This window comes from Salmo trutta, chromosome 24 (assembly GCF_901001165.1).
Source record: "Salmo trutta chromosome 24, fSalTru1.1, whole genome shotgun sequence".
Classification (NCBI taxonomy): domain Eukaryota; kingdom Metazoa; phylum Chordata; class Actinopteri; order Salmoniformes; family Salmonidae; genus Salmo; species Salmo trutta.
The window spans coordinates 43,477,785-43,549,873 of NC_042980.1; the positions used below are offsets into that span (position 1 = coordinate 43,477,785).

A 72,089-nucleotide genomic window follows, 5' to 3' on the forward strand; every position below is an offset into this window, starting at 1 on the left:
TCTTCATTACATCCAGCTTTTACTGTAATCTATTATGTCTTACTTCTCTTACAGACAGTCTTCATTACATCCAGCTTTTACTGTTATCTGTTATGTTTTACCTCTCTTACAGACCGTCTTCATTACATCCAGCTTTTACTGTAATCTATTATGTCTTACAGACAGTCTTCATTACATCCAGCTTTTACTGTAATCTATTATGTCTTACCTCTCTTATAGACAGACTTCATTACATCCAGCTTTTACTGTAATCTGTTATTTTTTACCTCTCTTATAGACAGACTTCACCGTCATGGTTTTGTGTTCGACCGACGGTTATTTTATCATCTGTTGTCACTCCAGATGTCTGCCTAGTTTAGGGCCTCTCTTCAGCCCTGGATGTCTGCCTAGTTGAGGGTCTCTCTTCAGCCCTGGATGTCTGCCTAGTTGAGGGTCTCTCTTCAGCCCTGGATGTCTGCCTAGTTGAGCCCTGGATGTCTGCCTAGTTGAGGGTCTCTCTTCAGCCCTGGATGTCTGCCTAGTTTAGGGCCTCTCTTCAGCCCTGGATGTCTGCCTAGTTTAGGGTCTCTCTTCAGCCCTGGATGTCTGCCTAGTTGAGGGTCTCTCTTCAGCCCTGGATGTCTGCCTAGTTGAGGGTCTCTCTTCAGCCCTGGATGTCTGCCTAGTTGAGGGCCTCTCTTCAGCCCTGGATGTCTGCCTAGTTGAGGGTCTCTCTTCAGCCCTGGATGTCTGCCTAGTTGAGGGTCTCTCTTCAGCCCTGGATGTCTGCCTAGTTGAGGGTCTCTCTTCAGCCCTGGATGTCTGCCTAGTTTAGGGCCTCTCTTCAGCCCTGGATGTCTGCCTAGTTGAGGGCCTCCCTTCAGCCCTGGATGTCTGCCTAGTTGAGGGACTCTCTTCAGCCCTGGATGTCTGCCTAGTTTAGGGTCTCTCTTCAGCCCTGGATGTCTGCCTAGTTGAGGGTCTCTCTTCAGCCCTGGATGCCTGCCTAGTTGAGGGTCTCTCTTCAGCCCTGGATGTCTGCCTAGTTGAGGGTCTCTCTTCAGCCCTGGATGTCTGCCTAGTTGAGGGTCTCTCTTCAGCCCTGGATGTCTGCCTAGTTTAGGGTCTCTCTTCAGCCCTGGATGTCTGCCTAGTTGAGGGTCTCTCTTCAGTCCTGGATGTCTGCCTAGTTGAGGGTCTCTCTTCAGCCCTGGATGTCTGCCTAGTTGAGGGGAGGGTCTCTCTTCAGCCCTGGATGTCTGCCTAGTTGAGGGTCTCTCTTCAGCCCTGGATGTCTGCCTAGTTGAGGGTCTCTCTTCAGCCCGGGATGTCTGCCTAGTTTAGGGCCTCTCTTCAGCCCTGGATGTCTGCCTAGTTGAGGGTCTCTCTTCAGCCCTGGATGTCTGCCTAGTTGAGGGCCTCTCTTCAGCCCTGGATGTCTGCCTAGTTGAGGGCCTCTCTTCAGCCCTGGATGTCTGCCTAGTTGAGGGACTCTCTTCAGCCCTGGATGTCTGCCTAAATTAGGGTCTCTCTTCAGGCCTGGATGTCTGCCTAGTTGAGGGTCTCTCTTCAGCCCTGGATGTCTGCCTAGTTGAGGGTCTCTCTTCAGCCCTGGATGTCTGCCTAGTTGAGGGTCTCTCTTCAGTCCTGGATGTCTGCCTAGTTGAGGGTCTCTCTTCAGCCCTGGATGTCTGCCTAGTTGAGGGCCTCTCTTCAGCCCTGGATGTCTGCCTAGTTGAGGGCCTCTCTTCAGCCCTGGATGTCTGCCTAGTTGAGGGTCTCTCTTCAGCCCTGGATGTCTGCCTAATTTAGGGCCTCTCTTCAGCCCTGGATGTCTGCCTAGTTGAGGGCCTCTCTTCAGCCCTGGATGTCTGCCTAGATTAGGGTCTCTCTTCAGCCCTGGATGTCTGCCTAGTTGAGGGTCTCTCTTCAGCCCTGGATGTCTGCCTAGTTGAGGGTCTCTCTTCAGCCCTGAATGTCTGCCTAGTTGAGGGTCTCTCTTCAGCCCTGGATGTCTGCCTAGTTGAGGGTCTCTCTTCAGCCCTGGATGTCTGCCTAGTTTAGGGCCTCTCTTCAGCCCTGGATGTCTGCCTCGTTTAGGGTCTCTATTCGGCCTCCTCTTGTTACCCACTGCACTGCTCCTGCCTGCCCTGGTCTGTCTCGCCCAGTCTGGTACATGTGCTCTCTCTCTCTCTCTCTGTCTCTCTGTCTCTGTCTCTGTCTCTCTCTCTCTCTCTCTCTCTCTCTCTCTCTCTCTCTTTCTCTCTCTCTCTCTCTCTCTCTCTCTCTCTCTCTCTCTCTCTCTCTCTCTCTCTCTCTCTGTCTCTCCTCTCTCTCTCTCTCTCTCTCTGCCGGCCTACATCATAGGCATACACTGCAGACTTTTTGACTGTTTCTCCCTCGTACCCTGGGAGAAACCACATGCTTGCTCTGTAAATGCACCGAGAACGCTGTACATTTCTCCCAAACAGCACGGGAGAAATGGGACTCTTACATTTACTTGTCAGGTCTGTTCTCTTGGTACTTAACCATGTCTCTGAACTTTACACATCTCCTGAAATATGTGGCGATAAAGACTCTGGTGACTGTGGATTGTCGTTCAAGTGCGCTCTGTAAATCCAAATGTTGCCATTATCTTGCTGCTTCTACAGTCTGGAAATGTGCAATCTAACCCAGGTCCTGACATTTTTACCCCTGGTGAATTAAGTAGTCAGAGTGGCCTGAAGTTTCTGCATATGAATGTTAGAAGTCTTCTTCCGAAGCTTGATTTTGTGAATATACCTGATAAAAACTGCCGACCCTGACGTATTTATGCTTTCTGAAACCTGGCTCAAAAAATATATTACAGACAAAAAATATTAGCATAAGTGGTTACAATGTTTTTCGTGCCATGTACGATAAAAAGACAAGTTCTCGGCAGTCGTTCTGACTTCTGTTACTAAACCTAAGCATTTTGAGCATATCTGTCTTTTAACCTAAATCTCGGCTCATCTTTAAATATTGTTGTATCTTGTTGTTATAGACCTCCATCTACTACTGCTGGCTCTCTGGATTGTATTTTTGAATTGTTATCACTGCATGTCAACTCTGAGTTTGTCTTGATGGGTGATCTGAATCAGGATTGGTTCAAATCTAGCTCCGATCAACTCAAAATTCTATTCAATACCTATAATCTCACTCAGATTGTCAACTGTGTAACGAGGTTGAATATAAAATATCCTCTGAAATCCTCTTTGATTGATTTGATCTTAACCAATACTCCTCATTGTTTTAATGCTTCTGGTATTTTCGCAAATGACATAAGTGATCGCTGTGCTGTTGCCTGTGTGAGAGATTGTCAATTCCTAAATGATCTCCACGTGTCATTACGAAAATAAACTGGAAGCAGTTTGATATTCAAGGTTTTTTACATGATGTATTTAGCATTGAATGGAATATAATTTAATTAATCCCTGATGTTGAATTAGCCTTTTCTTACTTCCACAACGCATTACACAACGTATGCAATAGGCCCCTTTCAAAAAATTCTGGATTAAGGGCAGAGAGAACCCTTGGTTTACTGATGAATTTACTCAAATCATAAGGGAACTAAATGTTATGTGGGTTAAAGCAAGAGGGTCTGGTTCGGCGGATGATTGGATGGCTTTTAAACGTCTGAAATCTGGGTGTGGTTATGACCGGAAAACTGAAAGCAGACGCTCATTCCTTCGACGATAAGCGTGAATCCGACCATCACCCCTGGTGAGACAAAACTGCGACACTTTTTGCCAGTCCTGTCTGGTCCAGTGATGGTGGGTTTGTGCCCATAGGCGACATTGTCGGTGATGTCTGGTGAGGACCTGCCTTACAACAGGCCTACAAGCCCTCAGTCCAGCCTCTCTCAGCCGATTGCAGAACAGTATTAGCACTGATAGAGGCATTGTGTGTTCCTGGTGTAACTCGGGCAGTTGTTGTTGCCATCCTGTACCTGTCCCGCAGGTGTGATGTTTGGATGTACCAATCCTGTGCAGGTGTTGCTACACGTGGTCTGCCACTGGAGGATGATCAGCTGTCTCTCCTGTCTCCCTGTAGCGCTGTCTTAGGCATCTCACAGTACGGACATTGCAATTTACTGCCCTGGCCACATCTGCAGTCCTCATGCCTCCTTGCAGCATGCCCAAGGCACATTCACGCAGATGAGCAAGGACCCTGGGCATCTTTGTTTTGGTGTTTTTCAGAGTCAGTAGAAAGGCCTCTTTAGTGTCCTAAGTTTTCATAACTGTGACCTTAATTGCCTACCGTCTGTAAGCTGTTAATGTCTTAATGGCCGTTCCACAGGTGCATGTTCATTAACCTCTCTGGGCCAGTGGGACGCTCAACAGCCAGTGTAATCCCGTGGCGCGATATTCAAATACCTTAGAAATGCTATTACTTCAATTTCTCAAACATATGACTATTTTACACCATTTTAAAGACAAGACTCTCGTTAATCTAACCACACTGTCCGATTTCAAAAAGGCTTTACAACGAAAGCAAAACATTAGATTATGTCAGCAGAGTACCCAGCCAGAAATAATCAGACACCCATTTTTCAAGCTAGCATATAATGTCACATAAACCCAAACCACAGCTAAATGCAACACTAACCTTTGATGATCTTCATCAGATGACAATCCTAGGACATTATGTTATACAATACATGCATGTTTTGTTCAATCAAGTTCATATTTATATCAAAAAACAGCTTTTTACATTAGCATGTGACTAGTATGTGACTAGCATTCCCACAAACACTTCCAGTGAATTTACTAAATTACTCACGATAAACGTTCACAAAAAACATAACAAATATTTTAAGAATTATAGATACAGAACTCCTTTATGCACTCGCTATGTCCGATTTTAAAATAGCTTTTCGGCGAAAGCACATTTTGCAATATTCTGAGTAGATAGCCCGGCCATCACAGGCTAGCTATTTTGACACCCACTAAGTGTGGTACTCACCAAACTCCGATTTACTATTAGAAAAGTTTGATTACCTTTGCTGTTCTTCGTCAGAATGCACTCCCAGGACTTCTACTTCAATAACAAATGTTGGTTTGGTTCCAAATAATCCATAGTTATATCCAAATAGCGGCGTTTTGTTCGTGCGTTCAAGACACTATCCAAAGGGTAAAGAAGGGTGACGCGCCCGACGCGTTTCGTGACAAAAAAATTCAAAATATTCCATTACCGTACTTCGAAGCATGTCAAACTCTGTTTAAAATAAATTTTTATGCTATTTTTCTCTTAAAAAAGCGATAATATTCTGACCGGGAGTCGTTGTTTTCGTTCAAAGAGAGAAAAGGTAAACATGGTGTCGGCTCGTGCACGCACCTCCAGTCTCATTGTCCTCAGATCGACCACTATCCAAAAGCGCTAATGTTTTTCAGCCATGGCCTGCAAAGCCACCATTCATCGTTCTGGCGCCTTCTGAGAGCCTATGGGAGCGTTAGAAAATGTCACGTTATGCCAGAGATCCCCTGTTTTGGTTAGAGATGATCAAGAAGGCCAAGAAAAAGTCAGAGAGAGCGCTTCCTGTTTGGAATCTTCTCAGGTTTTGGCCTGTTATACTACTCACAGACACCATTCAAACAGTTTTAGAAACTTTAGGGTATTTTCTATCCAAATCAACCAATTATATGCATATTCTAGTTATTGAGCAGGAGTAGTAACCAGATTAAATCGGGTACGTTTTTTATCCGGCCGTGGAAATACTGCCCCCTATCGCCAACAGGTTAATCAGATCAGTAAATAAATATTAATTACGGTCCCATTTTCATTCGCTTTTAACAGTACCAAGAATTGGAACAGGTCATGGTAGAAATAGTTTTAGTTACTCAGCTCCGTGGTTCTGAAATTCTCTCCTGAACATTTTAAAATATGATGATCTAGTCAAGTTGGTGGAGTTTAAACACTTGGTCGATGTAAGCATTACAGAAGAGTGTAATTGTCTTTAGGACAGCTGCTTTTTGTTCTGACATATGTGTTTCCTTACGTAATATGTAATTGTTGTACTGTATGTGTGTCTATAGTTTTGTTTAATGTTGTGTTAGTTTATGTAAGTTGTTTTATCTTTAACTTTGTTCCACCTGCTGCTGTTGGACCAGGTCTCTCTTGAAAAAAAGATTTGATCTCAATGAGAAAAACCTGTATAAATTAAGGATAAATACAAAAAAGCATTACATCCATTTTACTGTAATCTGTTACGTCTTACCTCTTTTATAGACAAACTTACAGCTTACTTCTCTTATAGACAGACTACATTACATCCAGCTTTTACTGTAATCTGTTACGTCTTACCTCTCTTATAGACAGACTTCATTACATGCAGCCTTTACTGTAGTCCCACACACGGCATGGGATGTGCAGAGAGAATTCATTTAAACCCATGTCTTACTCAGCACATGTCATTGTCTGCAGTCCCATTTCTGCAGACTGTGTCAACACTCTGCTAGAGAAATCCCTAGTCCCGGGATGATGAGGCTGTTGATAGGGATGAATCTGTACCAGCTGTTCAGCGTACCATTTGCTCAACGGTTGTTTTCTACACACTGGTGAGAGCGGATTGTCTCATATTGTCAATACTGGTCACCCTGTTGACAGCAGTCAAATTAAACAGTGGTCTAGTTGCCGATTGTCTTCCATTACATGTGGATGAAGAAATGAGAGACCTATGTTTTAACAATCAGTGTAACTGACTTGGTTGTGTAATTAGCCGCTGTGCTATGTTCTCAGGTTCCCAGAAGTTATTAGTGGTTTGCCAGTTTGCCTTAAAGTAATTGGAACACCTCAGAGACAACACTTGGTGTTGTTGTATCTGTGCAGGACTGAAAGTTTATTTTCTTGGTGGGTGACTTCCCTCCTCTTTCATGTTGCTACAAAAATGTTTGTGTTATTACATACAGCCGGAAATAACTTTTGGATATCAGAGTGGCGGTAACTCACCGGCATTAGGACCAGGAACACGACTTTCCCTAATTGGATTCTTTGTTCGTACCCTCCAGGGCAATTGAACTTATTCCAGAGTCTGCTCCAAAACTACTCCGGCAGAGTAGAGGAATTCGGAGTGGACTTCTGGTTCGACTCAGGAGGCATGCACACCATCCACCGCTTCCGAGTATATTACTTGCTAATGTTCAGTCTCTGGATAATACGAGCTCAGGGCGAGGATATCCTTCTAGAGAAACATCAGGGATTGTAACATACTCTGTTTCACGGGAACATGTTTCTCTCAGGATATACTGTCCCTGTCCATACAGCCAGCTGGGTTCTCAGTTCATTGCGCAGACAGGAATAAAGAACTCTCCCGGAAGAAGAAGCGCGGGGGTGTATGTTTCATGATTAACATCTCATGGTGTGATTGTGATAACATAGTCCTTTTGTTCACCCGACCTAGAATACCTCACAATCAAATACCGACCAAGAAAATTATCTTCGGTTACAGTCACAGCCGTGTATATTCCCCATCAAACTGATACCACGACCGCCCTCAAAGAACTACACTGGACTTTATGCAAACTGGAAACCACATATCCTGAGGTCGCATTTATTGTAGCTGGAGATTTTAACTAAGCAAACTTGAGGAAAACACTACTGAAGTTCTACCAACACATTGACTGTAGTACTGGGAAAACGTTGGACCATTGCTACTCAACTTTTAGAAATTAACACAAAAATCTTTACAAGCATTTCGCTACAACCGCAATAACATCTGCTAAATATGTGTATGTGGCCAATAACATTTGATTTGAACAGCTTCTACCCCCAAGCCATAAGATTGCTAAACAAGACTGCCAAATAGGTCTTCAAATAGCTACCCGGTCTACCTGCATTGACCCTTTTTTCAGCTTGCACTGCCCACACACACACACACACATACTTACACTGACACCCCAACACACACACACACACACACACACACACACACACACACACACACACACACACACACACACACACACACACACACACACACACACACACACACACACACACACACACACACACACACACACACACGCCCACACACACGCCCACACACACAAAACATGAGCACACATGCATACTGACCTAGCTAGTTAGTTGACTGTTGTGGTTAGCCAAAAAGGACTTATTTTGAACGTTGGATTATCTTTTCCTTTGAGGCTTTAACAGTATTCTTATACTATCCTTTCTTACGTTCAAAGCCCCTGGGAGACTTCCATGGCAGGCATTGTTGTCACCTTAGCTTGATACACAACAACTTGTGAGTGATAGGAACCCCGAGCACCATCACCAATCAGCCTACAACACTGCACAACTAGCATAGCCATGTCAGCTAATGACTGCAGTCTGAATACACATAATTCCGATTTGATCATTTGTCGCATGCGGTTTAGACAGTCAGTATTTCAAAACGGAGTTGAAAACAAAACTGTTTTGAACATTAAGGCCTGCAGTGTGAACAAGGCATCTCAGTGGGCAAAGTCTGCTTGAAAAGACGTCAGTATGAAGTACTTTTATGACGTCTTACTCTGGTCGCAAAACTGGCTGAAAACGTATTTTTTTTACGTATTTTTCTGACCACCATATGACCAGCTGGTCACAATTGTGACCACTATATTATGCAGCCTACTGGTCATAGTTAAGACCTGGTAATGACCACCTGACTACAGCGTATTACCTACTGTATAGTAAGTATTGCTGAGGAAAATGTTACAAATGAAATGAAAAATGTTGTCAATTTCCATCTGTTTCCATAGTCAACAATTAAAGTTTCTATCTGCAATGTTGACATGATGACAATCTTTTCTATAAGTTATTGTGATCACCATCATCTCTCTCTCACACAGAACATGCAAACGCACGCACGCACGCGTGCACACACACACACACACACACACACACAGCTAGCATGACAACACTGACATGTTTTATAAAGTTATTGTGTTCATCCTCTCTCTTTCTCTCACACACACACACACACACACACACACACACACACACACACACACACACACACACACACACACACACACACACACACACACACACACACACACACACACACAAAGAGAGAGACAGAGAAAGAACACACACATACACACATACACTGTCATTATCTAAACAGATATCAAAATGTCAAAAAGTTAGCTAGCTAGCTATAACAGGTAAGAATTAAATCTTGCCATGTCCATGGAGGATTAGCCAGAAAGCTAACGTTAGCTAGCTGAAATTAGCCAGCTAGCTAGTTAGCTAGCAAAACTTTCACTGACATTCTTCTCGCCAACAAACTTTACAAGAATTTAGGAGAACAGGGACTACCACATAGCAGTTTAGGAGAACAGGCACTACCACATAGCAGTTCTTTATGTCAGCTGTTTTCCATCTGTGTTGCTGTGTAGCCTGCTGGGCACTTTGTCCCAACATACCTTATGGAATGTTGACACTCGAGCAATGCGCTGTGTAGCCTGCTGGGCACTTTGTCCCAACATACCTTATGGAATGTTGACACTCGAGCAATGCGCTGTGTAGCCTGCTGGGCACTTTGTCCCATCATACCTTATGGAATGTTGACACTCGAGCAATGCGCTGTGTAGCCTGCTGGGCACTTTGTCCCAACATACCTTATGGAATGTTGACACTGCGCGAGGCACAGATTCCAATCCAAGTTTTAGCTGGAACTGATATGCCTTCCTATTTAGCTACTAAAATGTAAATAAAATTATTCCACACATTACCTTAATTACTTTAAAAAACAAAAAGTCATATTCTCAGGGTCAAATTCAGGTGCAATAATTGCTTACTAATTATTGTTGGAAATATATTGGGGGAAAAATAAGGTTTTGTAAATCCTGATGGATTGTAGTAGGATATTGAAATAAAATATATAGACCTACGTATTATTTGTTAAAATCCTGAAAACAAATGGAGTTGGTTATAATAGAACATCAGAACAGCATTTAGTAGGAACAGAAGACAATGTGCAGCACAATAAACTGTTCAATTAACGTTATCAAAAGACGACCATTAGAAGCCAACACACACACACACACACACACACACACAGCAAGCTACCAGATATCATTAATTAAACAACCATTATTTTATTGCACTTACTGCATTTTAACAGCAGTGCATTGTTGTAAGGGTATCCTGTATTATTGTGTATGTTCATCTTACATGCTGGTAGTCTAGAACAAATGTTATGGAAGTGAATGCGCACTTTTCAATTGGGTGGACTGAACCTAAGGAAAACACTGCAATAGCCTGTAGTAAAAGCATTGATAGCATTGATAGCATTGGAGATCCCCTAAATTAGGGACCATCTCTAATAGCTATAGGACCGCCGAGACTGTCACAAATTTGAGCTATTAATGACCTAGCAGTTCCGATGACTTGGAGGTGAAATATCACAATTCTTAGTGTTTTACATGTGTATTTCATCACCTGCTGAATAAAAACCTCAAATGGCCATACTCCAGAAAAAGTTAATCGGCCGGATAAGCTGAAGTGGACTCGGCCCGAGTACCATTAGCCGGAGCCCAGAGTAATATGATTCTGCCAGACTCGGGAAAAGCTCTGCCCTCATGAAGTCCCCCGAGTCTGAGTCCATGCCGAGTTCCCAGAGTCTCAAACGGAATAGGCCCGAGCCCAGCGTGTTAACTGGGTACAGTATGCCACGAGACCCTAACCCGCTTTGGTACGCTCTGCCAGCTGTTGTTTGCCAAGTGTGCTAGTTGAATCATGCCCTGCAGAAAAATATCATTTCTCCAATTGTTATAATTGTAATGGTTCTAGTGTCTTATATGCAATTGGTGCGTATATTATATTATATACATATTAGCCCACAAACACTATGCACATGTTTATATAGATTGGAGTCTATTAATTGAGTAGCATTTAGATAACTGGTAAGTAGTTAAATCAGATTTCAACAAAATAAGACATGTATTTTTTACAACCAAAATAAGACATATTTTTCATGACGTGAAAAAGATGTCATGACAAAGACGTCTTAATCTGGCTGTGATCTGGTTACAAGATGTCCAGACCAGCAACTCTTTATCATATCGTATCCCCAGTGGGTTAGTTCCCCTGTCACTTTATACTAGCACACAATACTCCTTTAACATTAGATATGAATACCTTGCTTTTTCAATCATTAGAAATTAATATATTGCTCTTTCAACCATTAGAAATTAATACATTGCTCTTCAACCATTAGAAATTAATATATTGCTCGTTCAACCATTAGAAATGAATACTTTGATATTATTGTGGTAAAATTTGGATACAAAAGACAGTGACACCACTTTTGAAAATGAAATTTCCTTGCCAACAGATCAATCAAATTCAAACAAATGTATTTATATAGCCCTTTTAACATCAGCTGATGTCAAAAAGTGCTATACAAACCCAGCCTAAAACCCCATACAGCAAGCAATGCAGGTGTAGAAGCACGGTGGCTAGGAAAAACTCCCTAGAAAGGCAGGAACCTAGGAAGAAACATATAGAGGAACAAGACTCTGAGGGGTGGCCAGTCCTCTTCTGGCTGTCCCGGGTTAAGATTATAACAGTACATGGCCAAGATGTTCAAACATTCATAGATGACCAGCAGGGTCACATAATAATAATCACAGTGGTTATAGAGGGTGCAACAGGTCAGCACCTCAGGAGTAAAAGTCAGTTGGCTTTTCATAGCCGAGCATTCAGAGTTAGAGACAGCAGGTGCGGTAGAGAGAGAGTCGAAAACAGCAGGTCCGGGACAAGGTAGCACATCCGGTGAACAGGTCAGGGTTCCATAGCCGCAGGAAGAACAGTAGAAACTGGAGCAGCAGCATGACCAGGTGGACTGGGGACAGCAAAGAGTCATCAGGCCAGGTAGTCCTGAGGGATGGTCCTAGGGCTCAGGTCCTCCGGGAGGGGAGGGAGGGAGAGAGAGAGAATTAGAGGCAGCATACATAAATTCACACAGGACACAGGATAAGACAGGAAAAATACTCTAGATAAAACAGACTGACCCTAGCCCCCCGACACATAAACTATTGCAACACAAATACTGGAGGCTGAGACAGGAGGGGTCGAGAGACACTGTGGCCCCGTCCGACGATACCCCTGGACAGGGCCAAACAGGCAGGATATAACACCACCCACTTTGCCAATGCACAGCCCCCACACCCCTAGAGGGATATCTTCAAACCACCAATTTACTACCCTGAGACAAGGCTGAGTATAGCCCACGAAGATCTCCCCCACGGCACGAACCTGAGGGGGGCGTCAACCCAGACAGGAAGATCACGTCAGTGACTCAACACACTTAAGTGACGCACCCCTCCTAGGGATGGCATGGAAGAGCACCAGTAAGCCAGTGCCTTTCCATTCACCTTCACACCCCTGGGCCGGACTACACTCAATCATAGGACCTACTGAAGAGATGGGTCTTCAATAAAGACTTAAAGGTCGAGACCAAGTCTGCATCTCTCACATGGATCGGCATTTAATACAAATTGAGCTCTATAGGAGAAAGCCCTGCCTCCAGCTGTTTGCTTAGAAATCTAGGGACAATAAGGAGGCCTGCATCTTGTGACGTGTAGGTATGTACGGCAGGACCAAATCGGAGAGATAGGTAGGAGCAAGCCCATGTAATGCTTTGTAGGTTAGCAGTAAAACCTTGAAATCAGCCCTAGCCTTAACAGGAAACCTGTGTAGAGAGGCTAGCACTGGAGAAATATGATCACATTTTTGGGTTCTAGTCAAGATTCTAGCAGCTGTGTTTAGCACTAACTGAAGTTTATTCATCAAATCAAATTGTATTGGTCACATACACATGGTTAGCAGATGTTATTGTGAGTGCCGCAAAATGCTTGTGCTTCTAATTCCGACAGTGCAGCAATATCTAACAAGAAATATCTAATATTTAGTGCTTTATCCGGGTAGCTGGAAAGTAGAGCATTGCAGTAGTCTAATCTAGAAGTGACAAAAGCATGGATACATTTTTCTGCATAATGTTTGGACAGAACGTTTCAGATTTTTTGCAATGTTACGAAGATGGAAAAAAGCTGTAATTGAAATAGTCTGGATATGTTCGTCAAAAGAGAGATCAGAGTCCAGAGTAATGGGTATTTTCTGTTTACCAGGGAGCTAGTTTTTTATGACAAATGGTTTTTGTTTTTAGGGGTGCGGCTGCATCTAGGGTATTACGCAAGGTTAAATTTAGCTCATCAGTTAGGTGGTTAACCGATTTTTGTACTCTGACGTCCTTGGGTAGGCGGAGGGAGTATGGAACGGCATCTAGGAATCTTTGTGTTGTACGAGAATTTATAGCACGGCTTTTGATGATCCTTGGTTGGGGTCTGAGCAGATTATTTGTTGCGATTCCAAACATAATAAAATGGTGGTCCGATAGTCCAGGATTATGAGGAAAAACATTAAGATCCACAATATTTATTCCACGGGATAAAACTAGGTCCAGACTATGACTGTGGCAGTGAGTAGGTCCGGAGACATGTTGGACAAAACCCACTGAGTCGATGATGGCTCCAAAAGCCTTTTGGAGTGGGTCTGTGGACTTTTCCATGTGAATATTAAAATCACCAAAAATGTGATTATAATCTGCCATGAGTACAAGGTCCGATAGGAATTCAGGGAACTCAGTGAGGAACGGTGTATACGGCCCAGGAGGCCTGTAAACCGTAAAAAGTGATTGAGTAGGCTGCATAGGTTTCGTGACTAGAAGCTCAAAAGACGAAAACACAGAATTGATTTTTTTGTCAATTTTAATTTGCTACCGTAAATGTTAGCAACACCTCTTCCTTTGAGGGATGCGCGGGGTGTCACAAATGTTGTCGTCGGGAATAGAGGACCAAAACGCAGCCGGAATGTGGATACTCATCTTTTTAATAAATGAAAGCAAAGTATACACAGGAAAGCAATAAACACGAAACTCACGACAGGCTAACAGGCTACTACAAACAAAAAATAATAGCAGTGCTAGCTCAACCACCCACAACCCCAAGTGACAAACATACTCCTAATTATATGACTCCCAATCAGGAACAACGATCACCAGCTGTCCCTGATCGGGAGCCACACAGACCCACATATAAATACAACACCCAGAACACACATACACAGACATACTCTGCCACGTCCTGACCAAAACTACACAACAACACCCTCTGCTGGTCAGGACGTGTCACGGGGGATATGGTCACAAGTGTAACCAGGAGGAGAGGCCTGATTTAACATAGTAAATTCATCAGGCTTAAGCCATGTTTCAGTCAGGCCAATCACATCAAGATTATGATCAGTGATTCGTTCATTGACTATAACTGCCTTAGAAGTGAGGGATCTAACATTAATTAGCCCTATTTTGAGATGTGTGATATCACAATCTCTTTCAATAATGGCAGGAATGGAGGAGGTCTTTATTCCAGTGAGATTGCTAAGGTGAACTCCGCCATGTTTAGTTTTTCCCAACCTAGATCGAGGCACAGACACGGTCTCAATGGGGATAGCTGAGCTGACTACACTGACTGTGCTAGTGGCAGACTCTACCAAGCTGGCAGGCTGGCTAACAGCTTGCTGCCTGGCCTGCACCCTATCTCATTGTGGAGCTAGGGGAGTTAGAGCCCTGTCTATGTTCATAGATAAGATGAGAGCACCCCTCCAGCAAGGATGGAGTCCGTCACTCCTCAGCAGGCCAGGCTTGGTCCTGTTTGTGGGTGAGTCCCAGGAAAGAGGGCCAATTATCTACAAATTCTATCTTTTGGGAGGGGCAGAAAACAGTTTTCAACCAGCGATTGAGTTGTGAGACTCTGCTGTAGAGCTCATCACTCCCCCTAACTGGGAGGGGGCCAGAGACAATTACTCGATGCCGACACATCTTTATAGCTGATTTATACACTGAATGTATGTTGCGCTTGGTGACCTCTGACTGTCTCATCCTAACATCGTTGGTGCTGACGTGGATAACAATATCCCTGTACTCTCTACACTCGCCAGTTGTAGCCTAAGACAGAACCCAAACCGGCTGCGCGGGTGCGCCATCGTGCATACATTTATTTTGTCCCCCTACACCAAACGCAATCACGACACGCAGGTTAAAATATCAAAACAAACTCTGAACCAATGACATTAATTTGCGGACAAGTCGAAAAGCATTAAACATTTATTGCAATTTAGCTAGTTAGCTTGCACTTGCTAGCTAATTTGTCCTATTTAGCTAGCTTGCTGTTGCTAGCTAATTTGTCCTGGGATATAAACATTGAGTTGTTATTTTACCTGAAATGCACAAGGTCCTCTACTCTGACAATTAATCCACACATAAAACAGTCAAACGAATCGTTTCCAGTCATCTCTCCTCCTTCCAGGCTTTGTCATCTTTGAACTTATATGGTGATTGGCATCTAAACTTTCATAGTATTACCATGACGACCAGCAACACAGTTCGTCTTTCAATCACACACGTGGGTAAATCCAATGAGGAGATGGCACGTGGGTACCTGCTTCTATAAACCAATGAGGAGATGGGAGGGGCAGGACTTGCAGTGCGATCTGCGTCAGAAATAGGAATGACTTCTATTTTAGCCCTTGGCAACGCAGACGCTCATTGACGCGCGAGCAGTGTGGGTGCAATAATTGAATAACATAGATTTCAACACTTATTTTGCAACAGTGTAGTCAGGGTATTAGCCAGCACCATCTTCAGATTAGCCTTCACGTCAGTAGCCTTGCCCCATGGTAAACAGTGTATGATCGCTGGATGATTATTTTTAAATACTGCGGGTAATGGAGTCGCCAATGATTAGCGTTTTCAAATTGTCAGAGCTAATGGTGGGAGGCTTCGGATGCTCAGGACCCGTGACGGGTGGAGGAGAGACCAGCGAAGTCTCGGCCTCTGACTCCGACTTGTTGCTTAATGGGGAGAACCGGTTGAAAGTTTCTGTTGGCTGAATGAGCGAAACCGGCTGCGGGGACTGTGCGAGGGGATTTATACTACTATCTGTACTTATTGGTGGCACAGACGCTGTTTCATCCTTTCCTACACTTAAATTATCCTTGCCTAACGATTGCGTCTGAAGCTGGGCTTGCAGCACAGCTATCCTCGCCGTAAGGCGATCATTCTCCTGTATATTATGAGTACAACGACTGCAATTAAATGGCATAATGTTAATGTTACTACTTAGCTTTGGCTGGTGGAACTCCTGACGAACCATGTCCAGATAAAACCTCCGGAGTGAAAAAGTTGAATGAAAAAGTTGAAAGAGAGAAAAATAAAAAATATTAAACAGTTATTAAAAATTAGAAAGTAAAAACCGTAAAGTCGGCAGGTAGCAAAGTAACGTTAGCAACAAACCGCACAGCAGTACGTAAAACGTATACATGTGAAGATAAGACATGTCTGCCCCTTACAACCCAATAGGCCTTGTCCTTTCTGTTGATTTGCTGCTACAACCCAATAGGCCTTGTCCTTTCTGTTGATTTGCTGCTACAACCCAATAGGCCTTGTCCTTTCTGTTGATTTGCTGCTACAACCCAATAGGCATTGTCTTTTCTGTTGATTTTTCTGCCTAGTCTCCAATTAGGCAGGCACTGAGTTGCCATTGACTTGTTAGAGGGGATATCCACTGTTCTCCTTTGAGGCACCCTTCAATTGACAAGGAGAGGCAGTCGACCCTATAAAATGATTTTATTCTGAGTTGAAGTACAATCATTAACAGCCTTTTATAAGGGCTGGAGTGGGGGTACTTCCTGCCATGCTACACTCCTTATCAGACTTTAATTGTCCTTATCCATAACAGAGGATGGCAGGGGACTGCAACGTCATCCAAATATGCCCCTTTACTGTCACAGGAGAAGTTGTACATTCTGAGCATCCGGGAAATTGATATTATGGAGGGACAGGGCAACGTGATGTAACCTTGAATGCACATTACTCCCCTGATTGGACTGGCAGGTGATATCAGAGGATACAACTCACTTTGACCTTGTGCTCACCCATCACACAAAACACAAGGAGCAGACAGCGCCAAATCACCCATCCATCACGTAGCAAGTATTATTGCCTTCAGATTGCTGATATCGCCATGGCACTGTTTCAGATAGCTGCACTTCATTTTGTCAAAGCAGAAAAATTACATCTGAACCTAGGGTCTAATTAAATATTGCATAACTAAATGTGTCTCCAATCATCTTCCATCCTAGGGTGTAGTAATTGATTTCATCGTCCCCAAGTTATTTTCATGATCAGAACGGAGACATCAAAAAGCAGTGACCCTCATTATAATCCCTTTGAAATTAAAACTTTAATTCTCTGCTCAGGCTCTCTCCAGTAGCTCCAACTATTTCTCTAGGGTGATTCCTTTCCTAACCTGATCCTTCAGTGCTGATCCAAAGAGTATCCAGCCATCCATCCACCTACTGTATATCACTTCCCCATGCTGTATGAGGGCCCCTTGAGATAGGAGTTAGACAAGCCATCTGACACAACCCTCCTGAGGCTGAGGATCAGTGTGCTAGATTCTGTCTCAGTGGTACACAGGCAGGCACAGGCCCAGAAGTCAAGTAGCACACACATTATATTGTTGTTGCTAACACACGGGTCTTGTGGACTGAATGACATCACTACACTACACCACTCCATTTACAAGCCAAGTGCTCTATTCCCAGGTCAACACAAACAGAACAACCTGTTATACAGCATAATGCTTGTAGACCTACTGTTTTCTATTGTAGTATTGTTATTTTCTACTGAAAGACACAAAAGTGGAGTTTGTGTTTTTGTTTTTTTTGGAGGGGGGGGTAGATCAGCTTTAACAGTGCAGATAGATTGTAGCTTCCATCAATGTAATGGTCTGCATCATTTTCAATCCCCCATATTTTTTGGTAAATGTATAATATATCTATAGATATTTTTAAGATATTTTCCTTTATTATTTTTCCATAACCCTAAGGAACAATGATGTTACTCTAATGTGATTACAACGTCACTACACAGGGATAAGAGAATCTGTACCAAGCTGTTGTCTGGCTCATGGGGTGTACAGTAGGGTATATGCTCTCATACTTTGAATTATTACATTTACACAATGGCTCAAGAGACATTATAATGTTGACGGTTCTACAACAAGTTCACTACTGTACTAGCATACAGAACCAGCGGAGGGTACTGAACGGGCTAACCAACACAACCACTTAGAATACCCAGTCTGAAAATGTGCAGGATTCTCCACTGGTGTTCCTTGAAAATAATTGTTTGATAAGCAGTTAATTTGCATTGTTCAGAGCATATAATTACATTAGGTCTTTTGAAGGTACATTGTCCATGGTAAACAGAGAGCTGTTCCCCATAGGCTTACCTGACCAAAGGCAGCTATCAGAATGCTTTAGCTAAACCTGAGCAGGGAGACTGGTGAGGGACATCTGTAGGGCATGGAGGCACGTATGTCCACCCACCTCAGGAGGGCACACAGCCCACAGGACTGGATATCACACATGGACCAGCATTCTGTGTTCCTACACTGCACATTATTGTGGTTCAGGAGTCAAATGCTTTCTGTGAGGTCTTGACACCACATTTGTATCACCTACTAGACATTTATTAACTTGGTGTTTTGGAGGTATTTCTAGAAGGCGATGAGCTGAAATACAGGCAGGCTGTGACTCAGATATGAGGTGATATACTGTACAGGCAGGCTGTGACTCAGATATGAGGTGATAAACAGGCAGGCTGTGACTCAGATATGAGACTAATATACCGTACAGGCAGGCTGTGACTCAGATATGAGGTGATATACTGTACAGGCAGGCTGTGACTCAGATATGAGGTGATAAACAGGCAGGCTGTGACTCAGATATGAGGTGATATACAGGCAGGCTGTGACTCAGATATGAGGTGATATACAGGCAGGCTGTGACTCAGATATGAGGTGATATACAGGCAGGCTGTGACTCAGATATGAGGTGATATACAGGCAGGCTGTGACTCAGATATGAGGTGATAAACAGGCAGGCTGTGACTCAGATATGAGGTGATAAACAGGCAGGCTGTGACTCAGATATGAGGTGATAAACAGGCAGGCTGTGACTCAGATATGAGACTAATATACCGTACAGGCAGGCTGTGACTCAGATATGAGGTGATATACAGGCAGGCTGTGACTCAGATATGAGATATATACTGTACAGACTGGCTGTGACTCAGATATGAGGTGATAAACAGGCAGGCTGTGACTCAGATATGAGGTGATATACTGTACAGGCAGGCTGTGACTCAGATATGAGGTGATAAACAGGCAGGCTGTGACTCAGATATGAGACTAATATACCGTACAGGCAGGCTGTGACTCAGATATGAGGTGATATACAGGCAGGCTGTGACTCAGATATGAGGTGATAAACAGGCAGGCTGTGACTCAGATATGAGGTGAAATACTGTACAGGCAGGCTGTGACTCAGATATGATGTGATATACTGTACAGGCAGGCTGTGACTCAGATATGAGGTGATATACTGTACATGCAGGCTGTGACTCATATATGAGGTGATGTACAGGCAGGCTGTGACTCAGATATCAGGTGAAATACTGTACAGGCAGGCTGTGACTCAGATATGATGTGATATACTGTACAGGCAGGCTGTGACTCAGATATGAGGTGATATACTGTACATGCAGGCTGTGACTCATATATGAGGTGATATACAGGCAGGCTGTGACTCAGATATGAGGTGATATACTGTACAGGCAGGCTGTGACTCAGATATGAGGTGATAAAGAGTTTCCTCTCACCCTCTAATCACGCCGTTACAAGGTGGAAAGTGAAATTCATAAAGGAGATAGGCTAAATATTGTATTCATGCTCGAACCTGTGCAACTACTGTTTACTACTTGTCATATAATTACATTAGGTCTTTTGAAGGTACATTGTCCATGGTAAACAGAGAGCTGTTCCCCATAGGCTTACCTGACCAAAGGCAGCTATCAGAATGCTTTAGCTAAACCTGAGCAGGGAGACTGGTGAGGGACATCTGTAGGGCATGGAGGCACGTATGTCCACCCACCTCAGGAGGGCACACAGCCCACAGGACTGGATATCACACATGGACCAGCATTCTGTGTTCCTACACTGCACATTATTGTGGTTCAGGAGTCAAATGCTTTCTGTGAGGTCTTGACACCACATTTGTATCACCTACTAGACATTTATTAACTTGGTGTTTTGGAGGTATTTCTTGAAGGCGATGAGCTGAAATACAGGCAGGCTGTGACTCAGATATGAGGTGATATACTGTACAGGCAGGCTGTGACTCAGATATGAGGTGATATACTGTACAGGCAGGCTGTGACTCAGATATGAGGTGATATACTGTACAGGCAGGCTGTGACTCAGATATGAGGTGATATACAGGCAGGCTGTGACTCAGATATGAGGTGATAAACAGGCAGGCTGTGACTCAGATATGAGGTGATATACAGGCAGGCTGTGACTCAGATATGAGGTGATATACTGTACAGGCAGGCTGTGACTCAGATATGAGGTGATAAACAGGCAGGCTGTGACTCAGATATGAGGTGATATACAGGCAGGCTGTGACTCAGATATGAGGTGATATACAGGCAGGCTGTGACTCAGATATGAGGTGATATACTGTACAGACTGGCTGTGACTCAGATATGAGGTGATATACTGTACAGCAGGCTGTGACTCAGATATGAGGTGATATACTGTACAGACTGGCTGTGACTCAGATATGAGGTGATATACAGGCAGGCTGTGACTCAGATATGAGGTGATATACAGGCAGGCTGTGACTCAGATATGAGGTGATATACTGTACAGGCAGGCTGTGACTCAGATATGAGGTGATATACAGGCAGGCTGTGACTCAGATATGAGGTGATATACTGTACAGGCAGGCTGTGACTCAGATATGAGGTGATATACAGGCAGGCTGTGACTCAGATATGAGGTGATATACTGTACAGGCAGGCTGTGACTCAGATATGAGGTGATAAACAGTTTCCTCTCACCCTCTAATCACGCCGTTACAAGGTGGAAAGTGAATTTCATAAAGGAGATAGGCTAAATATTGTATTCATGCTCGAACCTGTGCAACTGCTGTCTACTACTTGTCATTCCGGCTTCTCCAGTATTACAGCAGCTCAAAATGTGCAGTGGCATTGTGATGCACATTTGACTGCGGATCAATTCACAGTAAAACAATCAATTCACCCATGTGTTTATGCCACAAACAGATGCAGATGAAAGTTGATCGCTGAAAGAAAAGCAATATGCTCGGGGGGGGGAAGATTCTCGCCATGTCACAGGCTCTTCAATTTCCACAACAACAAAAAACTATTGGGAAATGGAGAGGCACACGTGGAGGATAGAGGTATGCATTATGGATCTGAATTTCACATTCATTCAAAGGGAGCTATGATAATAGTAAGAAAAATGGATGAGTGTGTCAATGCAAACAGTATTGTCAATAGCTGTCCTTTCCAGGGGGAGTTTAACAGACGGAATGATAATTACAGCTTGCCTTTGTTGCTCTTATCTCTCACCTGCAGAAATGTCCAATTTATGCAGGCTGCACCCTGGGCTGGCAAAGTTGATGCTCCCCAGAGAAAGATGGTAGCATGTTCCAGACAATATAAACTAACCTGGGGACAACTCAAGGTTGATTTAGAGCGAGGAGCAACAAGCAATTTAATGCTGAACCTGCAACCACACTGATCTTGCCCTTACACTGACATTATTCCCTCTAAGAAAGAATATGTCGGCGCATACCTGTGTATTACCTAGGAGACCGGTATTGCACTGCTCTGGTCAGGTGAGAATTAAAATGCAAATGTCACCTGATTGGAAAGAAGAATGGATTAAATGTCAGTCGATCTTCCCAGGATCTGTCGGTGATAATAACTATGGCTAGTGCATAGACAAGGTGGAACGATATGAAATAGGAAACATTCTCTGAATAGAGAGCATAACCCCACGTAGACCAATAATCCCTTATAGGAACTGACGACTTGTTATGTCACCACTGTGATAGTGCTTTTTCTTTAGTTTTATCCTCTTGTGAGACTTCTATCTATAGCGACTCACTTACAGCCTGTATTCTTGAATCACGAACCACAGTCATTATCAGACCCTGCAGTGAAAGGAGACAAGACCAAATCAAAATGTGTCATTACAGTAATATGAAAATTATAATTGGGTGGAATGGGAGTATTGGATACATGCTGTACAAAGTTATTTTGGGTGATCATGTCCGCAAGCATTTCCACAGTCAGAAAAAAAACAGGGCTGTTGTTCTGAATTTGTTTAACTTTTATTTAACTAGGCAAGTCAGTTAAGAACAAATTCTTATTTACAATGACGGTCTACCGGGGAACAGTGCCTTGTTCAAGGGGAGAACGACAGATTTTTTACGTTGTCAGGTCTGGGATTTCATCCAGCTACCTTTCAGTTACTGGCCCAACGCTCTAACCACTAGGCTACCTGCCACCCCAAGTAGCCTGGTACCAGCCTCTGGCATGACCCGCCTTTCTGGCTCAACCTGCGTATTCCTCCAAAGCTCAGTTGTCCTGAATCTGCACAACTCTGCCAGGACCTAGGATCAGGGGAGACACTCAAGTGTTTTAGTACTATATCTCTTGACACAATGATGAAAATAATCATGGCCTCTAAACCTTCAAGCTGCATACTGGACCCTATTCCAACTAAACTACTGAAAGAGCTTCTTCCTGTGCTTGGCCCTCCTATGTTAAACATAATAAACGGCTCTCTATCCACCGGATGTGTACCAAACTCACTAAAAGTGGCAGTAATAAAGCCTCTCTTGAAAAAGCCAAACCTTGAACCAGAAATATAAAAAACTATTGGCCTATATCGAATCTCCCATTCCTCTCAAAAGAAAATTGAAAAAGCTGTTGCACAGCAACTCACTGCCTTCCTGAAGACAAACAATGTATACGAAATGCTTCAGTATGGTTTTAGACCCCATCATAGCACTGAGACTGCACTTGTGAAGGTGGTAAATTACCTTTTAATGGTGTCAGACCGAGGCTCTGCATCTGTCCTCATGATCCTAGACCTTAGTGCTGCTTTTGATACCATCGATCACCACATTCTTTTGGAGAGACTGGAAACCCAAATTGGTCTTCACGACAAGTTCTGGCCTGGCTTAGATCTTATCTGTCGAACAGATATCAGTTTGTCTCTGTGAATGGTTTGTCCTCTGACAAATCAACTGTAAATTTCGGTGTTCCTCAAGGTTCCGTTTTAGGACCACTATTGTTTTCACTATATATTTTACCTCTTGGGGATGTCATTCGAAAACATAATGTTAACGTTCACTGCTATGCGGATGACACACAGCTGTACATTTCAATGAAACATGGTGAAGCTCCAAAATTGCCCTCGCTGGAAGCCTGTGTTTCAGACATATGGAAGTGGATGGCTGCAAACTTTCTACTTTTAAACTAGGACAAAACAGAGATGCTTGTTCTAGGTCCCAAGAAACAAAGAGATATTCTGTTGAATCTTACAATTAATCTTGATGGTTGTACAGTCGTCTCAAATAAAACTGTGAAGGACCTCGGCGTTACTCTGGACCCTGATCTCTCTTTTGACGAACATATCAAGATCGTTTCAAGGACAGCTTTTTTCCATCTGCGTAACATTGCAAAGATCAGATATTTTCTGTCCAAAATTGATGCAGAAAAATTGATCCATGCTTTTGTTACTTCTAGGTTAGATTACTGCAATGCTCTACTTTCCGGCTACCCGGATAAAGCACTAAATAAACTTCAGTTAGTGCTAAATACGGCTGCTGGAATCCTGACTAGAACCCCAAAAATGTGATCATATTACTCCAGTGCTAGCCTCCTTACACTGGCTTCCTGTTAAGGCAAGGGCTGATTTCAAGGTTTTACTGCTAACCTACAAAGCATTACATGGGCTTGCTCTTACCTATCTTTCTGATTTGGTCCTGCCGTACATACCTACACGTACGCTACGGTCACAAGACGCAGGAATCCTAATTGTCCCTAGAATTTGTAAGCAAACAGCTGGAGGCAGGGCTTTCTTGTATAGAGCTCCATTTTTTATGGAATGGTCTGCCTATCCATTTGAGAGACGCAGATTTGGTCTCAACCTTTAAGTCTTTATTGAAGACTCATCTCTTCAGTAGGTCCTATGATTGAGTGTAGTCTGGCCCAGGAGTGTGAAGGTGAACGGAAAGGCACTGGAGCAACGAACCACCCTTGCTGTCTCTGCCTAGCCGGTTCCCCTCTCTCCACTGGGATTCTCTGCCTCTAACCCTATTACAGGGGCCGAGTCACTGGCTTACTGGTGCTCTTCCATGCCGTCCCTAGGAGGGGTGCGTCACTTGAGTGGGTTGAGTCACTGACGCGATTTTCCTGTCTGGGTTGGCGCCCCCCCTTGGGTTGTGCCGTGGCGGAGATCTTTGTGGGCTATGTCTCAGGATGTTAAGTTGGTGGTTGAAGATATCCCTCTAGTGGTGTGGGGGCTGTGCATTGGCAAAGTGGGTGGGGTTATATCCTGCCTGTTTAGCCCTGTCCGGGGGTATCATCGGATGGGGCCACAGTGTCTCCTGACCCCTCCTGTCTCAGCCTCCAGTATTTATGCTGCAGTAGTTTGTGTCGGGGGGCTAGTCTGTTATATTTGGAGTATTTCTCCAGTGTCTTGTGTGAATTTAAGTATGCTCTCTCTAATTCTCTCTTTCTTGCTTTCTTTCTTTCTCTCTCTTGGGGGACCTGAGCCCTAGGACCATGCCTCAGGACAACCTGGCCTGATGACTCCTTGCTGTCCCCAGTCGACCTGGTCGTGCTGCTGCTCCAGTTTCAACTGTTCTGCCTGCGGCTATGGAACCCTGACCTGTTCACCGGACGTGCTACCTGTCCCAGACCTGCTTTTTTCAACTCTCTAGAGACAGCAGGAGCGGTAGAGATACTCTCAATGATCAGCTATGAAAAGCCAACTGACATTTACTCCTGAGGTGCTGACCCGTTGCACCCTCGACAACCACTGTGATTATTATTATTTGATCATGCTGGTCATTTATGAACATTTGAACATCTTGGCCATGTTCTGTTATAATCTCCACCCAGCACAGCCAGAAGAGGACTGGCCACCCCTCATAGCCTGGTTCCTCTCTAGGTTTCTTCCTAGGTTTTGGCCTTTCTAGGGAGTTTTTCCTAGCCACCGTGCTTCTACACCTGCATTGCTTGCTTTTTGGGGTTTAAGGCTGGGTTTCTGTACAACACTTTGAGATATCAGCTGATGTAAGAAGGGCTATATAAATAAATTTGATTTGATTTGAACAGGACTGACCACCTTTAATGAGCTCTTTCTGGTATGACCAGTGCTTGACTTGGGCAGGAGCTCTCCTGAGTACCAGTAACTCAAACGTTCTACTGCTTGAGCTTCTGTTCCTCCAGCTTGGTCTCATAGAATAGATGTAACATATTAAAAGTAAATCCGGGACACTCAAATGAGTATGATATGCCATGTTACGTTTGGTATGGTTACAGAAGGTTTCTGATGGCAAAAAACGAAAAGATGGTGATTGGTTGGTTGGGGTGGGGCGTATAACGCAAACATCTAGCAACCCAAAATGTGCGTGTTTGAATCTCATCACAGACAACGTTAGAATTTTAGCTAATTAGTAATTGTTCAACTATTTACTACTTTTTAGCTACTTTGCAACAACTACTTAGCATGTTATCCAACCCTTCCCCTAACCCCAACCTTAACCTTTTTATCCAACCCTTCCCCTAACCCCAACCTTAACCTTTTTAGCTAACCCTTCCCCTAACCCCAACCTTAACCTTTTTAGCTAAACCTTCCCCTAGCCCCAACCTTAACCTTTTTATCCAACCCTTCCCCTAACCCCAACCTGAACCTTTTTATCCAACCCTTCCCCTAACCGCAACAACCTTTTTATCTAACCCTTCTCTTAACCCCAACCTTAACCTTTTTAGCTAAACCTTCCCCTAACCCCTGCCCTAGGTAACATTAGCAACAACAAATTGGAATTCGCAACATATCAAACATTTAGCAAATTCCTAACATATCATATGAATTGTTATTTGTAACATATCATACGAAATGGATGATGGACATCCACAAATGAATACATACCATGCCAAACGTAACATATCACACTAAATGCAGTATCTCGGATTTATGTACAGAATAATAAGAAATGCTCTGAGACCAGGTTGGTTCCTCTTATAGAATATTAGTTTAAAAGTATTGTGGAGCTCCTGCATCTAAATATAACAATTTGCACCCAAAATTTCAGTCCAAGTCAAGCACTGGGTCACCACTCTACCCAAACCCTCACAGGTTTCATCAGTCTTTTTATATTTATTCCTATTCCGACATTTTTCTATGATCCACACACTATCTCTACTGCACATCCAGATGTATTCGGAACAACATCCACAAGCACGTTTTCATCTCCAGCTCTCTGCTCAGTGCGCTCACATCAGTAAGTGAGTCACGTACCAGCGGAACAGCCCTCCTTCAATGCGAACTTGCCAGACCTATTGGAGAAAACCCCCAAGGCAGGATCTGTCACTGTTTCACTCATTGGCTGAAAGACGATCAGAAACATGTTAAATGCACCAAGATATAAACTGGAGTCGGTGTAGGGCGTATTGAGGATTCTAGAGGTAACCAGATCTCAATGCCAAGACGAGCTGTTTTCAACTGTTGACGTGACTGGAGAATTGAACACAGAAAAAAAAAATATATATTTTTTTGAGCATATCGGAAAATCTACAACGTTGTGCACCTGATTTCTTGGATTTGTGTAACCTCTAAAGAGGCAGTGTTGATGCTCTTACCCCGAATCAATGCAGGATGCAAGAGCACAAGGTCCAACTGGACTGGATTACCGGATTACTGGACTGATTATAGGACAATTATCGGGCAAAAGTCCTTATCGCTCTCCAGATGTTCGTGAATGAAAGGATGTAAAACGTGGTCCCGAAGGAGCATATTTATTGGTGCATCTGCTATAGGATACTTTATGGGTTAGTTCATGTAGCCTACATGTTCATAACCTATATGCAACAGTGTGTAGCCTAGCTCTCACAGGAGAAGAAAAAAGTATACTGTGTACTGTAGATGGTAGCCGGCTACGCTGTAAAATGTGTAGTTAAATGAATGAATATCTCCGTATTTTTCTGTAAACTAGGTGTAGATGCCGCATGGGCTTTGCGCATTTGTACTGCCTAACCTTCAGCATAGAGTGTTGAACAAACGGTTGTAACCTTGTAGCAACAAGGGAAATCATGAACGCTTTAAAATCACTAAATATATTTTATTCATCGCACAAGTGAATCACGTCTGCCACATGTTCAATTGTGTATTGCTTTAGGCGAATGCGTGATATGTCTTTGGGCGTTCATCTTTGTTTACAGAAAGAGTTCATCATAGCTGTTTATGGCATGTGAAGGAGGTTAGAATAACCGCGTAAAAGAGGGAAAAGGCTGCCTCATAAATCGATTAAATATCCTCTGTCGTCTTGGATACAAAACGACCTGTCTCTTGTGATTTTAGTCGTAGTCTGGCACCTGGACAAATCAACAGGTTGGAAGTTAAAAGGGACATTTTTTAAGCACGCGCATCCTACACAGTAAAGGGATATGCGTCTTCCTGTTCTATTTTTCCTTCTCTTCTGGGCTAAAGCCCGGACACTGAAAAATCTCAATTATTCTGTTCCGGAGGAGCAGGGACCTGGAACTGTTATCGGAAACATTGCTAAGGATGCCGGATTTGGACCCGTGGAGAAAGGAAAAAAATCGAACTTTCGAGTTCTGGAGAATTCTGCTCCACATCTCATTGATGTGGATTCGGAGAGTGGGCTGCTTTTTACCAAACAGCGGATTGACAGGGAGACATTGTGCAAACGCAACCCCAAGTGTCAGCTCTCCATGGAAGTGTTTGCCAACGACAAGGAAATATGCATGATCAAGATTGATGTAGTGGATATAAACGACAACTCCCCCAGTTTCCCCTCAGATCACATCAATATTGATATTTCAGAGAATGCAGCTGCTGGGACACGGTTCCCTTTAACAATTGCACACGACTCAGATTCTGGACAAAACGGAATAAAGACTTATCAGGTCACCAGAGATGATTACAATACATTTTCTTTGGACTTGAAATTGAGGGGTGATGGAACCATCTATCCTGAATTGGTGGTTCAGCGCCCTCTAGATAGGGAAGATCAGTCTCATCACACCCTCCTTTTGACAGCCATTGATGGAGGCGAGTATCCAAGATCAGGGTCCATGCAAATCAATGTGAGAGTTACTGATTCAAATGATAATAGCCCGGTATTTGACAAACCCGGCTACATGCTGGAGCTTCCTGAAAACTCACCGCCTGGAAGAATGCTGATAGATGTGAATGCAACTGACCAAGATGAGGGCAGCAATGGACAGATAGTCTATTCTTTCAGTGGATATGCATCCGATAGAGTCCAGGAGTTGTTTTACATTGATCCCAACACAGGTGTCATTAAGATTCAGGGAGAAATTGACTATGAGGATAATCCAACCATTGAATTTGACGTGCAGGCCATGGACCTGGGGCCTAACCCCATCCCTGGCCATTGTAAGATTTCAGTCAAAGTGCTTGACAAGAATGATAACTGGCCCGTTATAAGTTTTGTCTCCGTCCGCCAGGGAGCTATCAGTGAGGCAGCGCCTCCAGAATCTGTCATCGCCCTGGTGAGAGTCACTGATAAGGATTCTGGGAGGAATGGCCAGCTCCAGTGCAGGGTGCTTGGCAATGTACCATTCAGGCTGCAGGAAAACAACGATAATTTTTACACTCTGCTCACAGACAGACCTCTAGACAGGGAACTGAAAGACGAATATAATGTGACCATAGTGGCCAGAGACAACGGAATACCTTCGTTGAATTACACCAAATCGTTCACAGTGAAAATCTTAGATGAGAATGATAACGCACCACGTTTCACCAAGACAGTGTACGTGCTGCAGGTGCCTGAGAATAACATCCCAGGGGAGTACTTAGGCTCAGTTCTGGCTCATGATCCAGATATAGGTCAGAATGGAACTGTGTCTTACTCCATTTTACCGTCGCACATCGGAGACGTGTCAGTTTACACCTACGTGTCTGTCAATCCTACCAACGGAGCCATATACGCATCAAGGTCTTTCAACTACGAACAAACTAAGTTCTTTGAGTTCAAAGTTCAAGCTAAAGACGCAGGGTCTCCTCATATGGAGGGCAGTGCCACCGTCAGGGTCAGTGTGCTTGACGTCAATGACAATCTACCAGTTATTGTATTACCCCTCCTGCTAAATGATACTGCGGAAATCATGGTACCTAGAAATGTAGGCCTGGGGTACATAGTGACCACAGTGAGAGCAGTCGATCAGGACCACGGGGAGAGCGGTCGTCTGACCTACGAGATTTGGGAGGGTAACGAGGAGCACCTGTTTGAGATGGACCCTGTGGCCGGCGAGGTGAGGACTGCCCATGCTGTGTGGGAGGACGTGGCCCCAGCTGTAGAGCTGGTAGTGAAGGTAACCGATCACGGCAAGCCCCCGCTGTCTGCCGTGGCTAAGCTGATCATTAAGGCCAACACAGGAGCCATGACAGCAGGGGAGTCCAGCGCCAGCGGGGAGCAGCAGCACTGGGACATGTCCCTGCCCCTCATCATCACCCTCTGCATCATCTCCCTCATGCTCCTGGCTGTCATGACTACCATCGCCGTTAAGTCCAAGCATCAAGATAAGGAGGCTGAGAATTATAACTGCCGTATGGCCGAGTACTCCAACTCCAATCCCCCGGTTGGAAACGGCAAGAAGAAGAGGATCAACAAGAGCGACATCATGCTGGTGCAGAGCGAGGTGGAGGAGAGGGACTCTGTGAGCAGGATGAACGTGGTGAGCAGCCCGTCTCTCATCACCTCACCTATCTGTTTCGACTACCAGGCGACCAGCCCACTGCCTCTCACGCTGCCCAGGTCAGAGGTCATGTACCTGAAAACCACTTTCAACAGCCTGACGGTACCTCGGGCTGGCTGTCACTCAAGCTTTGCGGGGCTTACCACAGAGACTCCTATGAATAGAATGTCAGTGATACAGGTAAGAAACAGAATCATTGTTAGCCTTTTATTCTCCATTCATGAATTCTAATCTGCCACAAGAGAGGTAATTCTTCAAATCAATACTCTCAGGCACCATGCAATCACACATCCTTCTGATAATTTTTATTCCCTGTCTAGCGCCTTACAATATTTCCAATTGAAGGACTTAAAAAATGTAGCCGATACAGGATAATACGCCATATTGAAGAAATATATTCAAATATATGTTGGCACCGGTTGTTATCGTGCTTGAATAGACTGTTTGCAATCAACTTCCTCCTCCACAGAGATCCTAACCATTTGGCCCATTATGAGTTGCTTCTAGCAGCACCTTACAGGTGGTCTGAATAATCAGAAACCCATTTCTGTTAGATATGCAAACCATGTGAGTCTTGGACTGCGCTGCTGTGCTGCCACTGCCAGAGCCGTCTGTGAAAACAAAACCCTGCCCGAAATGTGGGATTGGACGGCAGCTTGTCTGATCACATTAGTGAAATATTATGTGCCAGACAGCTAGATGCATACAGCATAACCTTACAATACCATTTCTTGCCCTCCACAAACATGGGACAGTTCCATAAATCCAAATCCAATGTTTGCACGATAAGGCCTTTACCAGGGTCCAGCTCTACCTTGTACAAAATCACAGGGTTGCTTATGCAAGCCAGCATATTCAATTGACAAGGAATGCATGTAATTGTATTTAGCACAGCAGTGTTTTTCAGTTGTTAATGATGTAAATATCTAGGACAGTCTTCGAGATGACAACACTGATGACAAGGTCTGTTGCTAGGGCATGTTGCTAGGGCATGTGGGTGTGATCAACACAAACACAATAATTCTCATGATAAGTAGAAACGTGGATGCAGATGACAGTGGCTGCTGCATTACTGCTCACCCTCGCCAAGCAGGCACATATAGTATGGACATGAAGGAGATTTGTTCTTTTCAGGGTGCCACTTTGGAATATATATTTATTACCATGTTTCATATATTCCTAAATGATTCAAATGTACAGATCAGAATTCAGGCCAAGCCATAGCTATGGGCATGTCCTTTAAATATCTCATGTTGCATACATAAAAGGAGAAAAAAAATGTCTGGAGCACAATAAACTAATAATTCTCTCTGATTTTATTCTCAGACGGATAATTTTCCTTCGGAGCCGAATAACATGGCCAACAGGCAACCATTTGCTCAAAGGTAAGGTCGCTAAATGATAACTACCTAACCACCTCAATATGCATCGTAGTCAATATCAAGGCATCAGGCCAAGCATGTCAAATAGGGCGCAGAGGCGATCACAAGAAAGATAGACACTTCCACCAGTGAGTTATTTTTTATTTCATGTTTCTCTCCCCATCCTGCAGCAGCTCAACTTTTAAGGATGCAGAGCGAGCGAGCCTCCGAGACAGTGGCCATGGTGATAGTGACCAGGCTGATAGTGACCTGGATACTAATAAAGGCTGTGCCTGCAACACGTCTGCCAGGGAGGCCCTCAAGATGAAAGCCACAGCAGTTAATGGCCAGCCTCTTGACCAGGGTGAGTGGAAGCTCTCTCTCTCTGACATCGTGAAGACACTTAACAGACCCTTGTATCAGACCCCTGCACCAAGCCAACATGCACTACAAACACGTGTGTTGACAGTCTGTCTATCCCTAATCCTACAGAACCGCTCTCAGTGTAAAGCTAAAGTAAATGATGATTACACTGTGTACACCTCAAAGAGATTACTGAAATCGTAATACTTAAAAGAGATTGTAACAGTATGAATTCTTTGCAGCAGTAATGAAATCTTAGCTCTGTGAGACAGCTTCATATTGTAGCTCAGTGCTGGTGCAGAAATGTTGAACTACACTGCCAAGATTACATGAAGGCGCCATAGTGGAAAATAGATGATAGTTAAGCGGATAAAAGGGTCCATTGACTGAAGGAAATGATGTTCAAACATCCTCTGCCAGCTTTAGCAATCAAACGAGCTCATATGCATTGTAAAGTGTACCTCTATGGCTGTCTCATTTGAACATTTCATTATTTGATTATGAACTTTCTGCAAGCCTTGCTTGAATCACAAGACAGGGACAAAAGAGCATGACAGACACTTTCAGTACAAACAGACATGTAGCTTTTGGTGACTGCTGACAGAATGCTTTCTTTCTAAGGTGCCTTTAATGGACTGTTAGAATGGTAAAGATGTACGTACGATAGGGAATGATAAATAGGACTATTTCGTGCCAGTTATGTCAAAAGTCTTGTTGATGTTCTCAATACATACAAGCGTTGATGAGTTTGAAACACTTTCCACCAGTCAAGTGCTTTTCACCACTTGTCGGATTATGATTGGTTTATGTAGCTCTTTTTCTGTGTGATACGATGAGGCACATTTCCCATTTACATCTTTCAAACCAAGACGTTTTTTTGTCAACTTTAGCATCTCGTCAACTTTAGCACCTCGCCAAGTTTAGCATCCCGTCAACTTTAGCATCTCGCCAAGTTTAGCATCCCGTCAACTTTAGCATTGTGCCAAGTTTAGCATCCTGTCAACTTTAGCATCCCTCCAACTTTAGCATTGTGCCAAGTTTAGCATCTCGCCAACTTTAGCATCCCGCCAACTTTAGCATCCTGCCAACTTTAGCTTCCTGAGTGGCGCAGCAGTATAAGGCACGGCATCTCAGTGATGGGACAAGACTGTAACTACCAATTGGATATTACGAAATTGGGGAGAAAAAGGGGTGAAATAAAATAGAGAAATGAATTTACTTCTGGTGTACCAACATGCAATGTTGGTGTGATCAAGTTGTAAGCCGTAGGCAGAACTTTATCGCAATAATGACTAGGTTGGTTATACATTTCATTAATAACAAAAAGTAGGCAAAAAGTTGACGGGATGCTAAAGTTGATGGGATGTTAAAGTTGGCGGGATGCTAAAGTTGATGGGATGTTAAAGTTGGCGGGATGCTAAAGTTGATGGGATGTTAAAGTTGGCGGGATGCTAAAGTTGATGGGATGTTAAAGTTGGCGGGATGCTAAAGTTGATGGGATGCTAAAGTTGGCGGGATGCTAAAGTTGATGGGATGTTAAAGTTGGCGGGATGCTAAAGTTGATGGGATGTTAAAGTTGGCGGGATGCTAAAGTTGACGGGATGCTAAAGTTGATGGGATGTTAAAGTTGGCGGGATGCTAAAGTTGACGGGATGCTAAAGTTGATGGGATGCTAAAGTTGATGGGATGTTAAAGTTGACGGGATGCTAAAGTTGATGGGATGTTAAAGTTGGCGGGATGCTAAAGTTGATGGGATGTTAAAGTTGGCGGGATGTTAAAGTTGATGGGATGTTAAAGTTGGCGGGATGCTAAAGTTGGCGGGATGCTAAAGTTGGCGGGATGCTAAAGTTGACGGGATGCTAAAGTTGGCGGGATGCTAAAGTTGATGGGATGTTAAAGTTGGCGGGATGCTAAAGTTGATGGGATGTTAAAGTTGGCGGGATGCTAAAGTTGGCGGGATGTTAAAGTTGGCGGGATGTTAAAGTTGGCGGGATGCTAAAGTTGGCGGGATGTTAAAGTTGATGGGATGCTAAAGTTGATGGGATGCTAAAGTTGATGGGATGCTAAAGTTGGCGGGATGTTAAAGTTGGCGGGATGCTAAAGTTGGCGGGATGTTAAAGTTGATGGGATGCTAAAGTTGATGGGATGTTAAAGTTGATGGGATGCTAAAGTTGATGGGATGCTAAAGTTGATGGGATGCTAAAGTTGATGGGATGTTAAAGTTGACGGGATGCTAAAGTTGGCGGGATGCTAAAGTTGATGGGATGCTAAAGTTGATGGGATGCTAAAGTTGACGGGATGCTAAAGTTGACGGGATGCTAAAGTTGACGGGATGCTAAAGTTGACGGGATGTTAAAGTTGATGGGATGCTAAAGTTGATGGGATGTTAAAGTTGGCGGGATGCTAAAGTTGATGGGATGTTAAAGTTGACGGGATGTTAAAGTTGATGGGATGCTAAAGTTGATGGGATGCTAAAGTTGACGGGATGCTAAAGTTGACGGGATGCTAAAGTTGGCGGGATGCTAAAGTTGATGGGATGCTAAAGTTGACGGGATGCTAAAGTTGGCGGGATGCTAAAGTTGGCGGGATGTTAAAGTTGATGGGATGCTAAAGTTGGCGGGATGCTAAAGTTGATGGGATGCTAAAGTTGATGGGATGTTAAAGTTGGCGGGATGCTAAAGTTGGCGGGATGCTAAAGTTGATGGGATGCTAAAGTTGATGGGATGTTAAAGTTGATGGGATGTTAAAGTTGGCGGGATGCTAAAGTTGGCGGGATGCTAAAGTTGATGGGATGCTAAAGTTGATGGGATGCTAAAGTTGATGGGATGCTAAAGTTGGCGGGATGCTAAAGTTGGCGGGATGCTAAAGTTGGCGGGATGCTAAAGTTGATGGGATGCTAAAGTTGATGGGATGCTAAAGTTGATGGGATGCTAAAGTTGATGGGATGCTAAAGTTGATGGGATGTTAAAGTTGATGGGATGCTAAAGTTGATGGGATGCTAAAGTTGATGGGATGTTAAAGTTGATGGGATGCTAAAGTTGGCGGGATGCTAAAGTTGATGGGATGCTAAAGTTGATGGGATGTTAAAGTTGGCGGGATGCTAAAGTTGGCGGGATGCTAAAGTTGATGGGATGCTAAAGTTGGCGGGATGCTAAAGTTGGCGGGATGCTAAAGTTGATGGGATGCTAAAGTTGGCGGGATGCTAAAGTTGGCGGGATGCTAAAGTTGATGGGATGCTAAAGTTGATGGGATGCTAAAGTTGATGGGATGCTAAAGTTGGCGGGATGCTAAAGTTGATGGGATGCTAAAGTTGATGGGATGCTAAAGTTGGCGGGATGCTAAAGTTGGCGGGATGCTAAAGTTGAAGCCCAGTAGTTCAACATTCTTTCCCCATCAGATCCCAAAATATAAGCTTGTTTTTACTCCGCAATGTTTGTAAACAAAGAAAATGTAAACACACTGTATAGCCTCAAAACATGGTTAAAACTATACTTCTGATATCATGGATGGTCAGTTATTGTATCCATAGCTCTGTCTTTGAATTTGAGAGTGGTTACATTTCTCTAGCCCCATCCCCCTGCTTTTTACCCAAACAGTGATGGGGAGTACACTTTGTTATTGTGTTAACTGCTTTAACAAGTGGAATCTTTTTCGCTTCACTTACAGGCGCTTAGTAACCAAGGCCTAGTCCAGACCAAAATGTGACTTGTCTTAATAACCCTCTAGAGTCCAAGCTCTGTGTTAGCCAGGGGTGGGGGGGGGGGGGGGGGGGGGGGGGGGGCGGTTCTAACATATGGAATTGTTTTAAGATGGTCATACTAAGGATCATTTATCTATTTGATTTAGAATTTTAAGACCCCTTAAGGTATTAAAAAAAATATATGAAAATATTATTGGATGAAACATTGAATTTGGCATTACTGCTATAAGCCAATAGAAACGCATCAAATAAAATATTCCCTACATGGAACAACAGTCTCAAAACGAAGTTTGTTCTGAAGTGTGTTTGTCCTTTATCTGAGAGTTATAAGAATGATCAGTAAACTATATATATATATTTTTTACATGTACAGTGCATTCGTTAAATATTCCGACCCCTTGATTTTTTCCACATTTTGTTACCTTACAGCCTTATTCTAAAATGGATTCAATTGTTTTTTTCCCTCATCAATCTACACACAATAAACAAAGCAAAAAACTGTTTTTTTAAATGGTTTCAAATTGCAAATTTAACATAAAAAACTGAAATATAATTTACATAAGTATTCAGACCCTTTGCCTTTTGGCAAACTCCAAGTGGGATGTCATGTGCTTTTTACTGAGGAGTGGCTTCCGTCTGGCCACTCTACCATAAAGGCCTGATTGGTGGAGTGCTGCAGAGATGGTTGTCCTTCTGGAAGGTTCTCCCATCAACACAGAGGAACTCTGGAGCTCAGTCAGAGTAAACATCAGGTTCTTGGTCACCTCCATGACCAAGGCCCTTCTCCCCCGATTGCTCAGTTTGGCCGGCGAGCTCTAGGAAGAGTCTTGGTCGTTCCAAACTTCTTCCATTTAAGAATGATGGAGGCCACTGTGTTCTTGGGGACCTTCCCCAGATCTTTGCCTCGACACAATCCTGTCTCGGAGCTCTAGGGACAATTCCATCGACCTCATGGCTTGGTTTTTGCTCTGATATGCACTGTCAAATGTGGGACCTTATATAGACAGGCGTGTGCCTTTATCAAATTATGTCCAATCAATTGAATTCATCACAGGTGGACTCCAATCAAGTTGTAGAAACATCTCAAGGATGATCAATGGAAACATGATGCGCCTAAGCTACATTTCGAGTCTCATAGCAAAAGGTCTGAATACTTATGTAAGTAGGGTATTTCTGTTCGTTTTTTTATATACATATGCCAACATTTCTAAAAACCCGTTTTTGCTTCGTCATTGTGGGGTATTGTGTGTAGATTGATGAGAAGGGAAAAAAATCTATTTTAGAATAAGGCTGTAACGTAACAAAATGTCTGAATACTTTCTGAATGCACTGTATTTATCCCCTTATTTATCCCTTTGCTTGTTGAACATCTCATTCCAAAATCATGGGCGTTAATATGGAGTTGGTCCCCCCTTTGCTATAACAGCCTCCTCCACTCTTCTGGGAAGGCTGTCCACCAGATGTTGGAACATTGCTGTGGAGACTTGCTTCTTTTCAGCCACGAGCATTAGTGATGTCGGGCACTGATGTTGGGCGATTAGGCCTGGCTTGCAGTTGGGGTTACAATTCATTCCAAAGATGTTTGATGGGGTTGAGGTCAGGGCTCTGTGCAGGCCAGTCCAGTTCTGCCACACCGATCTCGATAAACCATTTTGTATGGACCTCGCTTTGTGCACGGGGGGCATTGTCATGCTGAAACAGGAAAGGGCCTTCCCTAAACTCTTTCCACAAGGTTGGAAGCACAGAATCGTCTAGAATGTCATTGTATGCTGTATTGTTAAGATTTCCCTTCACTGGAACTAAGGGGCCTAGCCTAAACCATGAAAAACAGCCCCAGACTATTATTCCTCCTCCACCAAACTTTACAGTTGGCACAATGCATTGGGGCAGGTAGCGTTCTCCTGGTATCTGCCAAACCCAGATTCATCTGTTGGATTGCCAGATGGTGAAGCGTGATTCATCACTCCAGAGAATGTGTTTCCACTGCTCTGGAGTCCAATGGTGGCAAGCTTTTCAGCACTCCAGCCGACGCTTGGCATTGAACATGGTGATCTTAGGTTTGTGTGCGGCTGCTCGGCCATGGAAACACATTTCATGAAGCTACCGACGAACGGTTCTTGTGCTGACATTGCTTCCAGAGGCAGTTTGGAACACGGTAGTGAGTGTTGCAACCGGGGACAACCGAGGACAGACTACCACTTTGCGGCTGAGCCGATGTTGCTCCTTGACATTTCCACAGCACTTACAGTTGACCGGGACAGCTCTAGCAGGGTAGAAATTTGACAAACTGACAAACTGTCAGAAAGGTGGCATCCTATGACAGTGCCACGTTGAAAGTCACTGAGTGCTTTAGTAAGGCCATTCTAATGCCAATGTTTGTCCATGGCGATTGCATCGCTGTGTGCCTGATTTTATACACGTCAGCAACGGGTGTGGCTGAAATCGCCAAATCCACTAATTTAAAGTGGTGTCCACATACTTTAGTATACAGTTGAAGTCGGAAATGTACATACACTTAGGTTGGAGTCATTAAAACTTGTTTTTCAACCATTCCACAATTTCTTGTTAACAAACTATAGTTTTGGCAAGTCGGTTAGGACATCTACTTTGTACATGACACAAGTAATTTTTCCAACAATTGTTTACAGACAGATTATTTCACTTATAATTCACTGTATCACAATTCCAGTGGGTCAGAAGTTTACATAATCTAATTTGACTGTGTCTTTAAACAGCTTGTAAAATTCAAGAAAATTTTATCATGGCTTTAGAAGATTCTGTTAGGCTAATTGACATCATTTGAGTCAATTGGAGGTGTACCTGTGGATGTATTTCAAGGCCTGCCTTCAAACTCAGTTCCTCTTTGCTTGACATCATGGGAAAATCAAAAGAAATCAGCCAAGACCTCAGAAAAAAAATGGTAGACCCCCACAAGTCTGGTTCATCCTTGGGAGCAATTTCCAAACGCCTGAAGGTACCACGTTCATCTGTACAAACAATCAGAACGCAAGTATAAACACCATGGGACCACGCAGCCGTCATACCGCTCAGGAAGGAGACGCGTTCTGTCTCCGAGAGATGAACGTACTTTGGTGCGAAAAGTGAAAATCAATCCCAGAACAACAGCAAGGACCTTGTGAAGATGTTGGAGGAAACAGGTACAAAAGTATACATCCATAGTAAAACGAGTCCTATATCGACATAACCGGAAAGGCTGCTCAGCAAGGAAGAAGCCACTGCTCCAAAACCGCCATAAAAAAGCCAGACTGTGGTGGCAGCATCATGTTATGGGGGTGATTTGCTTCAGGAGGGACTGGTGCACTTCACAAAATAGATGACATCATGAGGTAGGAAAATGAAGTGGATATATTGAAGCAACATCTCAAGACATCAGTCAGGAAGTTAAAGCTTGGTCGCAAATGGGTCTTCCAAATGGAAAATGAACCCAAGCATACTTCCAAAGTTGTGGCAAAATGGCTTAAGGACAAAAAAGTCAAGGTTTTGGAGTGGCAAACACAAAGCCCTGACCTCAATCCTATAGAAAATTTGTGGGCAGAACTAAAAAAAGTGTGTGCGAGCAAGGAGGCCTACAAACCTGACTCAGTTACACCAGCTCTGTCAGGAGGAATGGGCCAAAATTCACCCAACTTATTGTGGGAATCTTGTGGATGGCTACCCGAAACGTTTGACCTAAGTTAAACAATTTAAAGGCAATGCTACTAAATACTAATTGAGTGTATGTAAACTTCTGACCCACTGGGAATGTGATGAAAGAAATAAAATCTGAAATAAATCATGCTCTCTACTATTATTCTGACATTTCAAATTCTTAAAATAAAGTGGTGATCCTAACTGACCTAAGACAGGGAATTTTTACTAGGATTAAATGTCAGGAATTGTGAAAAACAGAGTTTAAATGTATTTGGCTAAGGTGTATGTAAACGTCCGACTTCAACTGTATATAGTTTATCTCCAAATATACTGTACATTACTTCTGAGGACCTGCCTAAAACAAATGAATAATGGGTTTCTTTGTGATGGTGTAAATTCAATGGATTTATTAAAATAGATGTCCATCCACATCGGCCCATATCTACTCCCACTCTTGAACCAGCAGCCATGTGCACGGGAGATATAATAGGCTGATCCCGGCAAGAACGTGGCAAAAATGGGACTGTATTAATTAGGCTCTAAAGACTATTGCCAGAATTGTTTTACAGGCAACATACAAAAGTCTGTCTGTGAAGGGGGTAATAGTCATAGTTTGTCTGCAGTCAGAAACATAGTGGAAGACATGACTTGAAATGGGGCTGGCTCTCATTTCCCATAGTCAGAGACAGAAGTGTCTTGGAATGGAATGGCTGTTGTCATCAGCTCCCTGGACAGTACTGTAGTCATCAGGTCCCTGGACAGTACTGTGGTCATCAGGTGGACAGTACTGTTGTCATCAGGTGGACAGTACTGTTGTCATCAGGTGGACAGTACTGTAGTCATCAGGTGGACAGTACTGTGGTCATCAGGTCACTGGACAGTACTGTGGTCATCAGGTGGACAGTACTGTGGTCATCAGGTGGACAGTACTGTAGTCATCAGGTGGACAGTACTGTGGTCATCAGGTGGACAGTACTGTTGTCATCAGGTGGACAGTACTGTGGTCATCAGGTCCCTGGACAGTACTGTTGTCATCAGGTGGACAGTACTGTGGTCATCAGGTGGACAGTACTGTGGTCATCAGGTGGACAGTACTGTGGACATCAGGTGGACAGTACTGTGGTCATCAGGTCCCTGGACAGTATTGTGGTCATCAGGTGGACAGTACTGTTGTCATCAGGTGGACAGTACTGTTGTCATCAGGTGGACAGTACTGTGGTCATCAGGTGGACAGTACTGTTGTCATCAGGTGGACAGTACTGTGGTCATCAGGTGGACAGTACTGTGGTCATCAGGTGGACAGTACTGTTGTCATCAGGTGGACAGTACTGTGGTCATCAGGTGGACAGTACTGTTGTCATCAGGTGGACAGTACTGTGGTCATCAGGTGGACAGTACTGTGGTCATCAGGTCCCTGGACAGTACTGTTGTCATCAGGTGGACAGTACTGAAAGTCATCAGGTAGACAGTACTGTAGTCATCAGGTGGACAGTACTGTGGTCATCAGGTGGACAGTACTGTTGTCATCAGGTGGACAGTACTGTAGTCATCAGGTAGACAGTACTGTAGTCATCAGGTGGGCAGTACTGTGGTCATCAGGTGGACAGTACTGTTGTCATCAGGTGGACAGTACTGTAGTCATCAGGTGGACAGTACTGTGGTCATCAGGTGGACAGTACTGTGGTCATCAGGTGGACAGTACTGTTGTCATCAGGTGGACAGTACTGTGGTCATCAGGTGGACAGTACTGTTGTCATCAGGTGGACAGTACTGTGGTCATCAGGTGGACAGTACTGTGGTCATCAGGTGGACAGTACTGTAGTCATCAGGTGGACAGTACAGTGGTCATCAGGTGGACAGCACTGTAGTCATCAGGTGGACAGTACTGTTGTCATCAGGTGGACAGTACTGTAGTCATCAGGTGGACAGTACTGTGGTCATCAGGTGGACAGTACTGTGGTCATCAGGTGGACAGCACTGTTGTCATCAGGTGGACAGTACTGTAGTCATCAGGTAGACAGTACTGTAGTCATCAGGTGGGCAGTACTGTGGTCATCAGGTGGACAGTACTGTGGTCATCAGGTCCCTGGACAGTACTGTAGTCATCAGGTGGACAGTACTGTTGTCATCAGGTGGACAGTACTGTGGTCATCAGGTCCCTGGACAGTACTGTAGTCATCAGGTGGACAGTACTGTTGTCATCAGGTGGACAGTACTGTGGTCATCAGGTGGACAGTACTGTAGTCATCAGGTGGACAGTACAGTGGTCATCAGGTGGACAGTACTGTAGTCATCAGGTGGACAGTACTGTTGTCATCAGGTGGACAGTACTGTGGTCATCAGGTGGACAGTACTGTGGTCATCAGGTGGACAGTACTGTGGTCATCAGGTCCCTGGACAATACAGTGGTCATCAGGTGGACAGTACTGTTGTCATCAGGTGGACTGTACTGTGGTCATCAGGTCCCTGGACAGTACTGTGGTCATCAGGTGGACAGTACTGTAGTCATCAGGTGGACAGTACTGTGGTCATCAGGTGGACAGTACTGTGGTCATCAGGTCCCTGGACAGTACTGTGGTCATCAGGTGGACAGTACTGTAGTCATCAGGTGGACAGTATTGTGGTCATCAGGTGGACAGTACTGTTGTCATCAGGTGGACAGTACTGTAGTCATCAGGTGGACAGTACTGTGGTCATCAGGTGGACAGTACTGTAGTCATCAGGTGGACAGTACTGTTGTCATCAGGTGGACAGTACTGTTGTCATCAAGTGGACAGTATTGTGGTCATCAGGTGGACAGTACTGTTGTCATCAGGTGGACAGTACTGTGGTCATCAGGTGGACAGTACTGTAGTCATCAGGTGGACAGTACTGTTGTCATCAGGTGGACAGTACTGTTGTCATCAAGTGGACAGTATTGTGGTCATCAGGTGGACAGTACTGTTGTCATCAGGTGGACAGTACTGTAGTCATCAGGTGGACAGTACTGTAGTCATCAGGTGGACAGTACTGTAGTCATCAGGTCCCTGGACAGTACTGTTGTCATCAGGTGGACAGTACTGTAGTCATCAGGTAGACAGTACTGTGGTCATCAGGTGGACAGTACTGTAGTCATCAGGTGGACAGTACAGTGGTCATCAGGTGGACAGCACTGTAGTCATCAGGTGGACAGTACTGTTGTCATCAGGTGGACAGTACTGTGGTCATCAGGTGGACAGTACTGTGGTCATCAGGTGGACAGTACTGTGGTCATCAGGTGGACAGTACTGTAGTCATCAGGTCCCTGGACAGTACTGTAGTCATCAGGTGGACAGTACTGTAGTCATCAGGTGGACAGTACTGTAGTCATCAGGTCCCTGGACAGTACTGTAGTCATCAGGTGGACAGTACTGTAGTCATCAGGTGGACAGTACTGTTGTCATCAGGTGGACAGTACTGTTGTCATCAGGTGGACAGTACTGTGGTCATCAGGTGGACAGTACTGTAGTCATCAGGTGGACAGTACTGTAGTCATCAGGTGGACAGTACTGTTGTCATCAGGTGGACAGTACTGTAGTCATCAGGTGGACAGTACTGTGGTCATCAGGTCCCTGGACAGTACTGTGGACATCAGGTGGACAGTACTGTAGTCATCAGGTGGACAGTACTGTGGTCATCAGGTGGACAGTACTGTGGTCATCAGGTGGACAGTACTGTGGTCATCAGGTGGACAGTACTGTAGTCATCAGGTGGACAGTACTGTGGTCATCAGGTGGACAGTACTGTGGTCATCAGGTGGACAGTACTGTGGTCATCAGGTGGACAGTACTGTGGACATCAGGTGGACAGTACTGTGGTCATCAGGTGGACAGTACTGTGGTCATCAGGTGGACAGTACTGTGGACATCAGGTGGACAGTACTGTGGTCATCAGGTGGACAGTACTGTAGTCATCAGGTGGACAGTACTGTGGTCATCAGGTGGACAGTACTGTGGTCATCAGGTGGACAGTACTGTTGTCATCAGGTGGACAGTACTGTTGTCATCAGGTGGACAGTACTGTAGTCATCAGGTGGACAGTACTGTTGTCATCAGGTGGACAGTACTGTTGTCATCAGGTGGACAGTACTGTTGTCATCAGGTGGACAGTACTGTGGTCATCAGGTCCCTGGACAGCACTGTAGTCATCAGGTGGACAGTACTGTAGTCATCAGGTGGACAGTACTGTGGTCATCAGGTGGACAGTACTGTTGTCATCAGGTGGACAGTACTGTGGTCATCAGGTGGACAGTACTGTTGTCATCAGGTGGACAGTACTGTGGTCATCAGGTGGACAGTACTGTTGTCATCAGGTGGACAGTACTGTGGTCATCAGGTGGACAGTACTGTGGTCATCAGGTGGACAGTACTGTAGTCATCAGGTGGACAGTACTGTGGTCATCAGGTGGACAGTACTGTGGTCATCAGGTCCCTGGACAGTACTGTGGTCATCAGGTGGACAGTACTGTTGTCATCAGGTGGACAGTACTGTGGTCATCAGGTGGACAGTACTGTGGTCATCAGTTGGACAGTATTGTGGTCATCAGGTGGACAGTACTGTTGTCATCAGGTGGACAGTACTGTGGTCATCAGGTGGACAGTACTGTTGTCATCAGGTGGACAGTACTGTAGTCATCAGGTGGACAGTACTGTTGTCATCAGGTGGACAGTACTGTTGTCATCAGGTGGACAGTACTGTTGTCATCAGGTGGACAGTACTGTGGTCATCAGGTGGACAGTACTGTGGTCATCAGGTGGACAGTACTGTGGTCATCAGGTCCCTGGACAGTACTGTGGTCATCAGGTGGACAGTACTGTTGTCATCAGGTGGACAGTACTGTTGTCATCAGGTGGACAGTACTGTGGTCATCAGGTGGACAGTACTGTGGTCATCAGGTGGACAGTACTGTTGTCATCAGGTGGACAGTACTGTAGTCATCAGGTAGACAGTACTGTGGTCATCAGGTGGACAGTATTGTGGTCATCAGGTGGACAGTACTGTTGTCATCAGGTGGACAGTACTGTTGTCATCAGGTGGACAGTACTGTGGTCATCAGGTGGACAGTACTGTAGTCATCAGGTCCCTGGACAGTACTGTTGTCATCAGGTGGACAGTACTGTTGTCATCAGGTGGACAGTACTGTAGTCATCAGGTCCCTGGACAGTACTGTTGTCATCAGGTGGACAGTACTGTAGTCATCAGGTCCCTGGACAGTACTGTGGTCATCAGGTGGACAGTACTGTAGTCATCAGGTGGACAGTACTGTAGTCATCAGGTGGACAGTACTGTGGTCATCAGGTGGACAGTACTGTAGTCATCAGGTGGACAGTACTGTAGTCATCAGGTGGACAGTACTGTTGTCATCAGGTGGACAGTACTGTTGTCATCAGGTCCCTGGACAGTACTGTTGTCATCAGGTGGACAGTACTGTTGTCATCAGGTGGACAGTACTGTGGTCATCAGGTGGACAGTACTGTTGTCATCAGGTGGACAGTACTGTTGTCATCAGGTGGACAGTACTGTGGTCATCAGGTGGACAGTACTGTTGTCATCAGGTGGACAGTACTGTTGTCATCAGGTCCCTGGACAGTACTGTGGTCATCAGGTGGACAGTACTGTGGTCATCAGGTGGACAGTACTGTTGTCATCAGGTGGACAGTACTGTGGTCATCAGGTCCCTTGACAGTACTGTGGTCATCAGGTGGACAGTACTGTGGTCATCAGGTGGACAGTACTGTTGTCATCAGGTGGACAGTACTGTGGTCATCAGGTGGACAGTACTGTAGTCATCAGGTCCCTGGACAGTACTGTTGTCATCAGGTGGACAGTACTGTGGTCATCAGGTGGACAGTACTGTTGTCATCATTTGGACAGTACTGAGGTCATCAGGTGAGCTACTTTCCACTCCATTGCTATGAGCTGTGTGTTTGTGTATGCTCAGGAAGACAGAAATGGTTGCCAGGGGGATGTGTGTGTGTGTGTGTGTGTGTGTGTGTGTGTGTGTGTGTGTGTGTGTGTGTGTGTGTGTGTGTGTGTGTGTGTGTGTGTGTGTGTGTGTGTGTTTGTGTGTGTTGTCAGGGGAAACGGCAGTGCCAGACTCTGTGGGATGTGTAAATTCAATCCCACCTTTGTGGAGCACATATTTCTGAATGTTATTCTCCAGACCCTGTCCAAAGACCAATCAAATGGAACGATATTGAAAGAGCTGTTTCATATGTGAAGAACGGAATTGACACACAGGACAGATCCTTTTTTGACTGTAATGTCAATTAATTTATAGACCTGCATTTTGTGAGATAAGATAAATGCAAAGAACAGGGTCAATGCATTTAATATGAATAGCTTGTGTTATGGATTTTTTTCTGATCTACTCAGAGTTGTGTCTTTGGTTGTACAAAATGTTGTTTTAAAGCTAAACTAATTGTTACACTAAATGGTTACTGTAAGGGTTGGCCAGTTTTATATTGAATTGACATGCAGTTTGCAGATAGTTGATCCTCTAGGGCAATCGGTTTCTGGTATGATGTATATGCTCTATAGGCCTAAAGTGCCCACATTGTGAGTTGTAGGTTGATGTGTTCTTTACCTGGAGAAGATCATATGGCCTGGAATAATTGTTTAAACTTAGTACAAAGTCACCACAAGCCCTAACAACAGGGTGGACTGAGTATTGTTTTTGAATTTTCACCTTTATCATAGACTCCTTTCAGCTTTGCGATGAATGCACCAATAGCTGTCCCCCTCGAAATCTGTATTGTCTCCAGGAGCCTCTAGCTGCGTACGTATCGGGCGTCTCTGTTGCTAGGCTTTTTCTATTTACCACGACCAGGCAGGTTCTTTGTCTTTGAAAACGTTTTTTTTTTTTCAAGCTTAGCCGTAATACCACCACCCTTGTGATCCCTTTAAATGGTTTCTTTGTGTCCCTGGCTTTTAACAAGCATCCACAAGGCACACGCCTGCAATTGTAGACCCATTAAAGATGATTAGTCTTGGAACTCTATGGTGCTTTAAGAGATTTTAATTACACTGACTCTGGCAGGTACATAGCAAAACACAGCCAGATGTCTACTCTGGCTATGTTTTGTAAGATCCCCCACAATGTCTTTAGAAATAGCTACAGTACAGCTGTTCTCTCTTAATTTGACCACTCTGTTGTCACTAAAATAAATCCTGCGTCACAGGAAATGCTAATGTGTATTTGAGTTAAAAAAATGCTTCTAAAGTGTGGTGGCTAATTTCTGCAATACCAAATGAGGAGAGTTACAAACTTCACTCACCAGTCAGAGTTATACTTAAACTACATATTTAATAATTAAGAGCTTTTGCGAAAGCCCTTTGACTTTCAATGATGCGCTATCTCTAATGAACCATTGAAAAGTGTCTACACAAAAGTACAAAGATCTTTTATAGCCAAGATACACCCCTCTCAACGTACATGACGAACCACAGATACATAGAATGGGTCACAAGGTTAAGTTTTGTATGAAAGATATCTATAATACAGCAGACAGCAACTGCTGGGTCAACAGTTTTCATTGTATAGACCAGTGTCTGGTCCTCCTACTCCAAACTGGAACCGTCTCTCCCTGGTACGGTATAGAACAGAACCATTAGCTCATGTTATCTGGAATGCTCTTTAGGCTTTATTACCCAAAGACATCGTAAATCTCTTATGTCAGTGCTATCTCATAGAGGCCCATCCTCAGTAAGACACACACACATGTAGACAATGTTCCATTCTGTCCTCCACCCTTCCTGATATTCTGCATAGCACCAGGGATATGTGAAAGACAAGCCTGACCTCTCCCCTCTCTGGATACATTCTAATGACATGTATCTCACATAAGCATATTATGCAAATAAAACATCTTAATTATCTATGTTACCCAACTAATTCTGATTCATCCGCCACAAAAGTTTCGAAATTCAACAATTTCAGACTTAATTTGCACTAACAAAAAATGTATCAACCCCTAAAAAAAAAATCCATTAATTATAATCTACATAATAATGAACATTTCGTGTTACTGCAGGAATATTTTCCTGCTGTGAGTAACTGGTCAAATTAAGATCCTACATTTGTATGTACAAAGGGAAGGTCCTAACATATGGTTGGTCTGTGTTGTGTGAGACATGGCAAATGCCCATACCATCCACCACTAAAAGATGTATCTTGGCAAGGGGTGTGCAACTCGTTTGACACAAACACACTAACTTTGATAACGAAGAGCTATTGTTTCGGTCAAGGGGAGAGTCTTCGCCTTTAAGCTGTGAAAATAAACTATCACTGTGAGTCAAGGTATGATAGTTTCCTATATTTAACCACTTTCCATATGCATTGCAAAATAAACATAAAATGCCTTGTTGGCACCTCTCTCAACAGGTGCTCAACCAATATATCAATTATTAATTGTCTGAACTCATTTGAATTCAACACACATAGTGAGAAGGCAATGTAACACTGGCTTTTTAGTCACCGCAGTCATAAAAACTGTAGTCCAAAATATCAACTGTGCAAATGCTTCCATGAACTTTTTCAATATACAGACCCCTCTCTCTACATCATTGTCAAAGACTAGTTTCTTTACAGTGTGGATAGCTACCTTTAAAAATACATTTAAATTTGTCTCTTTCCTGGTCGTACTGCCTATGTTGTGGTTGTCATACAGTGTCATCGGAAGGTATTCAGACCCCTTTACTTTTTCCACATTTTGTTACGTTACAGCCTTATTAAAAAATGGATTAAATAATTGTTTTCCTTAATCAATCTGCACACAATACCCCATAATGACAAAGCAAAAACAGTTTTTTAGAATGTTTTGCTAATTTATATTAAAAAAAGATTAAATATCACATTTACATACTGCAATGCAGTGCCTTAGACTGCTGCACCACTCAGGAGGCCATTTGGAGTTTTTTTTATAAAACATTCACAGAATGAAGACTTTTAATAACAATGCTAGATTATTTTGGGTTAACTCTTTTGAGCTCCAAGGACAGATGGAAATTAATTTCCTTAGGCATTAATCATCCAAAAACATTTCTGAGATCTAAACCTATAATCTTGTGTTCTCTGTCCATGGAATTAGTCCACTGCGCCACCAGGATGGAGCTAGGCTGACATGTTTTTTAAGCTTACAAAGCTGTTCATTTTAGTCTATTCAAACAGACCTCATTTCAAAGAAACAAGCACTCATTAAGGCCAATTAGTGGGCGAGGCCAACAAATCTGAACACACTTAACAAGATAGAGGTTAGAGAGAGTTTTATTGATGCTGAGAATGGAATGTATATGTTTTTAAATAACCATAGTAACCATGAATAGAACCATGAGGAAACCTGTAGGAAACGTTATGCTGAAGTACTGAAATTCCCGTAGAAGATTGTTGTTTCTTAACATTCTCTGAACTATTTGAGAACATTCCCAATGTCAAACCAGTTGGACAGCATTCCTAGAACATTGCCAAAATTTTAATTAAATCTAACCATGTTTGAAGTTTTAGGAAAAGTTCTGTTAAAGTAATGAAATACCAAGAATAAAAGTTTTTTTGTCAAGTTCCTTAAATGTGCTGAGATTATACCAAAGCAGAGCAACTATCCTGCAACATTCCCAGAAAGTTGTGGGAAGGTTGTTTGGTAAATAACCATAGGACAACCACGCTCTCACCAAGCTATAAGAAACATATGGTTCTCAGAACATGATGCGCTAGCTGGGATGCTTGTCAGAACACTATGTACTAGCTAGGATGGTTCTCAGAACACTACTTACTAGCTAGGATGGTTCTCAGAACACTATGTGCTAGCTAGGATGGTTCTCAGAACACTATGTGCTAGCTAGGATGGTTCTCAGAACACTATGTGCTAGCTAGGATGGTTCTCAGAACACTATGTGCTAGCTAGGATGGTTCTCAGACCTTTATGTGCTAGCTAGGATGGTTCTCAGAACACTATGTGCTAGCTAGGATGGTTCTCAGACCTTTATGTGCTAGCTAGGATGGTTCTCAGACCTTTATGTGCTAGCTAGGATGGTTCTCAGACCTTTATGTGCTAGCTAGGATGGTTCTCAGACCTTTATGTGCTAGCTAGATTGACTGTAATCTGTAGTTAGTCTGCCTTGCTGGATATGCCTTCAAAAGCACAGGGATTGTAATGTGTGGGATCCATGTTGCAGTTTTGCCAAATCGAACTGTTTCTTTTGATTTAATATGCATTTTGAATTCACATTTTCTCTTGATCGTAGTCCTGACAGACTGGAAATTGGAGTGGTTGTACTAATTCCCTAGAAATTATTTAATCATTCTTCTAAAGTTTTTATTTGAGTAGGTTTTGGAGGACATATGGGGTCTCTAGTGCTGAGATTGAGCTGGCTCTGAATTACATTTTATTATTTAATTTGAATATTTGATAATACCTCAAATGCACCCATCCCTTTGTAAAGTGATTGTCATTTAATAGCAACTTTTTAACTCTTTCTTTAGGACAAGGCAGATCTGTTCACTGCACAGATGAATGTCGTGCGCTGGGCCATTCTGACAGATGCTGGATGCCAAAGTTACGGGTAGGAGGCCAAGCAGACAGCGGCGATAATCGCACCGACCTTTTCATCCCAGTGGGAATGGAGGCCACGACGGAGACAGAGATTTATGGCAGCCTCAACCGCAGCGCAGCCAGAAAAACCCTCAGCACGTTCGGCAAGGAGCAGCGGGACAGCACCATCCTAGTGGCCAACATCAAACCCTACTTCAAGTCTCAGCGTGCCCGCAGTCCCCAGTTGCAGGAGTGCTCCTCTGTGTCCAACAGCCCCACCAAAGGGAACACACCCCTGGACTCCCACACCAAAGGGCCTAGGGAGGAGGTGGGGAGGGACGGGGAGGGGGGCTCAGACAGCAGTGCCTATGGACCCCCCGACGGCCAATGTTCACCGCCCCATACGGAATTGGAGGAGCCGTCATACATGGCTTGCGACCTCAGGCCCAAGTCCCTGTCAAACAGCCTTATCCACAGCTCTGAGATCAGATCTGGGATCATCAGCCAGGAGTGTGGGGGGATGGAGTGTGTCAGTCCAAACCAGCGGGACTCTGGGGACTGAAAGGTCAGGGTCTGGGCCTTGCTCTCATCTGGGTGCCGTGTGATGAGGTCACAGATGAATGACGGAAGGTTATTTTATGTTCACCCAGGAAGGTTCCAGACATTGTACTGTATAACCAAAAACCATCAGACATTAGCTCTGTCTTTTTTTTATTCTGTGGTTTGTTGTTAAAAGTAAAGAAAAACATGTATGTCCATGGTTCTGACTGCTGTGAGCAGAAGGGGAAGAAAATCATTGCTTTCATGCTATTATGTGTTTTCATGCTATACTGTTCAATTTAGATGTCCGTGTTTTACACAATTCAAGCTCCAATTTTGTGAGGTTGTTGAACAAATTGCTGCTGTGAAGGTATTGAGTCCTGTCTGCTTTTGTTAAGTGATATGCTTTTGTCTTCACTTACTGTAGTGTATGAAAAACACCCGCTTGGATTTATGATTTAAGTGAAATACAACGTGAAGTGTCTTATGAACGTTTAAATGCGACTCTGCTCTGGTAAACCAGGGAATGTCCCTTTTCATAAAAACCATTTGAGGTTGCTGAAAAATCAAGCCGTTTTTTACAAATGTATTTGTAATTTTATCGTCGGTTTATGTGCAAAAAAAAGCTGAGCTTTCAAGTGAATATGAGCTACTGTACTTGTGTATTGTATTAAATTTGTATACACACGTGCTACAGCGGAACACACCATGTCATTATTTTTGGACAAATGGTGCCTCGAAAGCTATCAAGCTTTATTCTGCCTGAGGATCATAATTATCTCTCTAAGGTGTGGTTCAAGGGCCGACATGATTTATCTTGCTTAATCAACTGTCAGAAAAGGCTACGACCCCACAAACACACACCAAAACGAGCCGTGACTATTTACAATAGCGGTCGAGACCCCACTCTAGTTAACTTGATATTATCATACTCATTATGCGATCATGACTCTTACCACAGTCACCTTTCTTTTTAACACCAACTAATTATCTTTAACAGCAACAAATTATCTTTAACAGCAACTAATTATCTTTAACACCAACTAATTATCTTTAACAGCACATAAATTAAATCAGACCATATGAAGTGGTTTAGTTTATTCAAGGTGTGTCGACCTCAGCTAGTGTACCTCATTACACAGCAAATCAGCCAAGTCTATGCTGCTTCTATGCTGCTCAAGCAATAAAGTATGAATGAAATATGAAATGAAAATCTCACTTTTAAAAGTTCATATCCTGTTAATTCCAAATAATGTTCTTGACTCCTCCTATACTCGTATTTGTGGGAAAAGCATCAATTGGAGAAAAAAACTCTTAAAACCCCCCACCTTAAAGTTCTATTTCAAACAGACCGTTTAAAAAATGCTTGCTATTTTCTCATAGAGCATGATGTCATCTCCCTGAGGAGGATAAGCTGGCCAACCAGCAGTCTAGAGGAGGATGAGCTGTTCAATCAGCGGTCTACTTGCGTGAATATTCAAAATGAGTATACACCCACAACATTCTGCAGTTGGGATATGCCCACACCATTTCAACACAGAAAATATGCTTTTTAGCATACCTAATTACCTTTTTTTTTTTAAGGAATACTATTTCACTCATATTGTACTGTAAGTAATTATAGGTCATATTCCATAGAAATCTTAAAACAATGGTCAGTTACTTTAAACAAGTCTCCAATGTATGTATGGTACAAGAACATTTGTTCATGTAGTAGCACTGGCGTGCCTGAATTTAAGGCCAGCTGAATCAATGTTCCTCTACCTCTGCATCACCCTGAGGAGAACCACCCTGAGGAGAATCCACCCTGAGGAGAATCACCCTGAGGAGAACCACCCTGAGGAGAATCCACCCTGAGGAGAACCACCCTGAGGAGAATCCACCCTGAGGAGAACCACCCTGAGGAGAACCACCCTGAGGAGAAACCACCCTGAGGAGAACCACCCTGAGGAGAACCACCCTGAGGAGAAACCACCCTGAGGAGAACCACCCTGAGGAGAACCACCCTGAGGAGAACCACCCTGAGGAGAACCACCCTGAGGAGAAACCACCCTGAGGAGAACCACCCCGAGAAGAACCACCCCGAGGAGAATCCACCCAGAGGAGAAACCACCCTGAGGAGAACCACCCTGAGGAGAACCACCCCGAGGAGAACCACCCCGAGGAGAACCACCCCGAGGAGAACCACCCCGAGGAGAATCCACCCAGAGGAGAAACCACCCTGAGGAGAACCACCCCAAGGAGAAACCACCCCGAGGAGAAACCACCCCGAGGAGAACCACCCCGAGGAGAACCACCCCGAGGAGAACCACCCCGAGGAGAAACCACCCCGAGGAGAACCACCCCGAGAAGAACCACCCCGAGGAGAATCCACCCAGAGGAGAAACCACCCTGAGGAGAACCACCCTGAGGAGAACCACCCTGAGGAGAACCACCCTGAGGAGAACCACCCTGAGGTAAATCACCCCGAGGAGAACCACCCCGAGGAGAAACCACCCTGAGGAGAAACCACCCTGAGGAGAACCACCCCGAGGAGAACCACCCCGAGGAGAATCACCCTGAGAAGAACCACCCTGAGGAGAAACCACCCTGAGGAGAAACCACCCTGAGGAGAAACCACCCTGAGAAGAACCACCCTGAGGAGAAACCACCCTGAGAAGAACCACCCTGAAAAGAACCACCCTGAGGAGAATCCACCCTGAGGAGAACCACCCTGAGAAGAACCACCCTGAGAAGAACCACCCTGAGGAGAACCACCCTGAGAAGAACCACCCTGAGAAGAACCACCCTGAGGAGAACCACCCTGAGGAGAACCACCCTGAGGAGAACCACCTTGAGGACAACCACCCTGAGGAGAATCACCCTGAGGAGAAACCACCCTGAGGAGAACCACCCTGAGGAGAATCACCCTGAGAAGAACCACCCTGAGGAGAGCCACCCTGAGGAGAACCACCCTGAGGAGAATCACCCTGAGGAGAACCACCCTGAGGAGAATCCACCCTGAGGAGAATCCACCCTGAGAAGAACCACCCTGAGGAGAACCACCCTGAGGAGAATCACACTGAGGAGAATCACCCTGAGGAGAATCCACTCAGAGGAGAACCACCCTGAGGAGAACCACCCTGAGGAGAACCACCCTGAGGAGAATCACACTGAGGAGAATCACCCTGAGGAGAATCCACCCAGAGGAGAACCACCCTGAGGAGAACCACCCTGAGGAGAACCACCCTGAGGAGAATCACCCTGAGAAGAACCACCCTGAGGAGAACCGCCCTGAGGAGAACCACCCTGAGAAGAATCACCCTGAGAAGAACCACCCTGAGGAGAACCACCCTGAGGAGAACCACCCTGAGGAGAACCACCTTGAGGACAACCACCCTGAGGAGAATCACCCTGAGAAGAACCACCCTGAGGAGAACCACCCTGAGAAGAACCACCCTGAGGAGAACCGCCCTGAGGAGAACCACCCTGAGGAGAACCACCCTGAGGAGAACCACCCTGAGGAGAACCACCCTGAGGAGAACCACCCTGAGAAGAACCACCCTGAGAAGTATAGAAACAGTTTGCCAAGAGAATCTCAAAAGGTATAAGAAAAATGCCACAGTGTAGTAAAATCTGCAGCAGAGGTAAGTACTTCAGGTAAAATTGATGGACAACAGCAATGATATGGCAGCCCAAAACATTTGGAACGCCTTCCTAATATTGAGTTGCACTCCCCACTTTTGCCCTCAGAACAGCTTCAATTTGCCTGCACTAACCATGGAACTGCGTGATGACACGGCCAAGTATTGCACCATGCATTGGCTTCAAACTGTTATGGCTTGGTATGCGTTCCGCTCCATAATGATTTAATTAGCCTGTGTGTCTTTTTATATATATATATATATATATTATCAACTGTAAATAATGATTCTCAACAACAACGACACGGCCGTGACAGCGTTTTACAGAGGAAGCAAATGAGGTTCGCTGGACCTTATTCATGGTTTCTTCTCATGTAAAGGTGGTGGAATTAATAGGGAATTATTAGGGAATTAAGTCAAAGTCAGAATACGACTTATCTGTAGACACACCTCCTCCACCTTAATTTATTCAATCTGTAGACACACCTCCTCCACCTTAATTTATTCGATCTGTAGACACACCTCCTCCACCTTAATTTATTCAATCTGGAGACACACCTCCTCCACCTTAATTCATTCGATTTGTAGACACACCTCCGCCTCACCTTAATTTATTCAATCTGTAGACACACCTCCGCCACACCTTAATTTATTAGATCTGTAGACACACCTCCGCCACACCTTAATTTATTCAATCTGTAGACACACCTCCTCCACCTTAATTCATTCGATTTGTAGACACACCTCCGCCTCACCTTAATTTATTCAATCTGTAGACACACCTCCGCCACACCTTAATTTATTAGATCTGTAGACACACCTCCTCCACCTTAATTTATTCGATCTGTAGACACACCTCCTCCACCTTAATTCATTCGATTTGTAGACACACCTCCGCCTCACCTTAATTTATTCAATCTGTAGACACACCTCCGCCACACCTTAATTTATTAGATCTGTAGACACACTTCCTCCACCTTAATTTATTCGATCTGTAGACACTCCTCCACCTTAATTTATTCAATCTGTAGACACACCTCCTCCACACCTTAATTTATTCGATCTCAAACAAATAGCGAGTGAATAGCAAGCTATTTTCATGCTGAAGTTCAAAGTCAGATTCCCTTGCAGCTCATCTGGCTCTCATACGGTAGGCGACTCGACTGCGCCTCTACTGGCTATTCACTCAATGGTTTTATTTTTTATTATGACACATTGATTTCTAGTTAGATCACCGTACGCGTCAGCAGCCTCTAAAATAGGCTGTTTTTCACAATAGCCAAATGATCCCCACGAATTGGTGTTTCTATTTTCAGCTGTCTCTTATCTGAAGACGTGTGACAGTGCTGGTTTCCTGGTTAACAGGATCCTGTCATGTTACCTCCTCAGGGGGAAAACATATTCATTTTGATTTTGATTTGCATTTGTTTCCTTTGCTAATATTGACACAATTCCAGACCGAGATGTTGCTGCTCAGCAGGCAGCTCTGATGAGCTCATTTGCATAAATTGAAATATTCTTTGAGGGGGAAATTGCGTGGGTCACCGCAACAAATTCCCATTGAAATGCCAGGAACTAACATCACATCACTCGCCCTCTACTTTATTCCTCAGAATTTTAAACCACTTGAAAGCAAAAACAGGTGACAGCAGAATGTCAATCTGAAAGTACTCAGGCAATTTCATTACATTTACCCCTGAGATCCTTCAAGATATCCCTTACTCTCAACAAATGGCTAAAGGTTAAACTCCCAAGTCAGCAGCAAATTATGCAAAATATGTTATTTGAAGAAAACACTCCTTTAATTAACACGGTGTGACAATGACTTGACATAAAACAAAATAAGTGGTGTTGAGGACCGCTGAATGCAGATTATGGACAGGCATAGCACACACTGGGACGGATGAACATGACTTGTCTTTCACAATGATTCCAGTCAGAATTAATAGGAATTACAGACAATGACAGCGATCAATGTACTACCCCCCCATTCTTCACCATTTTACACCAATTATTTATTCCGATGAAATAGGACCATTCAGTTGACATGCTTACCCTGAGCACATACGCTTTTAATTCAATAACACATAGGCGATAAGAGTTTGTCTTTACCTCCACCAAATACTGTGGGAAATGCTTCCACTTGGTTGAAAGCTGTTGGTGGGGAAAAACCCTGACAGCATGTCATAAACAATATTGAGAGAGTACCTTCCCTTCAAGTTAAAAACACCAGTCCCCATTAGTCAGCCCAAAGAGCTTTATTTCCCAATCCTCCATTCGACGTGTCTACTTTTTTTGCTGACGAAGATATGGAAATTAGGTGTGTAAATAGAAGAATTTTAAGAATGATCAAAGTGTTGAAGTAAGAAAACTTTCAGCTGATATGACAGGACAAGAAAAACTACATTATTGTAAAGACTTAGTGTCTTTTTTTCCCCTTTTTTTTTTTACAGTGTTTCCAAGACTTTTGCAAACCCTCAGAATTTCACTAGGGCAGAGAGAGAGAGTATTTATCCACACTGTGTTTTATGCACTGAAAGTCAAGAGAAAAGACCTAGCAGTGGAGCAGTCTTTTTCTCTTAGAAGATCGTGACACTGTTGACTGCATGTAGTTTTCAGCCTCACCCCTGGGAATTCACACCCGTTTTATAGACCTTGTCGAACGCAAGAGAGAGATGGAGAGAAAAAAAACACTGGAGTCTACAGTCATCCTTTCTTAAGTGCTTGTTAGAATTGTGTTACTGATGGATTTTCTCTCTGGGAAGAGTTGTAATAGAGCTCCAACATGTCAATCAACAGTGAAGAGTTGTAATGCAGCTCCAACCTGTCAATCAACAGTGAAGAGTTGTAATAGAGCTCCAACCTGTCAATCAACAGTGAAGAGTTGTAATAGAGCTCCAACATGTCAAACAACAGTGAAGAGTTGTAATAGAGCTCTAACATGTCAAACAACAGTGAAGCTTTGTAATGCAGCTCCAACCTGTCAATCAACAGTGAAGAGTTGTAATGCAGCTCCAACCTGTCAATCAACAGTGAAGAGTTGTAATAGAGCTCCAACCTGTCAATCAACAGTGAAGTATTGGAATACTGCTCCAAGCTGTCAATCAACAGTGAAGAGTTGTAATAGAGCTCCAACCTGTCAATCAACAGTGAAGAGTTGTAATAGAGCTCCAACCTGTCAATCAACAGTGAAGAGTTGTAAAAGAGCTCCAACCTGTCAAACAACAGTGAAGAGTTGTAATAGAGCTCTAACATGTCAAACAACAGTGAAGAGTTGTAATGCAGCTCCAACCTGTCAATCAACAGTGAAGGGTTGTAATGCAGCTCCAACCTGTCAATCAACAGTGAAGAGTTACAGATCAAGACAGGATAGAGAATCAAGGAAGTTTCAGCGGAACTTCTGATTGTCTCCTTTATTGGTCAAAACATCAATGTCTCTCTTACTACTGTCCTCTGTAGAGAAGAGTAGAGTAGAGTTGTAGAGTAGTAGGGACACTCAAAGTCAATATTAAATGAATCATTGTTTATTGTCAGCAAGTTGGAGAGGTCACAGTCAAACTTAGATGTATAAAGTACCGGTCTGAATTGAGCTCTAACGGGGCAGTCCCGTTAGTTCCCTTATATACTGCTTACAGACACGTTACATAGGCATAGTTCATACGGTTGGTTCCGGCATGTATCTGGCTCCGTCTCCTCTGTCAAATAGTCTAAGGAGGTCATATCTTTAACCGGACTCAGGCAGGAACCAAGGATTGTTTATGACACCAAAGTCAAGTAAGTAAAATTAAGTACAATTTCCTTCACGTTCCATCCTTTTATGACTTGTGTGATAATAATAATTACATTTTAAGGTAAGCATTGTTTAACTTCTATATCAATCTGTCTATTGAAGTAAGGGAAATCAACCCAAACCAGACACTTCATCATTTCAAGCCCTTCATTCTGGGTTGTACAATCCAGTTGGTATGGTGTACTATCATCTTAATTAAGGTTATACTTCTATTAATGAGAGTGTATTTATCAAAAAATACACACACACAGCATATTAAATAACACACGCTGCAGCCCATTTGGCAACTTGGGATCTTCCAAACAGGGATTCCAAACAAGTTGCAGGCGTCCACTCTGTTTGTGGGGAATTATTCTTAGCAACAGTGGCAATGTATTCGGCGAGATCAGTCACATTAGAAGAGTGATCTGGGACTAAAGTGCAATATTCATCGCCAATGATTGCACCCTTGACCTGCCAAAAGATAGTCAAGAGCCTCTCTGTTTTATTATTATTATTTTAGCATTGCCAATTTTCTCTACGTCTCTAGAGATCTCCTGAATTTGATCTAGGGCACATGCATATTGACTTTCACAGGGAAGAGTGAGAACACATGATATAAAAGTTTCATACCAACCTTGATAAGAATGAGATTGGGGCAAGGTTAGCACAAGCTACAATCTAGTGGCTCTCCTCACAATTTAGGGGCATAGCTCTGTCTCTAGAAGCCTCGCCTTTCCAAATCATAATTAGAACTATTCATAAATTATCCAACCCAAATTTAGAATGACAGTCCTCAGTGCTTCAAGTTGGTTCTATCACTTCAATTTAAGACCCTGAACTTAGCACACACCGACACTGGCAGAATGTGCATTTACGTTGACATACAGTATATTCATCTTATATTTCTACTATTAACTATTCTCAATACTTGTGGTATTGACAGATTGGTATCTCAATTCAATCTTAGTCTAAATTACTATAACTTTTGCAGTGTGCAGACCTCCACAATCAACCTGATACCCCAAATAAACCCTTTTGGATAAGCCTAAATCAATTATGGGCACGGTTAACAACCCCCCTCTATCCCGGCACTCATCCTTCTGGCGTTTCTTCATGTTCTTCTTCAGATAGTGTTTCAGTTTGTCCTCCCAATGGCACATGTTCAAAGTGGATGGCCCTAGATAATGTCTCTCACCTGAACCACCACTGTCCTTTACAGTCCATTATGTCTTGTCCGTTTTCCTACCTGTACACCAGCAAGTTCGGATGGGATCTCTCTCCACGTGGACTCATGTCCCACTCCTGAGAGAAAAGGCATGAGAGAAAAGGCAGTTGATAGCTTCGACTGGATGCTGTGTACAGGTTGATGGCTCTGACTCAGGTCTCACAGTAGAATTAGTGAAGGACCATACTGATCGCCATTTTGCATATTTACCAAAGGGCCCCAGAGGACTGGTAATTCCCCCTTTGGACACACGACTCACATCGTGATTCATGCATACAAAAAAAACAACAACACTGCCTGTTAAATCAAAAATAAACAAATTAGAATAACAAATCAAATTAGAATTATAACTTGTTAACTCCATAAGGAAATAATTGTATCCCATAAGGTAATGCTAAATGAGACTAGAGACAGGTGTCCCTCATTCACACATGGGACTAATGATAAATTATTAACCTGTTCTAATTATTAGTGTTTAGCCCATTTAAATCTCACCCAATGTCTCCAGTCTTTCTAGTGAGTGTGATCAGGCCTTACCAGGAAGTCAGAACAGAGGTCAGAGGTCAGTCAGCCCTATTAAGTGAGTGTTTATTTTCCTGTACCTCAGACATTATTTAAAGATATTTCAAACATTTCAGACATTTTGTGTATCAGGTTTACATTTGGTTTTTCAGTCCATTTCTTCTAATCAAGAGAATGTACATGTGTGCACCCAAAACTCTGACAAGAGAAACTTCAGAAAAGGTCATTTTTGTACAGCATCCTAAAACCCAAATAAAATGACACCACACAACAGAGTATTAACCACTAACAAATATTCATTAAAAGGTGGGTTGTGTGTGTGTATATAGTAAAAATCTTAGGGTAAAAACAAACTAAATGGCCAGGTCTTACTTAATTTGGGAGCTCTCTTAACAGCTGGATCCGGGTACCTTTAAGATGATACAGTGTCCCGTAAAGCTGAATTTAAGCACTTTCTAAAGTAAACAATCCCAGAGTCCCTCTCTTGTAATCAATGTCATTTTGACCTGTTGCATTGACATACAATTCTGTACAACCTGTCCCTGGGACATGAACTTAGTTGAAATATAAAACCTGTTAATTAACAAATCTGCTAGGACCTTCAAAAAGTTGGTACTGGCATATCAGCTCAATATTCTGTACTAAAAACATTTACTTGGATCTACTTCAATTCTGGACACAGTTCGACGTAACAGAAACAGATTATTGTTTTAGATGACATTACCTTCTTACTTAAATCCCTGGTGCTACACAAACTATAGAATTTAGTAATAAATTGTCAAAAACGTGTCTTATTCAATTATTCATACCTCTGTCCCAAATTTCTCCACTGTGTCTCTTGCAGCCTTTTTGAGTTCAGTGTGTACTGGCGGCTATCTATTGTTCCACAGGAAGCTTATCTATCACAAACAACAGATGACTTAAACACAAGAGCAGTGCACCAGGCCTTGAAGGGTGAGCGGCCTCTAATTTAATATCAGTCCCATTGCTCAATCTTCAAATTACTAAAATACTGCATTATGAGCATCACTCTCAAACAACATTTTGCTTTTCCCCCCTATTGCAAGGTTTAAAACAAAACAAAACGAACATGATACATGTCTCCATATTGGAAGGCATTGTTTTCATTTTAGTATACCTTCAAAAAGTTAATCTATATTTTTTATTACTCTGTTGGATATTCACTTTCTGCTTCAATATTTATTAAATGTCTGTTATTTTAAGATGAATTTGTAATGCTTTGGGGGGGTCATTATCTATCACCGTGATGTCGCTGTCTATCAGTCCCCTGTAGATGGTATGCTCTGTCCATAAAATGTCTCTACCTAGCAAGTTAAACGGTTGAGTAGGTGAATACAGAAAATCACTGGTGCAATGTAGCAGGGGTATGCGGTTCATTTCAAAATCTATTACCAGGGTGGAAGACATCTCATAAGCGTTTATAGTTTTATTGGTTAGGGGTAAGTCAAGTCCCGTACAATGCCTTAGCCTTATCTTTCTCAAATGATCCATAAAGGGACCACTCTGAACATTCCTCAGAATAGTTTTTACACCACTTTCGTACATCTACGTGTGAGTGTGCAAGTTTGATATTATTATAGTTTTCTATTGTTACCTTATCAGATCATCATAAGAACCCATTATACTCAATATTATGTTACTTTATCTCTAGTAACCCATTATACAAAATTCCTCCTTTAGACTAGTGTTCTATTCATACAAGGGTTTAGATATTTACACTAGTTCTATTTAACAGCATATTTGGGAATAATACTCTGTTCTTTCATATCTCCATACAGAATCCCTATATAACGTTATAAATAGTTATTCATGTCCACATCGCAGCAACGACCACAGCTCAGCAGCCCGAGAGGTACACATATCGTGTTCTTAAGGAAATTTCAGTGTCCGGGGGCATCGATAAACTATTGATACATTGTTACAGCCCTTACCCATCTCAACTGTTACCCTCTCAAACTTTTCAATGGCTTCTCCTGTCAGAGCTCACTACCTGTAGATCGATGGGCGGTGGTGGACAGAACGTCCTATATAACGTTATAGGTCTTAAAACTCAGCTCACAGAACTGGTTGTGGTATTCGACTCAGTAATCCTCTTGAACACCGGAGCTAGTCCCCTGGCATCTCCCATTCACTCAGTAATTCAGCTACAGTTGAAGTCGGAATTTACATACACTTAGGTTGGAGTCATTAAAACTTGTTTTTCAACCACTCCACAAATTTCTTGTTAACAAACTATAGTTTTGGCAAGTCGGTTAGGACATCTACTTTGTGCATGACACAAGTACATTTTCCAATAATTGTTTACAGACAGATTATTTCATATATAATTCATTGTATCACAATTCCAGTGGGTCAGAAGTTTACATACACTAAGTTGACTGTGCCTTTCAACAGTTTGGAAAATTCCAGAAAATGATGTCATGCTTTAGAAGCGTCTGATAGGCTAATTGACCTAATTTGAGTCAATTGAAGGTGTACCTGTGGATGTATTTCAAGGGCTACCTTCAAACTCAGTGCCTCTTTGCTTGACATCATGGGAAAATCAAAAGAAATCAGTCAAGAAATCAGCCAAGAGCAATTTCCAAATGCCTGAAGGTACCACGTTCATCTGTACAAACAATAGTATGCAAGTATAAACACCATGGGACCACGCAGCCTTCATACTGCTCAGGAAGGAGACGCGTTCTGTCTCCTAGAGATGAACGTACTTTGGTGCGAAAAGTGCAAATCAATCCCAGAACAACAGCAAAGGACCTTGTGAAGGTACAAAAGTATCTATATCCACAGTAAAACGAGTCCTATATCGACATAACCTGAAAGGCCGCTCAGCAAGGAAGAAGCCACTGTTCCAAACCGCCATAAAAACCCAGACAACGGTTTGCAACTGCACACGGGGACAAAGATGGTACTTTTTGGAGAAATGTCCTCTGGTCTGATGTAACAAAAATAGAACTGTTTGGCCATAATGACCATTGTTATGTTTGGAGGAAAAAAGGGGAGGCTTGCAAGCCAAAGAACACCATCCCAACCGTGAAGCACGGGGCGGGCAGCATCATGTTATGGGGGTGCTTTGCTGCAGGAGGGACTGGTGCACTTCACAAAATAGATGGTATCATGAGGGAGGAAAATGATGTGGATATATCGAAGCAACATCTCAAGACATCAGTCAGGAAGTTAAAGCTTGGTCACAAATGGGTCTTCCAAATGAACAATGACCCCAAACATACTTCCAAAGTTATGGAAAAATGGCTTAAGGACAACAAAGTCAAGGTATTGGAGTGGTCATCGCAAGCCCTGACCTCAATCCTATAGAAAATTTGTGCACAGAACTGAAAAAGCGTGTGCGAGCAAGGAGGCCTACAAACCTGACTCAGTTACACCAGCTCTGTCAGAAGGAATGGGCCAAAATTCACCCAACTTATTGTGCGAAACTTGTGGAAGGCTACCCAAAACGTTTGACCCAAGTTAAACAATTTAAAGGCAATGCTACCAAATACTAATTGAGTGTATGTAAACTTCTGACCCACTGGGAATGTGATGAAAGAAATAAAAGCTGAAATAAATCATTATCTCCACTATTATTCTGACATTTCACATTCATAAAATAAAGTGGTGATCCTAACTGACCTAAGACAACGATTTTTTACTAGGATTAAATGTCAGGAATTGTGAAAAACTGAGTTTAAATGTATTTGGCTAAGGTGTATGTAAACTTCCAACTTCAACTGTAAATTTCAATTTTAAAATCCAAATTTCAATCTTAATAGTACTATTTTCAATCCATTTATTATCCAAATTTCGATCATTTGTGTTACAGCTTAATATGTCATATCTCACAATCACACAACTTTCACATCCTCATTTACTTATTACTATTCACAAACACACTCGGTAATCTCCCCCATTACCCCATGTACATCTTCAATGATTGGTATGCACCATATGTATACTGCTGTACATATAAATAAGACCCCATATTTAAAAACACCTTGTGTTATTTGCAGTGGCTGCAGACCATGTACACAGTTCTTCTAAATGCCTACAGACAGCTGTCAGTCAGGCTTTCCATGGTACCGTTACACCCTCGCTCTAGCCTTTTCATAAAACTACTGAATAGCCTTCTCTCTATAGGACTATGGGTACCTTTTGATGTTACTCACCTTAATTACTTTTTGTTATCATTTATTTTACATTTTTACACAGATTCATTTAAATTGGCTTACTGAAATCAGTAACCGTCCCTCAATTGTTCGCGGATGTCACATGGAGTAATAGAGTAGTAGAGTAGTAGAGTAGTAGAGTAGTAGAGTAGTAGAGTAATAGAGTAGTAGAGTAGTAGAGTAATAGAGTAATAGAGTAGTAGAGTAATAGAGTAATAGAGTAGTAGAGTAGTAGAGTAGTAGAGTAGTAGAGTAATAGAGTAGTAGAGTAGTAGAGTAATAGAGTAATAGAGTAGTAGAGTAATAGAGTAATAGAGTAGTAGAGTAGTAGAGTAATAGAGTAGTAGAGTAGTAGAGTAGTAGAGTAGTAGAGTAATAGAGTAGTAGAGTAGTAGAGTAGTAGAGTAGTAGAGTAGTAGAGTAATAGAGTAATAGAGTAGTAGAGTAGTAGAGTAGTAGAGTAGTAGAGTAGTAGAGTAGTAGAGTAATAGAGTAGTAGAGTAGTAGAGTAGTAGAGTAGTATTGTAGTGGAGTAGTAGAGTAGTAGAGTAGTAGAGTAGTAGAGTAATAGAGTAGTATTGTAGTAGAGTAGTAGAGTAGTAGAGTAGTAGAGTAGTATTGTAGTGGAGTAATAGAGTAATAGAGTAGTAGAGTAGTAGAGTAGTAGAGTAATAGAGTAATAGAGTAGTAGAGTAATAGAGTAATAGAGTAGTAGAGTAGTAGAGTAGTAGAGTAATATAGTAGTAGAGTAATAGAGTAGTAGAGTAATAGAGTAGTAGAGTAGTAGAGTAATAGAGTAATAGAGTAGTAGAGTAATAGAGTAGTAGAGTAGTAGAGTAGTAGAGTAATAGAGTAGTAGAGTAGTAGAGTAATAGAGTAATAGAGTAGTAGAGTAGTAGAGTAGTAGAGTAGTAGAGTAGTAGAGTAATAGAGTAATAGAGTAGTAGAGTAGTAGAGTAGTAGAGTAATAGAGTAGTAGAGTAGTAGAGTAATAGAGTAGTAGAGTAATAGAGTAGTAGAGTAGTAGAGTAATAGAGTAGTAGAGTAGTAGAGTAGTAGAGTAATAGAGTAATAGAGTAATAGAGTAGTAGAGTAGTAGAGTAGTAGAGTAGTAGAGTAGTAGAGTAGTAGAGTAGTAGAGTAGTATTGTAGTGGAGTAATAGAGTAATAGAGTAGTAGAGTAGTAGAGTAATAGAGTAGTAGAGTAGTAGAGTAGTAGAGTAATAGAGTAGTAGAGTAGTAGAGTAGTAGAGTAATAGAGTAGTAGAGTAATAGAGTAGTAGAGTAATAGAGTAGTAGAGTAGTATTGTAGTGGAGTAATAGAGTAATAGAGTAGTAGAGTAGTAGAGTAGTAGAGTAGTAGAGTAATAGAGTAGTAGAGTAGTAGAGTAATAGAGTAATAGAGTAGTAGAGTAGTAGAGTAATAGAGTAGTAGAGTAATATAGTAGTAGAGTAGTAGAGTAGTAGAGTAGTAGAGTAATAGAGTAGTAGAGTAGTAGAGTAGTAGAGTAGTAGAGTAATAGAGTAGTATTGTAGTGGAGTAATAGAGTAGTAGAGTAGTAGAGTAGTAGAGTAGTAGAGTAATAGAGTAGTAGAGTAGTAGAGTAATAGAGTAATAGAGTAGTAGAGTAGTAGAGTAATAGAGTAGTAGAGTAATATAGTAGTAGAGTAGTAGAGTAGTAGAGTAGTAGAGTAATAGAGTAGTAGAGTAGTAGAGTAGTAGAGTAGTAGAGTAATAGAGTAGTAGAGTAGTAGAGTAATAGAGTAGTAGAGTAGTAGAGTAGTAGAGTAGTAGAGTAATAGAGTAGTATTGTAGTGGAGTAATAGAGTAATAGAGTAGTAGAGTAGTAGAGTAGTAGAGTAGTATTGTAGTGGAGTAATAGAGTAATAGAGTAGTAGAGTAGTAGAGTAGTAGAGTAGTAGAGTAGTAGAGTAATAGAGTAGTAGAGTAGTAGAGTAGTAGAGTAGTAGAGTAGTAGATTAGTAGAATAGTAGAGTAGTAGAGTAATAGAGTAGTAGAGTAATAGAGTAGTAGAGTAGTAGAGTAGTAGAGTAGTAGAGTAGTAGAGTAGTAGAGTAGTAGAGTAATAGTGTAATAGAGTAGTAGAGTAGTAGAGTAATAGAGTAGTAGAGTAGTAGAGTAATAGAGTAGTAGAGTAGTAGAGTAGTAGAGTAATAGAGTACTAGAGTAGTAGAGTAATAGAGTAGTAGAGTAGTAGAGTAATAGAGTAGTAGAGTGTAGAGTAGTAGAGTAGTAGAGTGTAGAGTAGTAGAGTAGTAGAGTAGTAGAGTAGTAGAGTAGTAGAGTAGTAGAGTGTAGAGTGTAGAGTAGTAGAGTAGTAGAGTAGTAGAGTAATAGAGTAATAGAGTAGTAGAGTAGTAGAGTAATAGTGTAATAGAGTAGTAGAGTAGTAGAGTAATAGTAGTAGTAGAGTAGTAGAGTAATAGAGTAATAGAGTAGTAGAGTAGTAGAGTAGTAGAGTAGTAGAGTAGTAGAGTAGTAGAGTAGTAGAGTAGTAGAGTGTAGAGTAGTAGAGTAGTAGAGTAGTAGAGTGTAGAGTAGTAGAGTAGTAGAGTAGTAGAGTAGTAGAGTAGTAGAGTAGTAGAGTAGTAGAGTAGTAGAGTAGTAGAGTAGTAGAGTAGTAGAGTAGTAGAGTGTAGAGTAGTAGAGTAGTAGAGTAGTAGAGTAGTAGAGTAGTAGAGTAGTAGAGTGTAGAGTAGTAGAGTAGTAGAGTAGTAGAGTAATAGAGTAGTAGAGTAATAGAGTAGTAGAGTAGTAGAGTAATAGAGTAGTAGAGTAGTAGAGTAGTAGAGTAGTAGAGTAGTAGAGTAATAGAGTAGTAGAGTAGTAGAGTAGTAGAGTAGTAGAGTAGTAGAGTAATAGTGTAATAGAGTAGTAGAGTAGTAGAGTAATAGAGTAGTAGAGTAGTAGAGTAATAGAGTAATAGAGTAGTAGAGTAATAGAGTAGTAGAGTAGTAGAGTAATAGAGTAGTAGAGTAGTAGAGTAATAGAGTAATAGAGTAATAGAGTAGTAGAGTAGTAGAGTAGTAGAGTAATAGAGTAGTAGAGTAATAGAGTAGTAGAGTAGTAGAGTAGTAGAGTAATAGAGTAGTAGAGTAGTAGAGTAGTAGAGTAGTAGAGTAATAGAGTAGTAGAGTAATAGAGTAGTAGAGTAGTAGAGTAATAGAGTAGTAGAGTAGTAGAGTAGAGTAGTAGAGTAGTAGAGTAGTAGAGTAGTAGAGTAATAGAGTAGTAGAGTAGTAGAGTAATAGAGTAGTAGAGTAGTAGAGTAATAGAGTAGTAGAGTAATATAGTAGTAGAGTAGTAGAGTAGTAGAGTAGTAGAGTAATAGAGTAATATAGTAATATAGTAGTAGAGTAGTAGAGTAGTAGATTAGTAGAGTAATAGAGTAATAGAGTAGTAGATTAGTAGAGTAGTAGAGTAGTAGAGTAGTAGAGTAATAGAGTAGTAGATTAGTATAGCAGTAGAGTAGTAGAGTAATATAGTAATATAGTAGTAGAGTAGTAGAGTAGTAGATTAGTAGAGTAGTAGAGTAGTAGAGTAATAGAGTAGTAGATTAGTAGAGTAGTAGAGTAGTAGAGTAATATAGTAGTATAGTAGTAGAGTAGTAGAGTAATAGAGTAGTAGATTAGTATAGCAGTAGGATAGTAGAGTAATATAGTAGTGTAGTTGTAGAGTAGTAGAGTAATAGAGTAATATAGTAGTATAAAGAATAGTAGAGTAGAGTAGAGTAGAGTAGAGTAGAGTAGAGTAGAGTAGAGTAGAGTAGTAGAATAGAGTAGTGGAGTAGAGCAGAGTAGAATAGAGTAGTAGAATAGAGTAGAGTAGTAGAATAGAGTAGAGTAGAGTAGAGTAGAGTAGAGTAGAGTAGAGTAGTAGAGTAGAATAGAATAGAGTAGTAGAATAGAATAGAGTAGAGTAGTAGAGTAGAGTAGTAGAATAGAATAGAGTAGTAGAATAGAATAGAGTAGTAGAATAGAGTAGAGTAGTAGAATAGAGTAGAGGAGTAGAATAGAGTAGTAGAGTAGAGTAGTGGAATAGAGTAGAGTAGAGTAGTAGAATAGAGTAGAGTAGTAGAATAGAGTAGTATAATAGAGTAGAGTAGTAGAATAGAGTAGAGTAGTAGAATAGAGTAGTAGAATAGAGTAGAGTAGTAGAATAGAGTAGTAGAGTAGAGTAGTGGAGTAGAATAGAATAGAGTAGTAGAATAGAGTAGTAGAATAGAGTAGAGTAGTAGAATAGAGTAGTGGAGTAGAGTAGTGGAGTAGAGTAGAGTAGTAGAATAGAGTAGAGTAGTAGAATAGAGTAGTAGAGTAGAGTAGAGTAGAGTAGAGTAGAGTAGTAGAATAGAGTAGTAGAATAGAGTAGAGTAGAGTAGAGTAGAGTAGTAGAATAGAGTAGAGTAGAGTAGAGTAGAGTAGAGTAGTAGAGTAGAGTAGAGTAGAGTAGAGTAGAGTAGAGTAGTAGAATAGAGTAGTAGAATAGAGTAGAGTAGTAGAATAGAGTAGAGTAGAGTAGAGTAGAGTAGTAGAATAGAGTAGTGGAGTAGAATAGAGTAGAGTAGTAGAATAGAGTAGTAGAGTAGAATAGAGTAGAGTAGTAGAATAGAGTAGAGTAGTAGAATAGAGTAGAGTAGTAGAATAGAGTAGTGGAGTAGAGTAGTGGAGTAGAATAGAGTAGTAGAATAGAGTAGTAGAATAGAGTAGAGTAGTAGAGTAGAGTAGTGGAGTAGAGTAGTGGAGTAGAATAGAGTAGTAGAATAGAGTAGTAGAATAGAATAGAGTAGTAGAATAGAATAGAGTAGTAGAATAGAGTAGAGTAGTGGAGTAGAATAGAGTAGTAGAGTAGAGTAGTAGAATAGAGTAGTAGAGTAGAGTAGTGGAGTAGAATAGAGTAGAGTAGTAGAATAGAGTAGTAGAGTAGAATAGAGTAGTAGAGTAGAGTAGTAGAATAGAGTAGAGTAGTAGAATAGAGTAGTAGAGTAGAATAGAGTAGTAGAATAGAGTAGTGGAGTAGAGTAGTGGAGTAGAATAGAGTAGAGTAGAGTAGTAGAATAGAATAGAGTAGTAGAATAGAATAGAGTAGTAGAATAGAGTAGAGTAGTGGAGTAGAATAGAGTAGTAGAGTAGAGTAGTAGAATAGAGTAGTAGAGTAGAGTAGTGGAGTAGAATAGAGTAGAGTAGTAGAATAGAGTAGTAGAGTAGAATAGAGTAGTAGAGTAGAGTAGTAGAATAGAGTAGAGTAGTAGAATAGAGTAGTAGAGTAGAATAGAGTAGTAGAATAGAGTAGTGGAGTAGAGTAGTGGAGTAGAATAGAGTAGAGTAGAGTAGTAGAATAGAGTAGAGTAGAGTAGTAGAATAGAGTAATGGAGTAGAGTAGAGTAGAATAGAGTAGAGTAGTGGAGTAGAGTAGTGGAGTAGAATAGAGTAGTATAATAGAGTAGAGTAGTAGAATAGAGTAGTAGAGTAGAGTAGTGGAGTAGAATAGAGTAGTATAATAGAGTAGAGTAGTAGAATAGAGTAGTAGAGTAGTGTAGTGGAGTAGAATAGAGTAGTATAATAGAGTAGAGTAGTAGAACAGAGTAGTAGAGTAGAGTAGAGTAGAGTAGAGTAGTAGAATAGAGTAGTGGAGTAGAATAGAGTAGAGTAGAGTAGTAGAATAGAGTAGAGTAGAGTAGTGGAGTAGAATAGAGTAGTATAATAGAGTAGAGTAGTAGAATAGAGTAGTAGAGTAGAGTAGTGGAGTAGAATAGAGTAGTATAATAGAGTAGAGTAGTAGAATAGAGTAGTAGAGTAGAGTAGAGTAGTAGAATAGAGTAGTGGAGTAGAATAGAGTAGAGTAGAGTAGTAGAATAGAGTAGAGTAGAGTAGTAGAATAGAGTAATAGAGTAGAGTAGTGGAGTAGAATAGAGTAGAGTAGAGTAGTAGAATAGAGTAATAGAGTAGAGTAGTAGAATATAGTAGTGGAGTAGAATAGAGTAGAGTAGTAGAATAGAGTAGAGTATTAGAATAGAGTAGTAGAATAGAGTAGTGGAGTAGAGTAGTGGAGTAGAATAGAGTAGAGTAGAGTAGTAGAATAGAGTAGAGTAGAGTAGTAGAATAGAGTAATGGAATAGAGTAGAGTAGAATAGAGTAGAGTAGTGGAGTAGAGTAGTGGAGTAGAGTAGAGTAGTAGAGTAGAGTAGTAGAGTAGAATAGAGTAATAGAGTAGTAGAGTAGTAGAGTAGTAGAGTAATATAGTAGTAGAGTAGTAGAATAGAGTAGAGTAGAGTAGTAGAATAGAGTAGTGTTTGGACCAAGTTTACGGGTAACTTATTAGATACTTTGTAGTCATGTTGGGCGAGTTGGAACTGGTGTATTTCTGAATCAAACGCACCAAATAAATGGACATTTTGGGGATATAAAGAAGGAATTTATCGAACAAAACAACCAATCATTGTGGCACTGAGACATTTGGGATTGCAAAAAGATGAAGATCTTCAAAGGTAAGGCATTTATTATATCGCTATTTATGACTTTCGTGTCGCACATGCCTGGTTGAAAAATGTTTTTCATGTTTTGTATGCGGGACGCTGTCCACAGATAATCACATGATGTGCTTTCGCCGTAAAGCCTTTTTTAAATCTGACACAGCGGCTGGATTAACAAGAAGTTAAGCTTTATTTTGATGTATTACACTTGTATTTATATGAATGTTAAATATTTATATTTCTGTAGTTTGAATTTGGCGCTCTGCAATTTCACCGGATGTTGTCAAATCTATACGGGATTCGAGCGTTAAGGGATCCCTTAGAGGTTGTGCCTTCTTAAAAGTTCATTTGTGGAATTTCTTTCCTTCTTAATGCATTTGAGCCAATCAGTTGTGTTGTGGCAAGGTAGGGGTGGCATACAGAAGATAGCCCTATTTGGTAAAAGACCAAGTCCATATTATGCCAAGCAAAGCTCAAATAAGCAAAGAGAAATGACAGTCCATCATTACTTTAAGAAATGATCAGTCAATGTGGAAAATTTTAAAGAACTTTGAAAGTTTCTTCAAGTGCTGTCGCAAAAACCATCAAGCGCTATGATGAAACTGGCTCTCATGAGGACCACCACAAGAAAGGAAGACCCAGAGTTACCTCTGCTGCAGAGGATACATTCATTAGAGTTACCAGCCTCAGAATTTCTAGCCCAAATAAATGCTTCACAGAGTTCAAGTAACAGACATATCTCAACATGTTCAGAGGAGACTGCGTGTTGCTGCAAAGAAACCACTACTAAAGGACACCAATAAGAAGAGACTTGCTTGGGCCAAGAAACATGAGCAATGGACATTAGACTGGTGGAAACTTGAGATTTTTGGTTCCAACCGCCGTGTCTTTGTGAGACGCAGAGTAGGTGAATGGATTATCTCCTTATGTGAGGTTCCTACCATGAAGCAGGGAGGAGGAGGTGTGATGCTGTGGGGGTGCTTTGCTGGTGACACTGTCTGTGATTTATTTAGAATTCAAGGCACACTTGAACAGCATGGCTACCACAGCATTCTCCAGTGATACGCCATCCCATCTGGTTTGCGCTTAGTGAGACAATCATTTGTTTTTCAACAGGACAATGACTCAACACACCTACAGGCTATGTAAAGGCTATTTGACCAAGAAGGAAAGTGATGGAGTGATGGATCAGATGACCTGGCCTCCACAATCACCAGACCTCAACCCAATTGAGATGATTTGGAATGAGTTGGACCGCAGAGTGAAAAAAAAGTAGCCAACAAGTGCTCAGTATATGTGAGAACTCCTTCAAGACCATAGGAAAAGCCTTCCAGATGAAGCTGGTTGAGAGAATGCCAAGAGTGTGTAAAGCTGTCATCAACGCAAAAGGTGGCTATTTGAACAATCTCACAAATAAAATATATGTTGATTTGTTTAACATTTTTTTGGTTACTACATGATTCAATGTGTTATTTAAGAGTTTTGATGTCTTCACTATTATTCTACAATGTAGAAAATAGCAAAAAAAATAAAGACAAACCCTTGAATGAGTAGGTGTGTCCAAACTTTTGACTGGTACTGTAGTCCAACAGACTCTGTCCAAGGTGCCTCACACCTCTGGTGCACGTGTCTGCTTTGACTATGACAGATACATTGGAGTATTTTAGAAGAATAAGACTGGAGCCTTGAATCAATACGCAGTTTAGTGAATCAATACACTATTTAGTGAAACACAAAGCTTGGCCGCCCGACTAGAATGGCACAGGTTAAATAGAAGGACCTTGTGATGTGCTGCTTCGTGGGCTAGGATTGTTCTATATCCTGGTAAGATAAAAGGTGCTTTTCTCACAGGATACAGAATAGGAGGCGTATTATGAAGACAGACAGTACGCCTTTGTATTGTTCTAACGTTGACGGAAGGTTCATGCTTTAATGGAAATTTCAATGATGTGTTCTATCAAACTGTTTCTATTTAAAGTCTAAACTTGTCTCCTCTCCCATTTTGACAAAGGGGATGTGCTTAACAACCCTTTAAACTACACTTTAATGGTGGGGCGAAAAGACATGTCCGTATTTATGTGACCTTGAACTGTCAGAACAATATTCTCTGAAAAACCTGATATGACATTATGTCTCATGTTATTCTGTGAA

At 42.5% G+C, this 72,089-nt stretch overlaps 1 protein-coding gene across 1 annotated transcript; it reads left to right on the plus strand.

Moving 5' to 3' along the window:
• Window positions 1-26,589: 26,589 nt before the first annotated feature.
• Window positions 26,590-50,818, plus strand: LOC115161356 (protocadherin-17-like). Its single transcript, XM_029712285.1, has 4 exons — window positions 26,590-30,145; window positions 31,292-31,350; window positions 31,518-31,690; window positions 49,536-50,818. The coding sequence occupies exons 1-4, from the start codon at window positions 27,665-27,667 to the stop codon at window positions 50,144-50,146; spliced, it is 3,324 nt and encodes a 1,107-aa protein (XP_029568145.1). The 5' UTR covers window positions 26,590-27,664; the 3' UTR covers window positions 50,147-50,818.
• Window positions 50,819-72,089: the final 21,271 nt, after the last annotated feature.

Bases quoted from the DNA above. Each gene is read 5' to 3' on its own strand.
- LOC115161356 (XM_029712285.1), top strand. From the start codon at position 27,665: ATGCGTCTTCCTGTTCTATTTTTCCTTCTCTTCTGGGCTAAAGCCCGG. The intron at 31,351-31,517 runs GTAAGGTCGCTA...CCCATCCTGCAG, and splicing joins AGGCAACCATTTGCTCAAAG to CAGCTCAACTTTTAAGGATG. The intron at 31,691-49,535 runs GTGAGTGGAAGC...CTCTTTCTTTAG, and splicing joins TGGCCAGCCTCTTGACCAGG to GACAAGGCAGATCTGTTCAC.